Here is a 68,977-nt window from a genome sequence, read left to right as displayed (position 1 = left end):
AAGCTCATCAATGTCTACGCTTAAAAAGACTAGGGAAGTATATTTATCAGCAAGCTCACAATAAGCAGGTGCTATGGATTTACTTGGTGAACACCAGGATGAACAAAAATTTACAACTACCTGTTAAAAATACATTTATATGAGAATTGACAAGGAAATTTGTACTTGCAGAGAAAAGTTGATTATAAACATATTAGAACTTACGATCTTGTTGTCTTTGTTGGCTTCCGATAACTTTTCCTCCCATTTCTGAATGGAATTTATTCGGTGAACATTTTTACACCTACAATCTCCATGTCCAGTATCTTTACTTTTCTTAGTATCATCATTACCATTGTTCTTAGACTTGCCACATATGCTAACCTGCAAGAAATATGTTTGATTTGTCAATTAATATTACAAAACATGACAAGAAATGCACTATTAATTGGTAAGAGATTCACCTGGCTCCAACACTGTCCCATTGCCTATGCACACCCTGGAAATTGATTTCTAGTGCCTTCCTATAAAAGAAGGAAAAAAGATTGAAGAACTAAAAGAAGAAGATTAAAAATGTTACCTTAGGAATCAAGAAAGAAATGACAGGTTGAAAGATTCAAGATTTCTGAGCAAGAAACCAAGAAATAGAAGGTTTGCAAGAACTGAATGAAAGGAGCACCTGAATACCTTCTAACAATTCACCAAAGAAATAGGAATATATAGAATTGACTTTATTAGGAGAGGAAATTAGTAGCTTTCTTTTCAACTTTCCGTTTTCAGGTTTATGGATAGAAACAATATTCTAAAAACTAACCAATGCCGAGTACAAGAATACCCTTTTAACCAACTTGGTTGTCTTTCTATTTCTTTTGCTTTTTTCGGTAATTTGCATATTCTTAGCTAAACTAATTAACCTGTAAGTTTGACTTGACAAGTTTTCCCCCAAGAAAGGCATTATTCTCAACCATTCATGTCAAGCTTTTCTTTAATTCTCGTCTTGTCTGTTTCAATTCCCTAGTTGTTGTGTGGATGATGGCAATCCTTTTAGTTTATCCATTAACTTTCAGGTTTAAAATCTTCAAATTCCCAACAATTGCTTGGACCTTCGTAATTAGTTTGAATATATAGAAAAAAAAATCGGCCACAGCAATAATGCTTTTTGATGAACAAAACAGTCTCATAAACGACATATCGTGTGAATGTGCGAAGTGTCCTGCCGTTTGTCAAGATCATAAGATCCGTGATCCACAATGATGATCAAACAATGGGGCTGTAAAGCATGCTTGACTGGATCCAAAAACATAAAAACCGCAACTCCAATTTCATCCAAACAAATCCCAAATGAAAGAGGGCTAGGCGACTGACAAAATCAACAGCCCACAAAATCGACAATAGCTCATTCGTGTCGTCCGGTTCAGACAGCTGTCGTTGGCTAGCCAAAATTGACACTATTTTTATTAGCTAATCAAATATTTGTTGTTTAAACTAATAGCTATTAAAGCAGCTACAAACTATTGAACTAGCTAATATTGCCAAATAGACCCTAAAAATTATAGCGGATAAAATAGACTACAATATAGGCTTCTCCTCAAAGGCAACAACAATAAATTTGAAGATTGCTAAGCAACTCTAGACATCAAAAATTCTCATTAAGAAAAGAAAACAAAAAATGATGTTTTTATTCTAAAACCAAAAACTACTGAAGATAACATAACAAATTTCCTGTTGCTACTGATACTTATCCAACCTAAAGATATCCCACCAGGATTTTGTTGAAAGTAATAATCTTGTTAAGCGCTCTTTCTTTATCAATGGAACTTGAGCAGCGAATTCCATTTACAGATAGCTTGGAGCTAGAGAACTACAGTTAGTGCCACAATCTGTGATATGAATTGCATCTACAAACTGTGAATTACACCATTCCATGAAAACCAGCTGAATCCAGAAGTACTGCCTTGATTTGCTCTGGTAAAACATCCTGACCTTCCCTGCATTGCTGATAAAGAAGAAAAGACAAGATCAATATGTCGACGACCATATCTATTTACCCTTAATAAAGAAGAACCAGAAAAGGCAGAATTTGGCTTCCTCAGGCTATTAACGAAGAGAAAAACACTACTTATCACTATTTCCGAGTGTGAGGCAACAATGGTTGTCGAGATTGGAACAGAAACATATTGCTATATACCGAGATGGCATGTCGGAGTTCATGTTTTAAATGCTTTGAAGCAAACAAGAAGATAGAGTAAGAAGCACACCTCAGCTCGAAACACATCTAGTGCAAACCCATTGAAACAGCTGATGACAGCTTGCTGAATATCCAAGCCAAGGTTGTCCAGAGCCCTCATTGTGGAAAGTAATAAACCTGGTCTTCGGGCACAAAACATGTGAATGTTGACTGCTCTTCCTTCCCTTACCCTAACTTCCACCTGCAAAGTTCCCAGAATGCTTTGAGTTGAAAGTTCCTCATTTATCACAAGCAGGGAACTTTTGAAGAGTAATGCTTTCTCTAATGGACATGTAAGAATCTTCTGCCTCATTAGACCATGTGGTTTATAATATTAAAAGAGATCTAAGTATTCAAGATTGCGATTGGATGACTAAACTGTATTTGATCACTAGAAAGAAGCATATGTCAAGCATAAAAAGGTTAAGCACGTGGTTCATCGTTTGCCTAAGCGCACAAACAAGAGCACATCTATTCTAGAGATTAAACAAGTCATTTGGTTTCTAAAAATGATTCTAAACACAAACTGACAAGAGGCTTGTCTTCTTACAGCCAAAATATGGAAGAAACTGTACAAATTCAATTAAAAAGTGCTCTCCAATCTAATCTTTTTGCCATGTTGACAAGACTAATAATATGCAGCACATGAATCACAAGCAAAAAACTTATGGAGTGATCTGAAATTTTGACAGTTATCCCTGTTAAGTGGAAGTCATTATAGAAACCCTAAAATAAAAGCATCAAGCAACAATCAGAAACTTAAACCAACATAATTATTTTCCAGTAAAATCGAGCACTAAGCTGAAATGAACCTCTTTGTAGTAACAAGAAGACAGGATTTTACCCTTGCAGATTGGTTTTTTGGGCTTGGCAATGAGCTGGGGCATAGTTCTTCCTTCACTCGGCAGGGAAGGGTGGCAGGTGTAGGAGTCAAAGGGTGGAAACTTGTAGACTGGGGTAGCAAAGGGCCAGAAGGGGCCGACTCCAATTCATTATGAAGATCATTAATCCGTTGCAGAAGCTCCTTTAAATAATCAATGGCATCCCCAAGTATTGAAGCCCTATCCATCTGTAAGCATAAAAAATTTAATCAATGGATATTATTTTTCAGTTCAAGAATCAGGATAATAAGGCCCAGAAGCACCTAATAACACTGCACAAAGTAACTCTAAACACAGTCTAAATCTAAAGAGGTTAAATTAAATGCCTTGAAATTAAACTAACTAGATAGAAATTCTTAAACTTGTAGGCTCTCTATGGATAATTATCTAAATCTAAAATGTTAACTATCAAATTAGAACATTATTCAAGACTCTTAAAATTCTATTGTAGATATATACAAGTATACAAGCTACGGCATGGTAGGCAAGAACTTAAACCTAGTGACCAAGAGCCATGAATTCAAACACCAGGATTTATAGATGAAATAATGAAGGACATAAAGCATCACCAGAAAACCCAAACTCGAAAGAATCTAAGCGATAAAGCACCAAAAAGGAAAAAGAACTGATGTGCCACCATTTACCTTGCTAATCTTGGGGACAACAGATCTAAGCATGTAGAGCCTATCGTTGAGTCTCTTTCTTCTCCTTCTCTCAGCCATCAAATTCTTAGCTGGCATTCCCTTTTTCTTCCCCTTTTGATCACCACCACCTCCTCCACCAGTCACAGTGCTATTGGCATTTGAGTTGCTTCCACCATTATTCTTCACACTTTCTTCTACCTTACCATCTCCATTTTGCTCATCAGAATCATAATTCAAACCTGAAACATCAAAACTCACTTCCTCAATTTCACTTTCTTCACTCTTCTTTCTCTTCTTTTCCATTTCACCCCAATTCCCTCCACTTTCTCTTCCATACCTCAACCCTGACATTTCCAAATTCCCAATTTTATCCCCACTCTGTCTTAACATAGCCCTTTTTTGAAACAGAGTTGGTGGTGAACCCACTTGAGACAAAATCTCAAGTGGCCTCAAGACCTTAGCTCTGCTTGAAAACAGAGCATTTCCTGGAGAACCATCAAAACCCTCAAGCCCCACATTACCAAACCCGCCAGCTCCAGCATTATCAGGCACGGAGAGCAACTGAGAAGCATGAAACTCAGGCCCACAAAAATCCATCAAATTGGAACCTTGATTTTGCTGAAACTGGTTTAGAAACACACTTTCACAACCCAAATCGAGCCCATTGTCAAAAGGGTTAGTAACATTAAGAAGAGAAGAGAAGCAAGATTTAGAGGGCAAAAAAGGATGGTGTGATTGTGAAGGATCGAGAGAAAATGCTTGTGAAGGAGAACAAGAAGAGGAAGAGTCCATAGGCTGTAAAAGAAGGTTTTCTGGTGTTGGGTTAGAGCAAAAAGCAAGGTCTCTGATTTCATGGTGGTTTTGGAGAGGAGATGGGTTTATATCAGAATTGATATACCAATCAGTTTCAAGCATAGATTTAAAAGTAGAGAGAGAACCATGAATACCCAAATCTTCTTCTTCTTTACGCTCTACTTCATTATCCTTACTGTGGTTCCTAGTCCAAGAAGAAACAACATCTTCTTCGTCTTCCTCCACTGCTCCTCCTCTTTCTCCTCCCATCCAAACGACGCCGTTAGCTCCAAGAACCATGTCTCTGTGACTGGTTTGGTTGTGCTGTGGAGAGAAAAGAGAGAAAGAAAGCTTCGGTTATGGAGGGTAGTAAAGCTTTTAGAGCAGTGGCGTCATGTTATGATAGGAAATGAACAGAAAATGAAATTCGAAGTTTGAACTTTTATGTACTTTCTTTTATTATTACTTATTATTATTATTATTATTATAAATATATACAACTTTTTTTTACTAAAACGAATGGAGAGAACTGCCTCCGTAGCCTGTGTGGCTTATCTATGTGTCTGATGCTGCCTCCGATTATTTATTTTATTTATTTTCACGAATTTTTCTTTAATATTATATATCTTTCATTAATATAAACTAATTGAAATATAATTTTTAATGTAAAAATATGATATCAAAGTTATGTATTGGCTAACACATGTAGGCGATTATAATTAAAATTATTAAATCAACTTAATTCATTTTGGTCTTTTTTTAATAAATATTGTATGATTTTTGTTTTCATAAAAAAATTGAAATCTTTTTTTTCTTTTCAGATTGATTTTTTTGAAATCCAATAAATACGTCTAGAACAGTTTGAAAATAGATAAAAACAAATATAACTTCAGTTTCATTTTTTTATACTAATTGGTTTGATTTGATTTTCATTTTAAAAAATTTTGGTTTATTCAGTTTACTCTGATTTAGTTCTACATAAATGAAATTATTCTAATGCTCATTCTAATAATAATAATAATCTTAAATGTGTTTAGTTCAGATGATAGTTCATTTGTATCTGACAGCTATATTATATGTGTTTGGTTCAGTTTTATAATTTGATAGTTAATAGAAATTTCAATCACTTGTTAATTTTCATCGAGCTGCCAAATGATTTATATTTTATATTATATTTAAACTTTATTAACCTCATAAAAATAACTATTAATTTCATTAAATATTATTTAAAAACTTCAGAAATATTATTTATTATACAACTTATTTCAGAAATATATATAATTTGTGATATCTATATTTGGACTAGTTGATATTCGGATAAATTTCACCAACGGTGACGACTCTAAATTTTGAGCTCTTGGAGCGTTACTTTATTTGTATTTTCAATTTTTATTTATATTTAGAGTAATTGCTAAATTGTTTGCAGGAAGTCCATTACAAATACATTTATAAATAGGTTTCGTCAATCCAAAAGGAAGACTTGTCAATGAAACAATTCTAATGGTGAGATTTCATTTCATAGGAGGAAAAATCACAGTAGACTCGGTCTCTCTCTCTCTACATACATATATCAGATGGCAACTTCATAGGTTAGCTGTTCAAACTTGTAAACCCAATTTCAAATTGCTTCACAATTGGGGCATCATTAAGTATTTTGATAACGAAATGTACAAATACATGGAAAAATGTTTTTATACTAAAAATATTTTTAATTTAAATAATTTATCTGCAAAGAGGGCAGTGTATGCAACGATGTTACAGTGTAAGGATGCAAATTGAAATGCATGCATGTCAAATGGAAACAAATTGAGAGTTTGAAACATACACTTCTAGTTTAAGCCATCATCTTTTAATGAAGTCACATAAATGTTGTGTTCTTGTTATTTATATGCATATTTTTTATTTATTGCTACTCATCTTGAAAGCATTCTGACATTCAAATTCAATTATTCATGAGAGAATGTGGGTGAGACTGGAATATAGTCTTGTTAGGTTCAAAATGGGCCACACCTCCTTCAAAATATATAATATTTTTTAGATTGAGATATATTTTATTTTTTTTTTAAAATTTACTATGAGTTAATGTGAACATGCAAAAAGGTTTAAATTTTATTTTTTTTTTTTAATTTTCTTTTATTAAAAGAAGAAGGGATGCGAAGAAGAAAGTTCAAAAAATAATTTTAGAAAAGAAATCACCATAAGCCATTGATTATAAATTTATGATGAAAAGCAACTCACCAAAAAAATTAAAGATGTTGATCAAAACCCAATAATTTGTTTTCTTGTTTTCCAATCTAGACATTAAATAATTAATTAACGATATCATTTATATAGCTCATATAACACATGTATGCAAGTTACTTATATAGCTTATATGAGTAATTTGAATTCCCTTCAACCCATTTCCCAATTGTCGGTTGCAAGGAGCAAAATACAAATTAATGCAATAATAATAATAATAATAATAACCATAACCTATCGATTGTGGTTCAATTGGCAACGCAGACTGAATATGAGTGTGATTCTACTAAATCCATCTGTAAGAAGGAGCGAAAGTCTTAACTATGACTAAATCTCGAGTCGAATTAAACGGTCTCTCAAAAATATGATTTGAATACCGGTAATTTAAAAATAATAATAATAATAATGCAAAAGAGTAGTTTTGGAATAAATTATGCAAAGGAAAAGCCAAGTATCTCGTGATTTCCAATTTGCTTTCACCGCACTTAATACCCAATCAAATCAAATCCATAAAATGTCATTTCCCTCTACTTTTCAATTCCCTCTTCTTCAAAACTCTTCTGCTCTCCTCTTACACTTGTCCCTCTTCGCCTGCTTTCCCTTTTTAAACTGCTCTTTCTACACTGTACGCAACATCTATAATTCTTCAAGACCAATCTTTAAGGCTTTGTTTCCAACTTTTAATCTACTTTTAAAGTTTTAACTACTGTTAGGCTTCATAGCTTTTATATCAGTGTTTTTATTATTGAATTATTAAAATAATTAATTTTTCAAACATAGACTAAAGTTCTGTTTAGCAATAATTTTTGAAGTATCGTTTAACATTTTAATTAAGATCAAAATACTATTTTTATTATTTATATTGTTGTATTGTATTACATTTACAGGAGTGTTTAGAGTTTAATGGAGCATATTATGAAACATTATTCTTATTAACAATTAATAAATCACTAGTTGAATAGCTGAACTGATAACTACTAAAATAATTAATTTTACCTGATAAACATAAGTTTTTATATAAATATTTAAAGCTAAATACATAAATTCACCCTGCGCTTTGTTATTTTAACATTTGACACCCTTAACCTTTACTTTTACTTTTTATTTATAAAATTACATATATTAAACACTTTAATTTGTAGAATTTTATTGAACACTTCAACTCTCAAAATTTGATCAATTAAATATTTATTATATAGTTAAAAAATATAAAAATTGTTGTCCTAAAAGTTATACTAACTACACATCAAATCAATATTTTATATATAAAAGCTAAAAAATCTAAAAATTATTGCTATTAATATGGAAAGGTACGAAATGTTATTAAAATTTACAAGTTCAAGTGCATAATAGGTCATTCACAAAATTTAAAGTGCTACAAAATTTTCAAATGTATAATAGATCATTCACAAAATTTAGAGTGCTGTAAAATTAAGATTACAAAGTTTAAAAATTTAAGAGTGAATTTATATATTTTGTCGAATATTTAATAAGTTATCCTGAAATTGATGTTAATCTGTAAGATAACTTTAACTCCCTTTCCGGAAAGTAAAGTATGATAAACAAAACTGCAATCGAAGTGGCTGCTCCTCTTGCTCTTGTTGCGTGCCCAAACAAAATTTTGTGATTCCAATTTCCAACTTTTACAAGTTTGAAACGTAAAGACATCATGATGTCATGATTCAGTATTTTAGTGAGTTCATTGATCTGTATCCATTCAAGATATAAGTGGATAGATATTGAAATTCATCTCACATAAAATCATTTCATCATTCATTTATTTATAAAATTTTATCTATTTTATTATTTTTCATTGTGCATTCTATCCTTTTTAATTTCTTAATCCTACATAGTATAAAAATATTGAGACCTTTCCTTAACATATTAATTTTAAAGTTAAACTTTATTTTTTAATTTTAAACTTTTTTTGAAAGGATAGTTTTTTTTTTTAAATATAATTCATTAATAATAATATCAAGTATTACAAATATTTAAATAGAGCAAACATAAAGTTTTACTATTAATACCTAATAGAGTTTGTTGATCTTTTAACGAAAAAAATGATTTCATACTTTTAAATAATGAAATTAAAATAAAAAATTATAATATTAAATTTTTCCGCTTGAAGTCGTTTTTGACAAAATATATAAATCTTAATAGTAGCAACTAGTCCGTTTATTGATTTGGACGACAAAATAATAAATTCTCTGGACCTTCTATACTTTGATTGTTTTTTCAAGAATTTGCAACATATGACGAATATATATGAGTTTTCGTCAATGTGCGTCAATAGCATCAATAGAGAAACAGACTGCACTACCATGCTCCATTAATTAAATATCCATACTTGTTAATCAAGATCTAAAATTTTCAATTAAATAAAGTTAAATATCATATTTTTATTTAATAATACACCCTCACAAAAAGAGGAAAAAAAACTTTAAATATGAAGATAAAATAACAATAACAAAAATAAAAAAAGACATCTGTTTTAAGAAAAACATATATGAGTTTATTAAAATGAATAAAAAATTAAATGCCGAAGAAAGAGGAGGGGAAGGTAGGGCTACTGATGATAACAAAGGGTTTCTAATACTAATAAAAACCATTACTATAATATAGAATTTTTTTTATTTTCTAATTTTAGTATAAAAAATGAAATTTCACTCGAAATATTCAAATGCCAAATGCAATTTAAGCATATATTTTTTTCAGTATGGAAAAAGAAATTCAAATCTGAATCTATTATTATGTTGTAATACACTTATCACTAGCTAGGCTATATCTTAGTATGCGATTTAAGCATAAAAATATAGTATTACTTTGCCGTAGAAATAAAAAGGAAATTAAAGAGGGTTTAATTTATTGTTTTACCTTTCCTAAAAAAAAAAATTAATATTTTCCCTCTTAACAATAATTAATTAGTTGTTATGGTAATTAAGAAGTTTCTTTTCTTATCTTACTAATGAGATTAGCACTCTACATTTAGATTATTATAGTGATATTGTCTTAAAAGAATTTGAAACACTTACATGGCTAGTTTAATTTTATAACTAACTTCCATATTAATTAAGAATGAGCTAATTTTTTTTATATATGGAAATGAGCTACTATTTTTTTTTTCTTTTTTAAGATATATTTATATAGAAAAACTTACATAGAACCAGTCCATTAGTCCCACATATGGATTAAACCTATAAAATTTAGAATTTTTATTGAAACGAGATTATTTCTAACCATACACTTGGAAAAAAAAAGGAATAAAGTCGAAACACTACTTTTTAAGAATTTTTTAATTCTATTGGTTTGATCTAGAAGTAAAGTCATGGAATTAGTAAACAAGTTTTTTACATACTTACATAGTCAATATATACATTCAGGAAATTATCTTCTAAAAATGTAAACAATTACGGAGTAAATACCATTTAGTCCCTAGGTTTGGTGAATTATATTATCTAATGCATGTGTTACAATCCAGTTACATCGGATCCAGCTGTTAATTGATCTTTGCATTAAGTAGCTATATAATGCCAGAAAATTATAATTTTTAAAAATAAAATATTTAGTTTTGTATTATCAACATATTACATTAGTTCCTCAAGTAATTATAAGAGCCTTTTAAAGTAATAATATTTGCATTATTGACTTTTTTTTTTTTAATTTATAAACAAGGGACTTTCTAATTTTGCTCCTAGTGTAATCAAAATTAAGACTCTTTAATCCTCTCCGTGGGTATATTTAGTGGAAATTAAACTTAGAAATGCTTTTCACGTATTATGCATGCGTTGCCAATTGAGCCACGATCCGGATGTATTTGCATTATTGACTTTATTAATATTTTTATATTAACTAACAGAAAAGTTATGAAATTTTTACAAAGGGACTTACGAGTATATATAATATAATGAAATTATAATATATGAATCAGATAATGTATAATTTTAATAATGCAAATAACAAGAATAATGCCCTAGCGGTCTCGGATAAACCCATCTCATTATTATAATTTGTAACTTATATTCTTTATTGATTTAATTTGTGATTTATGCTCTTTACTGTGTGTAATTGGCTTTAAATAGAAATATTATAATAAAAATACACTTTATACATGAATTATCTATGAAAATAAAAATTATTTTTAACAATTTTTCATCGAATTAAAATTTTTTTTATTGAATTAAAGAAGTTACTCGTCCTCTCTCTTTCACGTGATATATAGAACACATGGCACACATGCAACTAATTGAAAGGACAGAGAAATGAAAGGGAGTGGTGGGTCATAGTCCTCCATGCACAGCCAAAATTATCATACTTGTACCTACCAATTACTTGTTTTTTAGCTTGGCCCAACACGTGACTGGATAAGAGCGAGCACAAAAGTCATTTTTGAACCAAAGATAGCCTTGTTTAGCCCACAGACACTCAGTTTCCGCTGATTGGGACCAAGACCTATCTTATTCTATTAATGGTTTTGTTACCCAAATCTAGATTCTTATGACAATTACCTTATTCTAATGGTGTGCTTTAGGGTACCGTATCATATTTTTGTTCAAATCAATTTGATTTGATTATGAGTTTAGATGATTAATGAGTGAGTGAGCAACGGTTGTTTTCTCTCTTTCATTTTCAACATATAAAAATCAAAGAAATTTCAAACTTATTTCTTTTTTTTTTTTTAGAATAACTCATTTGTTTTGCTCATTATAATCTTTTGTAAAAAAAAAAAAAAATTAAGACTTTTTCTTAAACTCGTGTTTTCCAATATTACAGCCATTTTTATTATTTTTACTATTTATTCAAGCTAAAAAAACAAAAAATATTTGATTTCGGTTCTAAGTCTAAATCAAACCAAAATCGAGGATCTTAGAACCACTTTATCCCTACTTGTATCATTTAATTATAAAAAGTAAAATACATATTTTTAGTTTCAGAGGGGTTATTTATAATATGGACCTACGCAGTAGATAGGTTGTGGGACAAAGTTATAAAAATTTGAGGTTGCAAATTTTGCAACACAGATAAAAGCAGTTCTGAACAGAAAAAAAATCACAAAAAGAATTCATTTAACATTTAGCATATATTAGGCTTTTTCCAGAAATAGATTACAGATATGAAAGATGTTCCTCCATAGAGGACCATGGCAGATGGCTCTGTTCCCTAATGTCTGATATCGAAATTTCATGTAATAATCTGTGGACCAAACGAAATCTCATGTAGGATAGTTAAGCTCTAGTTAAGGATGCTAAAACTCATGGACGCGGACAAAAGCATGGCAATTAGCAGCCACAGGGACAGGATTTTTTCATAGACAGGCAAAAATGTATTTGTCATGTTCGGCAACAGCTAGCAACTGTACTGATAAGCAACTGCATATATGTACATTTCTTCATCGATTTTTAGAGAACAACATCCATTAAACCCAGAAAAGGTACTGCAGTAAACAAGAAAAATGACCTAAAATTAAGGAAAATAAACGCGAAAATGCCGAAATAACATTACACAATTTGATCAGGAGCAGGAAAATTAAGACTTTTAAAGCTAGTAACTCCTCCATCAACAACAAGGTTATGTCCAGTAATGTACTTAGCTTCATCTGATGCCAAATACAAGGCAGCTTTTGCCACATCTATTTCTTCGCAATTTGCTCCCTTTAACTCTCCCATCCCATTGATAATCTCAACCACCTTCTCTCTTGAAATTGCAGGGTAGAATTGCTCTATTTCGCTCACCGAAAGCGGAGTTGGAATTGCTCCAGGCGAAATGCAATTGATCCTTATTCCATTCCTGCACAGTTCACTTGCTATTGATTTTACTATCCCTGGAATTGTGTATTTTGATATTGTGTACACATGTGGGCCGAGCCCTCCCATGAGCCCACAAATGCTCGACGTGCATAGAATGGACCCGGAGCCCATGGGTATCATTACTCGAGCTGCATGCTTAATCCCCGCGATAACGCCCCGAACGTTAATCTGCATTACCCGATCGAACTCGTTAAGGTCCAGATCGGTAATGCTCGGTACGATTGGGCCTGTTATACCAGCATTGTTGTACATTATATCTAGTTTGCCGTAACGGCCCATTGCGGCCTCTACAGCTTCTTTTACTTGTGTCTCCACAGCGACATCACATTGGACAAAGTGGGCTGCAGGGCCCAATTCATTGGCAACATTTTGACCCAACCCAGAATTGATATCAGCAATAACAACTTGGGCCCCATGTTGGATAAATTCATGGGCTGTAGCCTTGCCAAGCCCGCTTGCACCCCCTGTAATTAGGGCCACTTTACCTTCCAGCCTGCTTTGAAAGCAAAAAAAGTAGGAATTAATTACACTATTTTAAAAGAGGAGTGTTGGATTTGAATTTTTATTTTTTTCAATTTATGGTCATCTGGCATTTTATAATCTATCCAATTATACGGTTTTTCTATATTATCCCGGTCTATTAAACCTCCTGAGTATATAAAAAAAATTAACAATAAATGAAATAAAATCTAATATATAATTTTATATTTTAAGGTTCTTTATATTTCACCCTATACTGATTTCATGACTTTTTTTTTTTTTTTTCAATCTTACAGTTTTAAAAACAGCAAATTAATAAAAGGAATATAAAATTGAATGGTAACAAAACTAATTTCTAAAAGTAGAGATTCTTACTAATGTAATACACTATATTATAAAAAGTAAACAACAACTTATATATTAAAGGAAAAATAAAAAGATTATTAACACAAGTCATTATCACTAATATGTTTTGTATAATAATAGAAATTAATATTAAATATTAATTCACCTGAATTTTCCAAAGTTAGAACCAATTAAGGAAAGACTCTAATTTTGAAAAGCATACGCTCTGTTTGGTATAAATAAAAGCAAGATATGAAATTCATTTATAAATAAATTTTAGATAGATTTATTTATAAATGAATTTCTTTCATGTTTAGAATAAATTCAATAATTGAAATTTTATTTACTATTATTTCTAAAATACCCTTGATGTAATAATTTTAGAAAATTAGAAGGACAGAGAATTTTGTCTTAAAGTTTTAGTTGTTTATTATATTTTGGATAGAAATTTGTTTAATTATATTCAAATTTATAATTTTTTTATACGAAATACAAAAATTTACATTTATAAATGAATTACTCGCTTTGATGGAATTCATTTATTCAAGGAGAGATACTGTATTACTAAAGCTATTGGCGATGAAAAAGCTGAGCAATGATGAGCAAGTTAGAAAATGGAAACATTGCATGTGTAATGAGTGAAATTTTTATAGTTTTGTCATGTTGATGGATAATAATAATAATAATTGAGCAGACAAGTGACTACCAGATAGAGAAAAAGATAAAATGTCCATAATGATGAAAATAACATTTCCACATTTCAATGTCAATCCATAATAATTCTTGAAATTATAGTCTTAATTTCTTTTTAAGTATTCCAAAATAATAATTCTATTTGTATTTTTTAGAAATTTTCACTATTTTTAAAATAATCTGTGTCAATAATTAATTTCGATTGAATTTATTAGACAGTGGAAAAAAATCTTACGACAATTAATTAAAATTTTGATATACAAACCATTCATCCTATTTTAAAAATCTAAATGAATAATTAATATACAAAATTTAGGATCTTTAAAAGTAGAAAAATGGAAAAATAAAAAAAGAATTATAGTTAAACTAATTTAACTAACATTCTTAAACTCTTGGATTAATTTATAGTTAATATTTGTTATAATTTGGATTAATTTAATAAATAATGACGGACCACATTAATTTCTTTATAAGGTCAACATAAAGAATATATGCTTTGGAGACCATGGCAATATTACTTCAAACAAACAAATTAAAAATTTTATAATATATTATCAATAAAATTCACATATTTAAATATTAGAATTCAATTAAATAATACACAACGCAATTAAATAAACTAAATATGCTATATATTCAATTTTCGTAATTCTAAAAAGAAAAAAAAAAGGTTGAGAAGTGATAATGAGAGAGGGAAGAGAGAAATGACAAAGAAAAGAGAGTATATTACTTTGTTAATTTTAAAAAATATATTTAAAATTTTAATTTATTTTGATAACAAAAATTTAATTTTATTTAATAATTTCACAGTGTTAAATACATAAAATTAAAATATATTTTTAATTTTTCAACTATGAAAACATACAATTTAAAATAAATTACATAAAATTAAACTTTATAAAAATCCATTTTATTGCAAATAAAGTGTTATAAAATTTTATAATTTTTTTAATTATATATTAAATTTACATATGAATTTCTCTTATATATAGTTTTGGATTGAGCATTCAATGACTGTCAATAATTTGTAGTATAACAGAACATTATTAAAGAGTTAAGTTGACGAGTTATAATATAAAATAAATATAATAATAAAAATAAATAAAATGGATTGATAGATCTGTTGAGTGACCACATGCATGCAATGAAGCACAAATTATTGCAAGTTTCTATGCGAAACAGTCGCTTACAGAAACTTCCTGTTTTCTGAAAAAAAACAAAAACTTTACATGATTGCGGAATTTGAATCTCATAAATATATATAGCTATAGCTATAAATATTATCATTTATAAATTTTTTTTTTTTAGAAGAATAAAATTATTTTGATAAATCAGGAATTTTTCCGTATAAAATATATTTTTTTTTAACATTTAAGATTTTCATTAGCCAATGCTGTGTTTGGATGGAGAGAAACTATGGGATAAAAGAAAGCAATAAGAAAATTCTATTTCTTTTGTTTGGAAAGAGTTCCAAAATTTTGCCCCCAAATCAGGAGGAAAATAGAAAAAATTATAACAAGAAATTAGTAGAATAAAAATAATTTTATCCAGATACAAATATGGAATGATTTGAGTGCAAAAGAAAATTATATATAATTTTTTCCGTTGGTTCAACCTTTTATTCAAACACGAGGGAAAAAAAAATTTTTTCTTTTCAAAATTTTCTTTTTCCCCTTTATTTTCTTTCTTCTCTTGTTTGCTTTTCTTTCTAAACCAAACAGGGAGTAAGTGTTGTCAGGTTCAAGTTTATCGGAGTTATCCTCAGTTGGATAATTCACCTGAATTTTCATTTTTAAAAAAAGAAAGATTTGAATTTACTAACCTCTTAGAGGTGGCTGCGGAGTAAGATCTTGCATTGTTGGTGAACTCGAACCCTCTGTTGTGAAAGAAATATGAATAAAATGATGAGAAAATAAAGAAATAATCACCATATATATATGTAAGAAAAACAGAAAAAGAAGGAAAATGGAAAATAGTAGGAAGACCTGGCTAATGATCGAAGCATTATGGAGAGGCCAATCAAGAAATTAACAGGATCTGATATAAGAGAAGAGGAAGATCTTTAACTATATAAGAATTTTTATCGATGGAGATGGAGAAGCAATTGTGTTTGTGCAGTGTCTGTATTAGACACACATTTCCATGCAAAGAAGCGAGAGAGAGAGAGAGAGAGAGAGAGAGAGTTGAAGAATGAATACTGAAGTGAAGATGGCTTATGACACTTATGACCTGTCCTATTTATTGATTCTTCTTATGTATGAAACAGAAAGAGAGAAGTCTTTTTTTCTTTTTTCTTTTTTCCAATTAAATGTCAGCACTGAAGATAAGTAATATTCTCTGCCTCATTCCCATTTGATTTGCAAAAACGTGCTTAAGAATTTAACTAATAAAAAATATTTTCTCATATTTTATCTTTAACTTATTAATATATTAATAAAAAATTTTCATTTAGTGAATAATCGTAGAAATTATTATAAAAAATTTATAAATATTTTAGAACATCAAAAAAAAAAAAAAAATAAACAAAACGAGATAGAAATAAATTTCTTCACATTGACTATCAATTAAATAAATCATAAAAATTTTAATTTATTATATTTTATTGATAAATAAATAAAAAAATGAGAATGAATTGCATTTTTAAATATGCTACCAAAGTATCGTTGCTAATCAAGCGTGATACCGTGAATAAAACAAATTAATCAATAATAATGAAAGGAGGGGGGCGGATGAGGCTGTCCCGTCTGAGTCCTTTTCTTTTGAAATTTTCTATCAACAAAATATTATTTTTTTTAATTTATGTTTTCTAAATTTTAAAAATTTATTTTTAACTCAATTTTTTTTTTAAATACGAGAAAAATATGATTTAAATCTGAAGATAATATATTATACATATATTTACCATTAAATTATATTTTAATACGCAACTCTTTTAATTTTTAGATTTTGATCCCTAACACAATATATTCCTTCAAAACATAAAAATTCTTTTTTCTTAATTAGTTACACTTTAACTGCAGAGATATAAATGAGTGGATGAAATTGATAATTCAATTTGGAAACTTATTTCGAATTCTCATTAATTTAAATTTTCAAATTCAAAATGTTAAAATTTGACTTAGTTTGATTTATTTGTCCTTTAAAAAATAAATAAATAAATTTATAAATATTAAATAAAAATTTGAACAAATCCAAATGAGCATGTACTTTCTGACTTGCCATCTCATAAACATTTATAACAATAAATTGAAGCTCAACAGTATGTGGATATTGATTACACTTTGAGAGGGTGGATAGGAATAAATAATATATATAAATATTATTTGCAAAAAATGCAAATATATGTGAAGTTAAAGAATGGGTTTAAAGGACTCTTGCTTTTGACATATATAGGATAAATATATTTAATTAATTTTATGATATGCTTGACTTTATAATTATATTATTTATAAGGAATAGTTAAACAGGAATAAAATCTTGCATTATGGTCAAAAGAAGAGGAAAATTCCTAATTAGTGATAGTATTTAGAATGTGATTTGGAAAGAGATTATCCTTTTTTTTCTTTTTATAAAATTAATTATTGCAGTGAGCCAGCTGTAGCACAGTAGAAATGACTTGGTGATTTAAAGAAATGATAAAATGGGAAAAAAACTCAAAAAGAATATCTATCAACAAGATTTGGATTCTAACACTCAATTGGATTAATGGACCGACCATTTATATTTAAACTTTTTTTGTTTACTGTTAATTACTATTAAATATATGCTTAAGAACACTAAAAGCAAACTTTTTAAAAGACTATCCTTCAGTCTAAAAGTCTACTATCTCTTAGGACTCCTTTGCTTTAATTTTTCTTTTTTTATTCCTCCTTTAAATTATTTATTTGCCCGGCTGCTTTCTTCAAGAATTTGAAAAAATAATTAATATTCAATTTTTTTAAACTGAGATGCGATAATAATCCAATTATCCATTTTTTACTTTGTTCGGCAAAATTAATTATTTTTTTTAAATTTTAAATATTATTAACTGTTTTATTAGTGTTTGATTAAATGTTAAGTGAAACGATAATACACTCCCACACTCTATATACCAGTAGAATTGCTACTTCGCCAAATAAAAAACTGTTGTTGAATTTCATTTGGGATTTAGAGATTTTAAACTTCATTTAAAAAAATTATTTTAAATATATTGAAATAGATGATAAAATAAAATAAAGTTTACACTATTTATGTGTGTATATAAGGAAAAGATGATAAGATAAAAAGAAATTAAGAAAAAAAAAATCCTTATTTTTGAAATGCATATATATTAGTGAGTAGCAACAACAAATGCACATTTTTATGTATCCATAAAATATTTCCAATCTGATAATAACAGTAAGGTGATAAATATATGCACATATTTAGCATTAATTATTCTTTAATTAGCTAAATTAATTGAGATAAAATTTAATAGAGATATTTAAATAAAAGCAAGATTACAACTTTCTAAATTAAAAATCTTATCTTAGATGAAGTTATTTGTGTTTGGATGGCAGCTCACAATCTAGTTGTATATTAATAATTAGTTGTATTATTTTATTAGAATAAAATAATTAATATTTTTATTTTTTTGAAACTATCGTGTATATTTAGAGATGGAGAGAGTATAATATAATTTTGTAACTCATAAATTAATTTCAATATAGTATATATCCAAAATTGAAGTTCGCTCATACTGTTTTTGTTGATCTCACTTTTTTTTTTTTTTTAGCTCTCAATAAATTGTATCTACTGTGGTGATTGTATTTATTTTCTCCCATTCTTGATATTTATTGCTAAAGTAACATATACCATGAGCTTTGATTAATTGATGTACTAAGAATAAAGCATTCTTTTATTGAAAAATATTTAAATTATTGAAATCAGTTATAGATTAGAAAATTTCAAATTACAATCTCCAATTTTTTTTTTTTTTTTTTAACATCATTTCGATTTCCAATTAGACTGAGGCTCCGTTTTTTTTAAATAACGTGCAGAAAAATATTTTTTATAATATTTTTTTTTATTTGAGGCATTCAAGAAAATAAGCCAACGAAAAATATTTTCTTGGCTAAAAGAAAATTAAGTCATTTTTTAAGGAAAATAAATTCTTATTTCGAGAGAGTAAAACATTTTTCAATATTGACAAATCTTATAATTTCATATTTTTTAATTTATTAATTATTATAGTCACTAACATCAGTCATCATTTACCACCGACTACCACCGCCAACCACTGGTGGCTTTCATAATTTATATTTTTTTTTCATTATTCTCATATTTAACAATAAAATTTTTAAATTATAAAATTTCTATTATTATTAATACTTTTTTTAGTCTTATGAGATAAAAACTTTAATATTCTTAACTAATTTTCAATATTACAACCAAACATTGAAAAATAAATTATTTGAAAAATATTTTTCGACAAGTTATTTTAAAAAAAACATTAATGACTAAAAAATACAAATTTGCAACCTGTCAAAATTTGAATTGTCAAGTGTGTTACTAAGTACCACTTCATTAACGCTCTCCCTTTTTCTCTTGGATCTATTTGAATGCTTTGGCCTTTGAGTGGAACCAAATCACAAGTAGAAAAAGCAATATTACTGTATAAAATAATAATAATAATACTGACTGAGACCAAGAACTGAATTTTATTAAAGTTGATAGCTTTGCTTCTTTATATTATTTATTTAAAATGGTAATATCGAAAATGTTTATCCATAAAATCTATACACATAGACACTATTTGTATTTTGTGATCAAAATTTATAATATTTCTATTATGGATCAGATGTAAAAATATTATTTAATTGTCAAATTGCTAAGATTTATAAATCAAAAGTAACCTAAAAATCTTGAATTTTCTTTTTTCTTTTTTTTTTTTAAAAAAAGAAGCAAGCCTTCTTATTTTTCTTTTTTCCCCCTAAAAATTTGTCAATAAGTCCCATTAATATATAATGCTGCTTGCAAAAGAGTAAGTATAGTGGAAACGTAAATTCAGCAAAAAAAGATGACTTTCTGTTGGTGGGTCCTCATTCTATTGATACAGGCAACCCTGAAAATAAGAGACAAACAGGATTAAATTAAAATTTTTTAAGGTTTAATTTTAAAGACACAGAGGATTATATATTAGTATTAGTATTGTATTACAATCACACGCACAAAATAATTGGGTCATTAAAGGAATTACGAACTTGTCTTCTTATGAAACTGTGGAGACAATGCTCAGACAATTTCTATTTTCTATCACCTCATTACAAGCTGTACTATTAGTCTTGTCTCAATAGTAGTCTTTTTTTTTTTTAATTTATTAATTTATTAATTCTGAACCATTAAAGTTTTGGGAGATTACAGTAATAGATAATATTTAATTTTTGATTAATATTAAAATTATTTTATGTAACAGTGATGATTGTGCTGGAAAAGAGCCTATACTGTTTGTTTGTATGTGGACCCATGTGGCCATGTGTAGGACTGACATTTCATAGGCATATCTAATCAATCACTATTCAACAGTCCTCATCTGAATGGTGTTAAATTGCGACAAATGTAGGTAGGTTATTGAGCTCAGTGTCAAAACCAACATTACATTTTTTTTTAGTAAATAACTATTTAATCCCTAATACTTTCTTTTTCGATGTTTTAAAATATAACTCATTTAAAATTTTTCATAAAAATTAAAAAAATCTTAAATTATAATAAAATAAAAGTTAATATCGATCAAATTATTTTTTATCTTAAAATGAAACAATTTGTGAAAATAGTGATTGTATCTAATAAACAAGGGTAATATTAAAAAAATATAATTTATTATTCCTTAAAATACTCAAAATGACTTATATTATGAGACAAAATAATTTTCCAAAATCAACTTATATTTTAGGACGGATGGAGTATTTAATTATAATCATAATTCTAACTACTTGCCTTTTTCATTTAATACAACATCATTCTGCTAATTTTGACACTTATCCAGTTTTTTTTTTTTTTCATCATAACGAAGGTAGTAATCTAGATATGAATATTAATTTTTTTTAAATATAAAAAAATTAATTAAACAGTAATTTAATCAATTATCTTTATTTTTTTCTACTATTGAAGTAGTTAAATTATTTTCTTAATTTTTGAAAGGTCAAAAAATGATTATATTAACAAAACAGAGGCAGTATAATGTTATTAAGTCGTTACTCATTTAATGGGATTAAATTTTTTTGATTCATATAAGGACCACTCATGGACCAAATCAACAAAAAAAAAAAAATTATTGAAAAGAAAATATTTTTAACTATTCAATAAAAAAAAGATAAAATGACAACAATTCTTCAAAAATTTTTTATTTAGTTCATGAGTAAGCCATAAACCAAATATAATATTTTATTTAATGGTAAAATTTGACAGAAGAATAAATAATTCAATAGAGCTAAATCTCAAAAATAATAACAATATTTACCAAATAAAAGGATAAAATTATAATTATGATTGAATGCAAGGAAATTACTCTTTTTTTTTTTTTTTGGTTTAATTTGTGCCATCGGAGTGCTTCTGCTATTCAGAGTTTTCTTGGAGCTTCTGGCTATGTGAAATTAGTCTCAATTATTTTCAGGCCATACAAATCCCCCTCCCTATTAAAAAATAAAATAAAATAAAATAAAAATCACGGGACCATTAATGAATGAACAATTTCTATTCTAAACAATAAAAGAAGGATCAACCTGGGCAACTAATTCCTTTGGAGCAAGTGAAACATTGTCGTAAAAGGAGCTAATCTTGCTGTGATTTCAAAGCGACAACACTTGATAATATTGAAAACATGCAAGCATTCATGAATCGTTGCATAGAGTTTCTCTGGAATCTGTACCCTCACTAATGATTTTTAATTTATAGCTGTATAGATGCAAATGCCATGTCTTAATTAATTAAATTTCTCCAACTTAATTGGGAAGTGAAACCGACATGGCTGGGTCTCTCCCAAAACACTAAATCTCCAATTTATGATCTGGTTAAGGCTCCCATGACCTCTGAGCCTAACGACCAACTTGGGTATCAATATAAAATGAACGGCTAGCAAGCAAACGTGAGTAAGATCAGTAATTAGCAGCAATGTGGAGCTCAGATATTAGAATAAAAATGCGTGATGAATGTGTCATGGATTTAACAGAAATGGCAGAAGAGGTAATTTTGTTAATCCTAATTACGAATCAATTTTAGAACATATGTGTATGTCAGTGCTTGTGTTTAATTAATTATTGCTATACTTGTTTTGCCTTTTTCCTCTTTATTAATAGGGTCTGTTGGACACTCTTATTGGAAGGCAAGATGAAATAGAGAGAGTAATGCAAATACTTTGCAAAACAAGAAAAAACAACCCTTGTCTTATCGGTGTTCCTGGTGTCGGAAAGACTGTTATAGTTAGAGGGCTTGCTAATCAGATAGCTACCTCCATTGTTCCTCCAGAACTTGTGGAAAAAAGGGTATGTTCTATTTGGACTCATATCTTTATGCAGTGTACACTATATTTCTGAAATGACTTAAGAGCATGTTTGGAATCTGATTCTAATTTTTATATATTTAAGAATGATTCTTGATATAATCAATAAAGTTGATCTAAGTTAATTTTTTTGAAGCTAATGAAATTATTTGAATTTATATGTTTTTTTCTAGGTGAACTAAACATGTTTAATAATAATGATTAGTTGTGAATCAATTACGTTGATGCTACTAAAATGATATATTGTTTGAAACTCAATCAGGTGCTTGCACTAGACTTGAGACAAATGATTGTTGGAACTTCAAATACAGATGAATTTGAGAGAACGCTAATAGAAGCAGTGGATGGATGTGGGAAAGCTAGAAATATAGTTCTTTTCATTTCTGAATTGCATACCCTTGTAGCAGCTGGTGCAGGCAGTAAAGCCGGAGATGGAGCTAATATATTGAAAGAAGCTATTGAAAGGGGGGGACTCCAGGTATAATTAAATTTACACATAAATGGCATTTCCAAATAGTTCTTGTCATTGCTCATTATTTGTTTGTTTAAGATGTGCAGTGTATAGTTGAAACTACACCGCAGGAATACAGAGAGTACATAGAGAAAGATAGATCATTCAAACGATGTTTTCAAAATGTGCATATTTATTTCTGAGCCTTCAATTGAGGAGGCTATTGAAATACTAAAAGCGATGTGCCCTAAACATGAAGCTCATCATAAAGTTACATATGAAACCGATGCTTTAGTTGCTGCTGTTCGTTTATCAAAGAAGTACACAAGGTCAGATTCTCTTTAGCCTTTTCTGTTGATGAAGTCATTTTTTTTGGAGTTGTTCAAATCGTAGGTTCGGACTTTGAACAATTCCAATGTTAAATTCTTGATTTCCAATATTCCTTGAGATTTATTTTTGTAATTATCATTTTAAATGATTTAATTTCAGGGACCGTTTTCTTCCTGATAGCGCAATTGACTTGATTGACGAAGCAGGCGCTAGATTTCAACTGCAAAAATTGAAGTTGCCACTTTCTGAACCTGTAATAACTGTGAAGGACATAAAGCATGTGATCTCAATGGGGACAGGAATTGCAGTGGAGGTCCTGAACATGAACTGAGGGTCAAGATGTTGACTTTAAGGATACTATTATTATATTGACTTGTATTAAATTTATTTTTGAAAATGTGAATTTGCTAGGAGCAGACTAACTGAAGAAGAATTTGGGATCTGAATTTTTGAATAGTACTGATGAAGTGATTATGTACAAACTCAAAAAATTTTGTTATTTTGGTTAAAGAATCACATTAAAGGTTATTGTTTGGCTGTTATTCTAATTAGTTAAAACTATGATTTTAAATTAATTTTTTCATGCCTTTTTCATAAATAAATTATTAATTAATCTCTGTATTTAACAAGGAAAAGCAAAATGTTATAACAGTGTAATAGAGGAAGAAAAGGACAAACATATATATTTCTTAAAATGCAGGGAAAAGAACATGTATCTTGACAAAATGCAAGGGTAAAATAATAATAATCTTCCCTTCTAGTTATGGTGCTGGACCTTGTCCGGCTTGATAGAAGGAATTTTGAATGAAGCTGAAGAGAGGATTTCTTTTATATGGATGTTCATATTTTGAAGATTGAGGAATATTAATTATAATGATTTTGTGTTTCTTAAACGAAGCTTCAATAACGCAATAGCCAGTATTTTTTTTTAAAATATTAATTTGATGCCAAGATAAATATTTTAAGTTATACCTGAATTAGTAGAGTAATTATTTTGCATTGCCAATAATGAACTTTCTTTGCTAATTTGATGTATAGTTTCTTGCTGATCGTAAGTTATTGATATAACGGTCATATTTCCATGCTTAATTATTGTTGTTGATCGTCGAGTGTTAAGATTTCTTATAAGATTTATTTGAATGGTGATATAGGATGACATATATCTCTTTTTTTTTTTTTAATAAGAAATTTCAAATTCAAATCCTGAGAACAAGGTCTCTTTATACATTAGGAAGGGAATGCTTTGCTCTCATTATAGGCTTATTTTGAGTAAATCTGAATTAGTTGAGCCAATGAGTGTTAGCTCACTGTTAGTTAAAAACTGAAAAACAAAAAAAAAATCTTATACATATGCTAATTTCTTTTTATATTGAATAATGAAATTTTAATATTTTTTTTTTCACATAATTACTGTAAGTTATATGATGCCATTTATCTGTTAGCCAATTAACTGTATTGAAATATTTGATTTGAATTAAATTTATTTAAAAAAATTTAACAATTGAGCGGTTTTATATTTTCTTCGTGATAACATTTTTTGTATTAATAAAAATTTATCTAGTATTATGAAGCAACAAAAGAACAATGTATTCTCAAAGAAAGAAAGAGGAAGAAAATGTGAACATAATTGCATAAACATACTTACCTATCATCCGCGGATAAAAACGGCTCGAAAAATGTGCCGTTTTGTGGAAAACAGACAATAACCGATGTTCTCTTTCACACAGAACGACAAGGGAAAGAGCAGTCTAACAAGTAGATCTACTCCCTCGTAAAAAATGATATAATAACATCTCCTCCAACAAGGGCAAAAAGAATTACAAAAGAGTACAACAGATAGATAGATAGATCTCGTACCGTTTCTACTGGAGCCCCACTTTACATAATCAAATCTACTTGCTCTGTGTTCTCCACAAACCCTAACTAAGCTAATTTAGCACATAAACAATTTGGATTTTACAATGCACTTTCAAATTCTAAATTCTACCTACTTCAAATCCAACCCATTTTTGTATTGAAATTCAATTCTTTGCCTTTCCTTAAATGGGCACAGCACAGTCCGTACGAGTGCCTGAAGAAGACGAAGAAGAGAGTGAGGAAGAAGACGAAGAAGAAGACGAAGACGACGATCATGGTGAAGGTGCTACCAGAGAAATCGATGGTAACAATTTGGTCAAGAAAGTCCTCGAACAAGAGCCCGAAATGCTACCATGTCATGCATCCGCATCGCCGCTTTCTCCTCAGCTTTCTTCTCTAGGTACCCCGCGTTTGGGTCCGTCCATCAAGGTTTGGGACCCTTATAATGTATTGGCTCCGCCTCCTCCTCTTCCTCCTCCTCCTCCGTTTTTCTCGCGGAGTTTCTCGTCGTCCAGTGTGAGTGTTGATGACGATCGTACTGTTACGGAGGTTTTTTTGATTAATCACGGAGAGTGCGACCTTAATTTGAGGCCGGATTTGGTTGGTGGGAGGTGCCACGCGGCTGCGTTGACGCCGAATGGGAAACGGCAGGCGAGGGCTTTAGCTGTGTTCTTGAACTCGCAAGGAGTGAGATTCAATGCGGTTTATTCCTCGCCTTTGGATCGTGCAAGATCAATGGCGGTCTCTGTTTGTCAGGTAACTTTGAATTGGCGTTTAGTTAATTGTAATTGCCCCTAAAGTATAAAATTCAATAATTCCGGTTGAATAGCTATCTATAACTTTGAATTGACGTTTGATTTCAGTGATTGAAATCTTTACATATTTACTACATATGTAGTCATATTGCTCTCTTTAATCTTAAAAGTGAGGCATTTAACTTAAGATATATAGCTTTAGATGGAAAGTTTGCACCTTTATTTAGTTTGATGATATATGGGGAAGAAAGTAACGCTTTGTTGTAAATCCTAATGCTTCTTGCAAATAGGAAAAGTTGAACTTGCTAAAATTAGATTAATTTTCTTAATATTTGGATTAGGTTTGGTGCCCCTACTGCCATTATAGAACCAATCTCATTGGCATTACTGATAAACTCTCGCTTTTTATCACATGGCATGTATTAATTAAAACAACTAATAACGATATCTTCTTTCCTTATTTCGTCAACTCTACAGTGGTGCTCTCCATCTATATATTTTGTCCAATGAAGAATCAAAACTACTTCTATAAATGCATGGAAAGTTTGTAATGAAGGCTGTCTACTAATTGAAGTTAATGTTTGTATTGTTAATTTGTTATTTAATTCAGAACCTATATTTAAGTCCTAACCTTCGGCTAGTACCAACTAATTACTTTTCCTTCTATATTGTGATTTGCCTATCAAATTTCTTTTCTAGATTCTTTTATTCAATTATGTTCACTGGTTTACCATAGATGCTGCAACTTTCTAACGAAATATGCTGGCATGCTTATGAATTCAAGATAGGGTTATTGGGGCAGGACAAAGAATAAGAAATGTAACTATTGGTAATTATAAGTGGAAGTTAAGTATACTCGTGTACATAGCAAGGATGCCAAAGAACTTATTCTTCACTATCCATATTCTGCAGTTGAAACTCCTCTATTGCTGTATGATCATTTTGCCATTCTGGCATTCTGTTTGAGGAATGATCTAGAGACCATTTTGATAGCAATTCTTCTTTGATACTGAGATGCTTGGGAGGCATGTACCCTATGGTGGAAATGAAATGATTGTTTGCTAGACAGGAGGGCAAGATTTGTGGGAATGTCATCGAAATATCAAAAATATCAAATGAAGTAGGAAGAGAGGTAGCATGGCAGTTGAAGATACTGCAAATATCAAAGGAGCTTACGAGGAGTTTGAGGAAGGTGGTGGTAAGAGGAGGAGAATGGTAGTCTATGATTTATTGATAGATAAGTCCCATTGGTAAGTGAACTCTAAGGACTATTCAAGTTGCTGACTCCAAATGGTTGACTATTGCAACATCTATGAAGACTTCAAGTGATTGGGAGTTAAGGCTAGTCATATGTGATGAAATTGCTATGATTTTACATATGATATGGCCATGATGGATTTCAGTTTCTGATTGTTGTTAGTTGTTTGTGATTTTCGATGTTATTTATTTATCATCTCATGATAAATCTAGGAGCTTTGATATTATTAGGAATACCCTATATGCATCTTTACTTGCATTATTCAATTGAACAAATTGTCTACATATAAAATCATGCAGGAAATGAATTTTGCAGAGGAACAAATACAATCGTCAGATGCTCTTGTAGAGATGAGTCTGGGGCACTGGGAGGGGTGCCCCTGTTCAGAAATCTATACATCTGAAGTTCTGAACTTGATTGAAAGTTTGCAGCCTGATTTTTGTGCACCGTCTGGAGAATCACTTAGGCAAGTGGAATTTAGGATGGTTCAATTCTTAAATGGGACAGTCCTCGGACTGCCCGAAAAGTTGAGAACAGATTTCTCCTTGCACCATCAAAATGAGAGCCAATTTTCTCATGACAGAGATCCACCTGCTCTACTTTCACAACAATGGGATATGCTTCATAGGCATCGACCTGGGCTTTCAAGGAAGAAATCTGGTAAGAGCAGACTACAGTATGTGACTACCACCGGCAATCACGAGGGTGAGGATGAGATATCTTCCAGGGAAACCAACCATCAAAATTCACTCCATAATTTAAGTGTTAGGAGCTTATCTTCCATTTCTTCATGTATTGGCGTTTTCAGTCATTCAATTCCTATTAAGTGTCTCCTTACAGGCCTCCTGGGTTGCAGCCCAGTAATGTCACATAAGATTTGCATAGAAGATTCTTCAGTGACAATATTGCAGCATTCTTGGAAAACTGGTTGGCAGATAAAACGTTTGAATGATACTGCACATCTCAGGCTGCTTTAACCAGAGCATTTTGAATGAAAGCCTTACCTGGAGTCGCTGACGGAATGATGAGCTGTTAATTACTGGGCCAATCCAGTTTTGGACGATACAGCAACTTGTGATTTCACATGAATCGTTAATTATACAACCTGTTGTATTTGTTTTGAAATATTTATTTTTACAGACTCACTACCTTCAAAGAAAAGGAAGATTCAGTTTGGGAGTTGGATATTTGTATTGGGTGATTCTTTTGATTTGTAGCATTTACATTACAAGTATTGTTATTGTAGAGTGAAAGATAATGTTTTTTTTTTTTCATGTAATAGGAAGAAAATAAGTTATTTTAGACGGAAGAAATTTTATGTTGTAATTTTCCTGTTTCATTACCATTTGAACCCAACAACCACTGAGATATGTCTGTTAAATCATTTATGATTATAACAAGACAATTTCAATTTCTGAATTTGCAGAAGTCTATCTTGAAGTGTACTTTTAATTTTTCAGTATCAACCTAGTTTATTTTTCTAAATTTTAGCTAAAAATGAAGCAGAATGGAGACAAGTTTTATATAGCAGACCCTGTTTAGGACCCATTTCGGTCCTAAACTAAACTCTTTTAATCCCTTTTTTGCGGGTCTGTTGCGGTACGGTTTCAATTCAAACCGACCGGTAGCCATGCAGATAACGATGCCATAAGGGAAAAACAGCTCAAAAGTTTAAAACATTTTGGGCATCTTTACTTGGGACTTTACCCTTTCTTTTCTTTCTTATTTCCCTCTTTTCCTTTGTTGATGATTGGCGAAATTGATAGGGAGCTTATTTATTTAGAAACTCAGATTTTTCAAATAACTTAATTATTTTGATAGCATTTTGGTCTTTCCTAAGATGATGAATGATGAATGATGATGTGCTACTTTTTATATATTCAAATTTCTTTTGATCTTTCTTTCATTAAACTTTTACACTTGCCAAGAGCTTAAATGCTCAAAAGGAAAGGTGTTGGTTAAAAGTTACATCACTATTGGCATTTATTTATAAATTAGGTAATCACATGGACATGGGGGTAAAGAGCACATGCATGACAATGTCAATGACAGATTCATTTGGATCCTTTTCCCCTACTGCAAATACAATCCAAACTTAGCATGTGAAGTGACCATACCTTTGTTTTATATTATACCCTCAATTTCCATTCATTATATTAAAATTTATTTTTCTTTCAATTAAATTAAAATAAAATTATTTTTTCTAAATTAAAAAAGAAAAAAAATCATTGACAAATATAGTTGGTCAACTTACTCTAGTGAGGTAAAATTCTAAAAAAACTTTATGTATAACGCGGATATAATCTGTTGAGAATATTTTAGACCGTAATTGTTTCGGCCATTTAGCATGACTCAATAATTATTTTATAATTTAATTTTTAATATGAACACTACAAATATACAGTAATTATGACAATCTAATTGGTACTCACAAGCACATAGAAAAGAATCTTACTAATGACATGATTGACCCTTAAAATAAAATACAAACAACACAAGACAAAAATCAAAAGGCAACAAAATAATTCATATAAATAAGGCCATAAAGGCAAAAGCCAAGCAGAATTAAATCTACCGCTATCTATCCCGTGATATCATGCAACTAATATTTACACACACATATATATATATATATATATATATATATATATATATATATATTTCTCTTAACCTTCTTCAATCTCTCAAACCCTGAAAAATATATCTGGAAAGAAATTCACTTCCAAAATGCATTTTATGGCTTCCTTCAAAATTTCCTCCACTTCTCTATCAATTTTTATTATTATTCTCTTCTCTAATGCGCTTTCCCTTGCCAGTGAGCCTGTAATTACAGCTTCTCCTGCTGTTTTACCATATGTTACTGCCCCTAATATGTCCTCATTCTTCCCTTCTCCTACCGAAGAGTGGCCTCTGAGTTCTGCAGATCCTCCGGAAGGATTAGCTCCGGTGCCGAGCTCCGGTGAGTTTTTAGGGAAGAATTCGTCAAATTCAGTAAAGCTCAATGGTTATGTTGCAGTATTTTGTTTTGGAATTTCTGTTATATTTGTAGTTAGAATAGTTTATTTTGTTTAAGAAATTTTGAATTGAAGTATAGAATTATTTGTGTGAGAGAGATCATATTGTATGAATTCATTTGTGATATGATTATTATATATGTATTGTTAGTTTGATTAGCCTTGACATTAATGAAAGAAAAGCTATTGTTCATGGATGATGGATCTAGGCTGTAGATACTGTGGTATAAAACCTGATATTTTTAATAACCATTTCGACCTTCGGTTTCATTCATGATTATAATATTCATTCTTTTTTACATTTAGTTTCTTTTTTCATTTTTTTCTTTTTTTTTAGTATCGAATGGATTCGCATCTGAATTTATTATCAGATTGTATATATACTTAGCACCGGGCTATGTCTTTGTGTGTTTAAACTATTTAATTTTTTGTGCAAAAAGTATCATTTTTATTATTAAGAAAAAAACTAAACAGTGCTTCATCTTACTAAAGTCGGTCAAATTATTTATACGGTGACTAAAGTAATTAATTTTTTTAAATTATAATAAAATTTTCATTAATTTGACAATATTACTTTTATCGCATTTTATTAATTGGATAAAAATGATTTTAGAAAATTGTATAAATTGTTAGTGTTTATATATATATATATATATATATATATAGGTAAAATTAAAAAAATTGATTCATATTTTCAAAGCAATAAATATTTATGGATAAAAAACTATTTTAAAAAGATTTATATTTGTGGAAAGAGGAGTAATTCAATAGTATAAATGATGAATCAAATAATAATATTATATTAAATATGAAGGACTAAATAATCAAATATCATTGTTTTTTTTAGTATAAATATCATTTTGATATTTAAAATGTTTGTTGGATGGAAAGACTAAATAGCAAATAGTTGTTAGATGAAATGACTCAATAATAAATATCACGGGTATTATATTATTTTTGGTTTAACAGGATGTGTAAGCTCAGTATAATCCTGCTGGCAACTGTCAGGTCTATAGAAGGATCCGCTCTTAGCAGAAACTTTTCCATTTTTTCCATTAACAAAGATTGAATTCTCGTCTTCTTGTTTAAGGGATGTGAGTTCTCTGCGCTCAAGATGAACTCCGTATAGAACAAATCTTATTTTTATTAGATAAATATGGATCCTATAATTAAAAAAAAAAAGTGTTTTAAGGGTCAAAACACAGTTATGTTAGAAGAAATCCATTCGCTAATTGTTAATCACGCGCAGAAGCATTCCCTCCAAAACCCAAACTAAACTACTTTGGGTTTTTAAAAGAAGATGAACTACTAATTCAATCAAAAGAATGAATGAAGATCCCAATTTCTAATACACTCCTGTTCAGAGTCCATAGCAAAGTCCATGAACACAATTATTCAACAACAGTCAACTCTAACCTCAAAACCTGGTTCGACAAATACTTCGAAAAGACCAATGTCTTCTCCTGGAACGAACTCATCGCCGAGTTGGCTCGCGGAGGCGACTCACTCGAGTCTCTTCGAGCTTTCTCGTCGATGCGAAAACTCAATCTCAAACCTAATCGCTTCACTTTCCCTTGCACGATTAAAGCATGCTCGGCTGTTCTTGATCTTCACTCGGGCAAACAGGCCCATCAACAGGCTCTGGTTTTTGGTTTCGAATCAGATTTCTTTGTGTCTTCAGCTTTGATTGATATGTACTCGAAATGTGGGCGTTTAAATGATGCAAAAATCCTGTTCGATGAAATTCCTCAGAGAAGCATTGTGTCATGGACCTCGATGATTACTGGGTACGTTCAAAACGGCAATGCCCATGAAGCGTTATTGCTTTTTAAGGAGTTCTTGATTGAAGAGAGTGAGAGAAACGATGAGGTTTTTATGGATTCAGTTGCTATGGTTTCTGTTTTATCGGCGTGTTCCCGTGTTCCGAGGGCGGGAGTGATTGAGGGAATTCATGGGTTTGTGGTGAAGAGAGGATTGGATAAAGACATAGGAGTTGAGAATACGTTGTTGGATGCATATGCAAAGTGTGGTGAGATGGCTTCGTCTAAAAATGTGTTCGATGGTATAATTAATAAGGATGCAGTTTCTTGGAATTCTATGATTGCTGTTTATGCCCAAAATGGTTTATCCAGTGAGGCTTTTCAAACTTTTCATGGGATGATAATGGATGGTGATGTCAAATACAACGCATTTACATTGTCTTCTTTGTTGCTAGCTTGTGCACATTCCGGGGCTCTGCGTATGGGGCAGTGCATACATGATCAGGTATTCTCTGCTCAATTTTCTTCCTCCTCCCCCATATTAATGGTTATTCATTCCATTAACCAATCTGTATATATTATGTTTGAATGTTATTCAAATATATTTGGATACAATCAGAGATATATTCTTAGTTTTGGATTTATTGATCTTTTGTAACAGGTAATAAGGCTGGGTTTTGATGATAATGTAATTGTGGGTACCTCTATCATAGACATGTATAGCAAATGTGGGCGAGTTGAAATGGCTAGGAAAGCATTTAATGGTATGCAGGTGAAGAATGTGAAATCGTGGACTGCGATGATAGCTGGCTATGGAATGCATGGCTGTGCAAGAGAAGCTTTGGAAGTTTTCTACATGATGATAAAGGTCGGGGTCAAACCAAATTACATTACTTTCATTTCAGTTCTAGCTGCTTGTAGCCATGCTGGTCTGTTAGATGAAGGCCGGTATTGGTTCAATGCAATGAAGCATCAATTTAATGTAGAACCTGGGGTTGAGCATTATGGTTGCATGGTTGATCTCCTTGGGCGTACTGGTCATCTCAATGAAGCTTATCATATGATAAAGGGGATGACAGCAAAGCCTGATTTCGTACTATGGGGTTCTCTTCTTGCAGCTTGTCGAATTCACAAAAATGTGGAGCTGGCAGAGATTTCTGCTGGAGAATTGTTTGAGCTAGACCCAAGTAATTGTGGATATTATATCTTACTTTCAAATATATATGCCGATGCTGGAAGATGGAAGGATGTTGAAAAGATGAGAGTCCTTGTGCAAGATCGTGGACTTGTTAAACCACCTGGATTCAGTTTGGTTGAACTTAAGGGCAGAGTGCATGTATTCTTGGTTGGAGATAAAGAGCATCCTGAATGTGAGAAGATCTACAGGTTCTTGGATGAACTATATGTGAAACTGCAACAAGCTGGGTATGTACCTAATATGGATTCAGTCCTTCGTGATGTTGACGAGGAAGAGAAAGAAATGACCCTGCGAGTTCACAGTGAGAAGTTGGCTGTTGCCTTTGGAGTCATCAATTCATTTCCTGGTTCAAGAATTCATATCATTAAAAATCTTAGGGTCTGTGGTGATTGTCATACTGTCATTAAGCTTATTTCCAAGATTGTTGATCGAGAAATTGTGGTAAGAGACTCAAAGCGATTTCATCACTTCAAGGATGGATTGTGTACTTGTGGAGATTATTGGTGACACATAAGAATAAGATTATAGCTATTTAAGACAATTTAATGGTTATCTTCGGCTGGATCAACATCAACAAACTTATAGCTAGGAATTGGGGAACTATAGATGTGCTGTCCAATTTCTGTTGAATGCAAGAAATACCTGTGATAATTCATCTGAAATACAAACTATTTTCGAAGGTCTACTCAAGGTTCATATATTTGCTTCAAAGATTAGCTGTGCCTCAATTGTTTTTCTGATTCAATGGTTACTGAAACTGCCGAAGATGATTTCTAAATACAAATGAAGTTCTGCTATAGAAATAACGAGATAAGTATGTGGTCTTTTTACTATTTACTCTTTTGATCAGAACACATCAGAAATTACTTAAGAGGACATCTGCTTCATAAAATCAACCCACAGCCGGTTTACACTTTTGATGTTAGAGACTGGAATTGTGTCAGCCATAGTGTTTGTCGAACCTGAAAAGGCAACAACTGAAAGTGTCTAATCATGAACATCCCAGTCGAAACCGCTTAACTGAAAACAGTCGTCTAAATTTTGATATCTGAAGTTGGTTACTCTTCCCTCCAACTTTTAAGCAACTAATAGAACTTTGCAGGGCCCTGTTCTCACCCTTTAGCTGTTCCAGCTGAAACCGGAGCTTATTAATGATCACTCTCTTTTCAATATTTCTCCTTGCCAACTCTATGAGCTGCTGTAGATTTTCCTCCATTAGTTTTGTAGCTTGATGCTTGAGTTCAGACCATGGATTCACCTGTTCATGAACCAACTGATAATCATCCATCGTAATATGGATATCTTCCTTGTCACACAGATCTATTGCTTTTTCATAACAAAGATTTTCTCTAATTTCAATTTTCATTTTCATTTTCTTGTTGTGTGGCTCAGTTGACATCAATTCTGCTATTAGCTTGTTCAGGTATTCAAAGTCAAAATTAGTGTTGTCACAATCTACATGAGGATTGCCGCGAATGGAATTGCATTCGACACAGGAATCAAAAAGATCAAATGGGGAATCATTCGAACTCCCTAAAAGTCTTCTCTTGGTGTCAGCATTAGAGGATGAAGAAGGTATGGTTCCTGAATCAGTTACATTATTGAATTTAAACCTTAAATGATCATATTTTTCTGCCAAAGAACAGTAAGAATCATTTAGCTCTTCCAGCATTAGAAAGAGATCCTGCCTCCGCTTGAAATAAATCTCATCTCTTACTGAAGAATTCTCATGTTCTTCCAGAAGGCTCATCGTTGCCCTCATTCTTCTGTTCGAGTCTGCATATATACAGAGAAAAAAAAAAAAAAGATTGTACAAAGTAAAGCATAAGGAATATGAAAGAGAACATGATAAAACTGTTCCATTTTTCTCTTTGATTACAGTTAGAGAAAAAAGAAAACTTCCTTGATCTAAATTCTAAGTTTTAAACTACATTATACTTTGAGATCATCAAGTGTCGATTATTTTTCCACATTCTCCTCTACCTTCCCTTCATCTTTCCGCGGCTAGTTTAATATATCGCATAAGCAAATAAAGAAAACACACAAAACTGACCTGATAGAGTTAGCTGAAGCCATTGAGATTGCTGGGCAATATCATGGTTCTTACCTCGAGCCAAAGAACAAGAAGATGAAGCTCCATGGTTCTCCATTACAGGATTCTTTTGTCAAGGTACAATTTTGCTTTCAGAGCAGAACAAAGTAAAACAAAATATAAACGTCAAGAATTTTGGAAGTCTAAAATGTAGGAGAATGCACAATCTTTGCCTGCCTTGTGTGTGTCTGTCTGTGAATATATATAGAGAGAGATTCATTATCACAACATTTGATTCCAACACGAATGCATCCTTTAATAAGGTGATATTACTCTTTCGATTTTCCTAACTTTCAAGAGAATGCTTTAGTGTCAAGGTTTGAATAAAAAAATAGTTAGTCCTTGTTTGGATTTTTATTTTTTATTTTATTATGGATTTCTTTGAAAATGGTATTGGCTTCTGAATCTGATTTACTATTTTCAGAAGTGGATTCAAATATATTTGGAAATATAAATTAATTTCATTATCACATACTAAGAATTACTATAGGAAACTTGTTAAAATTTATCCATATCTATATTCATTCGATGGAAAAAAAAAAAAAAAAACATTGATTTTGAATGGAAAAAACTTTATGTTAATGGAATAAAAATTTATGGATCTCGAAATTAGTTTTTGAAAACCAAAGTTCTCAAGTATTAATTAGGATAGAATTTAGGGACCCAATTATTATTTTCTCTTGATGAAATGTGATTCATAATTTATAAAATGAATGATATTTTACATTTCTTGGTCTCATTGAAAAAAATATTCAATCAATTTAAAATATTTTCTAAGAATAAAATTAAATAGCTTACATGATTAAAAAAAATTGACTAAGAAAATCTCACCTTTAAGGTGAGATTTCACTTTCTTTAGATAATAGAATTAATGCCATAATGTAATATAATAATTTCATGAATTATAATTTATTTTTTTCCTTAACTAAATTAAGGACTTTAGAAAATTCATGGAATATATATACATTTCCTTTTAAATTCCTTTAATCTATAGGACCTCAGTGGTTTGCATTTTTTTTTTTTTTACTTTTACTTTTTATATACTAAACCAATAAATAATACACTTGTAGTTCAGCCACTAGAAGACTTTTTTTTTTAAAAAAAATTCATTAACAGGCTTAATAGGTTAAAATAACACTGTCAGCTATATAATAGAGCTAATTTTTCCGCTGATACACTAAATTGGCAAAACTTTTAAGGTTAATAGGATTTGAATATGAGATTTTTCACTGTTCACGTTAATAAAAAGACTAAATAGGCAACACATGTTGATAAAAAAACTAATTCTTTTTTGGTTGAATATATAAATTTATCCTTAAACTTTTAACTTTAGCCGTGTGACACTTTTAACTTTAGCCTTACGACACCTTTATGGATGACTTATTATGTATTTAAAGTTGTAAATTTTAATAATAATACATATTTTTTCATATTAACAACAATTACTTTTAGGATGTTTAGCTTTTAAATGTAAAATATATATATATAATTTGTAGTTAGAATAATTTTTAAGATAATAATTCATAGTTCGAAAAAAAAAAAGGAAAATCAATTTGGGTTAAGGTGTTTAATTGATCTAATTTTATAAATAGAAGTATTTAATAAAATGATTTTATAAATTTAAGTGTTTAATATATATAATTTTATAAATTTACGTGTATGATTGATTAGTCAAATTAAAGATAAAATAATAAAAGTTAGGGGTAAAATTATATATTCGGCCTTTTTATTTTTTTTACATAGAACACATAATTTAATATTCATGTTGAGGAAATGAAAGGTAAACGGTTGTTCAAAATGATAATTTGACCATCTTAGAAAAAAAAAAAAAACAGAAAAAGTAAAAAAAGAGAATTTCACAATTTAAAAATGCAAATACCTACCATAATTTCGAAATTAGTTGACTAATATTGATGTTTCCAATATATCTCAAGGAATATGCCTGCGTCTGCCGTTCCTCTTGCCAGGTCGTTTACAGAAAGCCTATGCAATATGCCACCGTCGCTTCACATAATTACAAATCTTGCCCCTCCTTTTGACCGAGATTTGTTTCTCTTCATGTATTTTAAGCCGCCTTCTAGTAGTAATAAATAAATTTTTTGTTAGATGCACTGTAGCCCTTGATCAATGTTAAGGGCTACACGTTAAGGATAGTCCCCTTTAAATAATATTTACTAAATTAATGATAAATTTTATGGCGAAAAGAAAATTCAAACTCATATCTCTCACTCTCTGTATATTCAACAAGAGATAGGAAGATCAATTATATTACACTTTTGAATAGTAATATAATGTTTATATGCCCAAACCACTCGAATTATTCCGAATCAATTAAATATATTTAAAATTATGATTTTTGAATTTCATAATTTAGTTTGGTCTAAAATATTTAAAAATGGGATTATAAAACCAGTTTATGATTTTGGAGTTAAAATAGATCAAATTGCTATATATGATTTTTGAAATGATAAATAATTTAATGTAATTTTGAAATGAAAATTTTCCTTTCCGTTGATTAGCATATATTGATTATATTTAATAAAATTATTTGTTTCGGTAACTACAAGTTATCTTAATGGCGCTCATCAAATGTTAAAAAGTAATTACGTTTTATAAATCGCTCCATCAAACTCTAAAATCTAGTAAAAAACTACTTCAACAAACATTATAAATAATAGGAACAAAAACCAATAACTTCACGAATATTATAAATAATAAGAATAAAGATCAATTTGGTTTCTAAACTTATTTAGCTAGATAGAAATATCATATTTGACATTTTAAGCCAATTTAAGTATTGAAATGATTAAAAGATCAAATTTAACATTTTAGGTTAATTGAACCTCAAATTTAACATGTTTAATAATTATGTAGCAACACCAACCATCCAAATTCATTTTTTAGATGAAAAATGTTGAAAGAGAGCTATCAAGCAAAGTACACATTTGCAGCAGGTTTGACACACCAAAAGCAACCAAATACTAAAATACCAAAAGATCTAAAACTCAGTCAATATGAAAAAGTATTACTACCCTTGTTTGCCAATAAATATGTGCAAAGCTTCAACATAGTAATAAATAGGATAATACCAAATCAAATCAGATTATATCCAAGCTAAAAAATAATATTGTTGCCTCAACTCCCTTTTTAGACATGTAATGAGCAAAATAATTTATATATCTATTTATATGGTGAAATTTCACATGTTCCAAAGAAAATATTATCATATCAAATTTATTAAGATATTTTCACTAGCGCCAAAGACGCTTCTACTTATAAATCACCTAATAAACTGCATTTTTTAAGTCAGATTCAATAATCATATGTGATATCTTATACGGTGAGGTCCATATTACACAATGAGAAATAACCACTAATAAGTAATAAAATTTATAATTTTTTTTATCATAAATGTTGATGTAATTTATTTACCAACAAACTGCATTTACAATTTCTTATGAATTACCTAACAAACTGCATTTTTAAGTCAGACTCGATAATCATATGTGATTTCTTATATGGTGAGGTCCATATTACAAAATGAGAAATTAACCACTAATAAGTGATAAAATTTACAATTTTTTTTATCATAAATGTTGATGTAATTTATGTATCAAAAAATAAAAATAAATATTGCCATAATTTGAATATGTAGTGTAAACTTAGTGCTGTCAAAACAGCCTGTCCGAATAGGCCTGCACAGGCTCGATCTCAAAACCGGTGGAGCTAAAAAAGCTCATTAAAAAATGAGCCTCTAATAGTCAAGCCCGGCCCGGTCAGCGCGAGCTGGTAAACGAACCTAAACATGTCCTTTTTGAAAGTTTATCTTTTTTTTTTTTTTTTCTTTTGTTTTATTTTTTATTGATTTTGTATGTCTATTCAAAGAATTTGACGTGGAAAAAAAAAGAAAGAGGAAAACATCTCCGAGACTTAAACCTAGACCACTAAAAGTTTGTCCAATATAATTTCTATTAGGATTATTCCCTTTTTTATTTTAAAGTTATATATAAATTATTTTAACAGCAGGATCCCGCGAACCTGTTAGGCTCGTCCCGCTCAGGCTTTGGTAAAAAAAGGGCAAGTTAAAAAAAAGCTCGTCTTAAAAATAGGCCTCAATTTTTTGTATTAATATCCGAATAAATCAATCACGGGCGATTCGCAGGCTTTAGCCAATTTTAACCGTGCTACGTATACTACTAACATGGCAAATTAGTTATCTTAAATTTTCATATCATGTGATAAGCACGGCTAATAATAATGTTGAAAAATAAACCATTTATTTAATTAAAAATAATTTATACACATAAACTTACTCTTGATATCAGTTATTTTTATTAAGGTTATTCATCAATCACCCAACTCACTTGAATTGATCCAAAATTATAGTGTTGAGAAGTTAGTGATTTAAGTTGATTTAAATAATATGAAAAAAAAAATAAAAGATCAGTTAGATTTTTGATATTTAAAGTGAAAACCACCTAAATCAAACTGAATCATAGATATAGTTTTTTTTTTTTTTTTTTAATTTAGATTAATCAAATTATTTACTTTTTAGTGATTAAAGTGATTTAACTTTTTAGTTTTTATATACCTCACATTTAAGTATTTTTGTTTAAAAAGAATTTATTAATGTGAATTCATCTTTATTATTTTGAATTTAGTTGATTTTGAATACTCTTTATGATTTGATTTAAATTTATTATAAAAAATTCAACCAAATAAATACATAAATACTAAACACACTCTAAAAAAAAAACACCATCCCCAGTTCAGTACAATTTTTTTACTCGCGTCGAGTGTTAAAGTTGTAAATAAGCTGAAAACAGTGGCCATAATGTGATTCAAACATCTCGTATAAAGAACGCGAAAGTAGTACCAGCAGTAGGGCCGGTTGGCCAATAAAGCCGGAGAGACTCGGCTCAAGCACCCTCATTGGTAAGCGAGGGACTTAGGCAGAGAAAGGCTCTCTCTCTTCATTTCTCTCGCTTCCTTCAGCAAATTCCTCATTTCTCTGCAATGGCTTTCTCAGATTCTCATCGCCAATCCCTAATCCCTAGCTTCCTCTACTCCGCTTCCTCTGCAAAAACCCTCTCTGTCTCTAAACTCCTCCACTCAAACCTCGTCGAACCATATCCTTCTTCATCGCCGTCACTTATGAGAACGTCTGGTAGCTTTGTGATCCCCTCTCCCAGCGAGCCAGGAAAGATAGAGATGTACTCACCTGCTTTCTACGCTGCTTGCACGGCCGGAGGTATTCTTAGTTGTGGACTTACTCACATGGCCGTCACACCTCTTGACCTTGTTAAGTGCAATATGCAGGTATTGTTTCTTTAGATCTGTGATTTTTTTTGTGATTTAGCTGCCTTTTTTGCTTGATTTTGGTGTTCTATGTGGTTGATAAGATCTGTATTTGGTTTTTGATGATCTCTTTTTGATAAGATTGTTTTGTGATTTAGCTGCCTTTTGTTGCTTTAATTTGATTGTTTTCGTCTTCGATTCCGTTTGGCGTAGTTTTTTTAGCTTTGGCGATTGTTTTGAGATTTATATGTCGTTTTTGCTTTACTTGATCGCTTTATTCTTAGATCGTAATCAGATCTCCGTTTAACTGTAATAAGTTTCTTTTCTTAATTTGTGTATCTGCTCTTTAGACTTTTCAAGAGATCTGTAAGCAGAAGTTTCTTTTATGAATTTTTACAAATTATTTTCATTCCCGCTTGTGTTTTTACTTTTGAGACAGGAACTGTTATATTCCTTTGCACTTTTGTTTTATGGTTATTTATGTTTTTTCTTTTTTTCATTTCCTACGAGGTGTGGCTGTTTCTTCATTTGGATGGTATTAATGTTTCATTTTCTGATCTGAATCATACTGTGTTGCAAAAATCATTTACTGTGTATAGGACCTCTTTTTTTTTTCTTTTCTTTTTAAGCACAGGAATAGATTGAAATGTAATTCTCTGACCTGAGCTTTGCCTTGGTAATATGGCTAATTGCAAACAATTGATATTTTGGATCTGTGGATCTTTGCATAAACTCTGATGGACTTGTAGCATACCCAGTTGACAATGGTTTTTCACAGGCTGGACCTGTATATATTTTATGTCCCTGACGCACTGTCGTTTGTGAGTTTGATAGAGAATTGTAATTTTTTTTTTTTGGTCATCACAGTGCAATGTATGGTCATTGATATAACGTCCTATTGTTTGTTATCAGCATTGCAGTAAATTATTCAATGTTCAAAGTTTTACTTCAGGGTTCATATAACTCTTTGAGAGTTTATGGAGAAGAAGTCATTGACTTAGTTTTCAGTTTTACCCTTTAGTGGAAAAGTGCATCAAATCAATGTGAATTATTTGGAGGATATTGTTGGCAAAATAAACTTCTAATTAAAATAGAAGAGTGGACAATTTATTTGTGACAGCCCAAATTAGTAATATGGACAATTATTTTGGGGTGGATGGGGTATTTATTTCATGTAGTTTGCTTTTTTAGCAACCAAACATGGACGATTTGATTTGACTCATCATACTTGTATTTTGGATGTCATAAACTACAATGGTGATGGTGGGTGTTTTCCAGATTGATCCTGCAAAGTACAAAAGCATCTCATCTGGTTTTGGAGTTCTTCTCAAGGAGCAGGGTGTTAGAGGCTTCTTCAGGGGTTGGGTGCCTACCCTCCTTGGCTATAGTGCTCAGGGTGCCTGCAAATTTGGATTCTATGAGTTTTTCAAGAAATACTACTCTGATATTGCTGGGCCAGAGTACGCTGCCAAGTACAAGACCTTGATTTATCTTGCTGGTTCTGCATCTGCTGAGGTTATTGCAGATGTTGCCCTTTGTCCTTTTGAGGCAGTAAAGGTTCGAGTTCAAACTCAGCCTGGTTTTGCTAGAGGCTTGGCAGATGGGCTTCCCAAATTTGTTAGATCTGAGGGCACATTAGGGTATGATTATGAAGTTCATAAAAATACTGAATTTGCTGTGTTATGTTAATCTGTAAATGACCTGTCGGAATTTTTCAGGTTGTACAAAGGTATTGTTCCTCTTTGGGGGCGTCAAATTCCATGTAAGTCATCTACTTCCATTTTATTTTTTCTTATTGTGCATCAAAGAAAGTTGATAATCATCATTTTGCAATTTCTCCTGTTCCGTATTTGTGATATCCTTTCTTCTATCATGTTTTATTAGTCATTATCCTAAGGCATGTTATTGTAGTAAAATTGATTGCTTTATAATATTTTTAGGACATGTATTGAGTAGGTAGTGATTAGTTTGGAACTTGTTAATCCTTTAAGAACTGAAAGGGGGAAAATTTTTTTAGCACAAGAGCACTCTAGTCCACAGTACTATATGTTCAAAGCGGGCAAGCCAGGGTGAAGCAGCCTACTAAATTGTGAATATGATATTTGGCCAACTTTCAACTGATAATGTCTTGATCTATTTATTTTTCAAGAGAAACATCTAAAATTTCATTGTATGCATTATGATTGTGTATACTGTGATATCATTTAGTAAATCATGAACAAAAATGCCTATGCCTCTATGCATCTGTTTTCATTGTATACACTGTGATTGCATTTAGTAACTTGTGAATAGAAATGCCTATGCCTGTAAGGTTCTGTTTTCATTGATAAGGATCTCAGTATCTATGCATTTTCATTTCTTCCCGTTTATGGTTTCCTTAACCATTTGAGGCCTTCATTTTTTGTAACAATGGTGGAGTTAGTTGTTTCTGGCAATTCATATGATCAAAAATGCTTTTATTGCAGACACAATGATGAAGTTTGCATCTTTTGAGACCATTGTTGAGATGATTTACAAGCATGCCATCCCGACACCAAAGGACCAATGCAGCAAACCCGTACAGCTGGGTATTAGTTTTGCTGGTGGTTATGTTGCTGGTGTTTTCTGTGCTATTGTATCTCATCCTGCTGATAATCTTGTCTCTTTCCTCAACAATGCTAAAGGCGCAACTGTTGGTGATGTGAGTTTTTTTTTTTTTTTTTTTTGGTGATTATCTGGAAATTAAACACTACATGCTTTTATTGTTACCAATTCTTTTTTTTTTTTTTCCCCTTTTTTTCAGGCTGTGAAGAAGCTAGGTTTGTGGGGCCTGTTTACCCGTGGACTTCCTCTCCGTATTGTCATGATTGGTACTCTTACCGGAGCCCAATGGGGTATCTATGATGCATTCAAAGTTTTTGTGGGATTGTAAGTATTGTGGATGATCGTTTTATCACTTTTTGTTACTTGATCTGGTATGTCATATTAATGGGCTCTGATGTCATTTTCAGGCCTACAACTGGTGGTGTTGCTCCTCCTGCTCCTGCCGCAACTGAGCTTGCAAAGGTGTAAATTTGGAGATAAGAAGAATTATCTTTTGTGGTGTTTTGTGGAAGCTGGGAAATCTATAGGTTAATAAACATAGGATTAACGACTCTCAAGTTGAAGATTATTCTTTTGCATTCAGTTATTGCTTCAATTTTTGTCATTTTGACTAATTTTGTATGCAGAAGGATGGTTTTGTTTTCATCCTTCTATAATGAATACATTTTGCTAGTTAGATCTCATATGAATTTCATTTTGATGTTAGGATCCACAGTATCCCCTGTCAAAGACAACCAAAAATAATGGGCAGATGGGGGGATATATTCTGTTCTGTCCGCATTTCTTGCGATGCTTTTGCTATATGAGAATACACATTTTTGCTATGTGGACGCATTAGTTTTTGGCCTTGAATGCCTCTTTATTATTATTATTATTATTATTATTATTACTTCATCAGTAATTTATTCATATTTGCTGGCTATAGTGTTCTGGTTGTGGGTAAATGTTTCTGTTTGCCCATAGAATTGATGTGAATCCATCAACAATATCTTTCCCAAATTAATAGAATCAAAACATGGTCCAATAGGTAACAATTAATTACATGAGCGAATTGGATTTTCTATCACTAAGTTGAGGTTCCCAGTAATATCACCAAAATTAAAATTAAAAACAACAGCAAAATAACCATTTTTGCATCCAGATAATGGTCTTCAGGTAAAATTCGTAAGGTTCATTATTTTCAAAAATATTTATGAAATTTCATTATCTTTTTTATTTGCAGAAAGTTCTAAATTCAGGAAAGTAAGTATGCATTTGTGAACTCGTTTTTACTTTCCGAATTACGACGTTGTCAAAAGCAATGTAGTTTTTTTCAGTAAATTCACAAATTTGAGAAGGTTCAAAAATTTCTCAAGCGTTCTACTTTTGGCATCAATAAAGTTCTCGTTGTGACCAAAAAAAAAAAAAAAGCCACGTAACAAACAAACAAACAAAAAAGTTAAGTTCAACAGCTTAACATGTTTAACATGAAGCAATGATAGTTCATAAAAACCGAAAATCAAATGCAACCAAACTGATTAACCATTACCAGTTCGGTTATGATTTGTGAACCATTGAACTACTTGATTCAAAAAATTAGTGTACGGTTCAGGGACTATAGTTACTTTGTCCATTTGGTTTCATCAAATAATGTTTCGATAAGAAGCAGAACAAACAGCAAGAAATCCTGCAAGCCATTATAAATCATAATACAAATAAATTAAGTACATCAAGCAAATTACCATAAGCTTGTTTTGCTGGAGTTAGAGCCTGAAAATTAGAATACATAATTTATAACGATAATTACTAGATATTCCCTCACTCTTAAAACCAACTCCACTTAAATTCACATGCTCATTCACATGCTCCAATTGTAAATAAACCAAAGAATTGATCTATCCAATACTAATATACAGTATCATGATTCGTGTCCATTTATTGCTGTCTAAAGAAGACTCCTTGGACCTGGAATTTTGGAGAGATGATGAACTTGGACTGCGCCTGGTTCAAGCAAGATTAATTGTGAAGGACACATAAGGGTAAGCACCCGCATCGCCTCCAAGTGCTGCCATCCCGCCTCCAATTTCATCTTCTGATTTCCAGTATGTGCTGCATTATCATAACAGGTAGGATAATGAGAATGTAGGGCAAGAGAAGCACTCATGCATGACATGCCACCATCATAAACACAACTTAAAGGTAAGTAAACTCATGAGTCATGAAATTGGTATAGCAACCATATGATAAATCAATGAGATGTTGCTCAGGAATGTCAAAAGAAAATGAGAGAGATAGAGAAAGTAAGAGATTGATGCTCTATAGAGAGGTGCCAGAAAAACCAGATCAAGGAATTAGTAAACACAGTAGAAAGACTAATATACTGAAATTGTCATTTCCATGGCTGCCGCAGCCAGAAAAATAGAATTTTTTTTTTTGTTCATCTATCATAACACATTCCTTGACATTTCAAGCAGTGAGTTTAGCATTACCCAATCAGTTTCTGAAATCTTGATAGCTCTTGAATTTAAAGACGTTATTGATGAAATGTTCTCAGAGATGCAGCATATTAATGTAGGAATCTTTTGAAAAAAAAAAAAAAAAAGAAGAATTTCTTAAAAGCTATAAAGCAAGAATTTGATCATGAGTCCCCTCAATATATGATGAAGCGTCTATGCACAGAGCAGTCCTCTCAAACCTTTCCACACTATCCAGAGTAATATCATTTGATTCCAAAAATAACCAAAAAGTGTGCTTCAAGTAAGAGTTTCTACGAAAGAACTGGATAATTTTTTGTCAACTATTTATGTGTAAAAGTAATTCAGAGTCCCATGAATTACAAATCAACCTCAAGTAGTAGTTTTTAGTGATCATATGGTAAGTTCATTCAATATATGTGAAAAAAACATTTAAAAGCACGTTAACTTGCCTGTTTGCACTGTCACATAATCCCTCAAGGATTGAACGCACTTTCTTCTCACTTTTCGCAGAAGGAGCTAAAACACAAGACTGAAATGATCCCAATAACCAATGGTTGGTGAGAAACAAATGCTTATTATGAAATTCATGGAAAATTAAAATATAAAGAGTATTTACCAAGAAAGAAGGTGGCAATCCATATCTTAGAATACTTTCTGAAAAAACGCGTACTGCACAAAAGTGCATCCAGGAGCTGAAAACCTGCATGAAATAAACCACCCAGCTTAAAAGAGAATTGCCATGACACACATAGAAACGAAGATTTTTGTTTGTGAACACTTAACAGAAATATGAGAATGCAAAGACAAGTCATAATTATTGACAAAGATTAGAGCAATTCCGAGTACGACTTAGGCTAGTGTTTTGGCATTAGCCTATTTAGTTGGATAAATATATCCAGGCTCCTAAAGCCATAGGCCTAAATCATATAAAAATACATGAAATAGCCCATCAGAGGAAGAATACTGTGATTCTAAAGTCCAAAGAGGCAGCTAAGATATGATAACCCCAACATATCAAGAAAACAAAATCCCTATCCTGAAGATGGTAAATTGTAGGTTTGTCCATTTGGCGGTAATCATTTACCCGCAATAAAAAACCAAATCAGAGCTCAGAAGACTGGTAAAACATGATCCTAGGATAACTTTAACACTAGCTGTGGCTTATAATTACATGAGCACATAGTTCCAATAGATCATCAGAACAAAACCAAATATTTTACAATTCAACTTGGCGCACCATAATAGAGGAACATTGGTTAATACCATGAATCCTCTCTTATAGAGAACATCTCATAAGATCCATTAATTTAAGCTACACAATCATGCTAGACATGCAATTTTAGACAACATCAAGAAATTTGGAGTTATTACAGTCTCATGCATTTTAATGTTAGTATCAAGCATTAAAAGTAATCTATGATAACAGAAAAATAGAGTCTACAGAGCTCGTCAGCAAGGGAGAAGTATACAGAGCTTGTGATAGCTTGGTGCCTACAAACAACTTTTCACATCACAAACATTGTGATTAATAGTCCCATTTTCCATTTTCATTTTTCTTATAGTCTTACTTGGCAGGCATTTGTACTATAGTCTCGTAATACTCTGCCAACAATCATGCAGCTGAGGTACAAAAAAGGTTTCTGGCAACCATTTCCAGCTAGCCCTCAACTATGGCAATTTAGAGCTAATGCCATATGACATTCTCATCAAAGGTTTAAAACAACTATAAGATAGAATCCACAAACTATCATCATACTTATACTATCTCATCAATTCATCAGTATCAAACCAAGAGTATATTTACTACCAGAGACTTCCGTACCCCCAAATTCAAGCAATTATTCTATTTCCTTTAAACCTCAATTAATCAAACCCATTCCAAACTTTAAAATTCCCCAACTTATATCCCCCAAGTTTGTCCTAAAATCTTTAAGTTCATCTAACTTCTATCCACCACAAACAAATGAGGGTAGATTAATCCAAACCTAGTCAGAATCATATAATCTCGAAGAAAAAGGAAAAAGGAAAGGAAAAGAAAGGAAACAAAATTACCTCTCCATAACTGGTATAGCTCCATTGCAAAAGAGAGCTTCTTAAGCTTTCTTGGTCTTGCATTAATTTTTCCAGCTCTTGCTTCCTACCCTCTTGTGCTTCTGGACTATATTCAAAATCACGAATCTGGACCACATTGATAAACAGACACAACCATAAATTAGAGATCCCTACCCACTCAATAATTTAGAGCAAGTTCTTACTCATGCTGATATTTCAAATGAAGATGCCAGATTTGTATAAAAACATGAGGTGGTGTTATTCTTAAAAGCATTCATGCAACAATGCTAAAGCAAGTCCAATGCTAAAAATATACTAACTTGGAACCCCTTTTCACGAGCACTTGTTCTAAAATTGTCAGCAACGCGACGGAATAGTGTTACTGTATAAAGAGCATATTCATTATCCTCGTATAACTTCTTGGAGGACCTGGGAACCTGTAAGAGCCAAGCCAGACAAATCAAGCAGAAGCAGCAAAACCGTGCCAATAAAATAAACTGCACCAGATTCCAAGAAATTGTTATGCTAGATAGGTCCAGGCAAAACCCAAGTGAATTGCATTGCTGCATTACCCTACTAAGTTATTTTTCTTAGGCTCAAGTGAAACTGCACAAGCATTTAATACAAGCACGCATGTTTACACTGATTTTAACCGCCAAACAGCAAAGAGTCATATCATGTCCAATTATCTTCATCCAATATGGGGTATGTTAGGACAAATGAAGAATTGAAGTGATTATGCTAATAATTACAACAAACATACAGCAGTAACCATTAGATTAAAAATTCACAGGCAAAGGAAAAAAAAAATTACCACATAGCTAGTCAAAAGTTTCATTGGATAAATGAAGAATTGAAGTGAACTATGCTACTAAGGATAACAAACACAGCAGCAATCAATGGATTAAGAATTCGCGGGGTGAAGGAAAAACAAATTTTACCACATAGCTAGTCAAAGTTTCATAGCTTGCCAACCAGTCCTTCTGTGAATACTTGGGAACAACTGCAAGGAGGGTTACAAGATGTTCAGAAGCAATAATATCCTGGGGTTTCACCAGATCGGAGAGATCACGAACAGCTAAGCTGAAATGGAAAGACATTGGTTATACAGGGAACAAGAATATGGTAACCCTATATCCACAATTATACCCAAATGGACGCTAATACCTTCCACTTTGCTTTCGGTTGATGGCATTGAGTTGACTTCGCACATTGTTATACTCCGCAACTCGAACCTAACATAATATACAAAACTTAGAACTCCAAACTTCCTATCCTATTTACATGGATTAAATTGTGGTCTACACTTTCGAATCATCTAGTCAAAACCAGGTTTTATTTCTTAGGGAAATGATCAATAAATTACTTCAGCATTTCACCATTCAATGCAGGAGAGAATGCCAAATAATGTCGAAAGCCATTTACAATCATGCAAAAATAGCTCATCCATAAACAACAAGATACAAAATTGGCAGTAAAAATGCCAGAGTACAGAATCCATAAACAAATCTTTCAATTACGTTGGAGGGAAAAAAAAAAAAAAATTGGTTACAGACAATTAGTTGTGCTTCATAAATGTAGAAATTCAAGAATATGTTATGTTGTTGTGATGGGAACAGTAATCATAGCAATTCATTCAACAAAAAGAAAAACTAATGAGAAATGAAAACCTACAAAACAAATATACCAATATATCTCTCCTATATATGTATATGCTAAGGTAAATCAATTGACATGATGCTGCTTCTCTCCCTACATAGCATTTTCTTATGGCATCATGCTCCTAGTTTTTCATCCTGTCTTACTTTGAAACTAGCATCAGAAGTAAACCAACTGTTTGATTATCTACAAAATAATCATCACCTTGAGGTCATCCTCAATCTTTGCCACTTGAGAATGAATGTTGTCCACAATCTCCCTTAGCGGTGACATGGTTGGATACTTTGCTTCATCCCACACAAACCTATTGATCACAAAATCCAAAATAAATAATTAATAATAATAAAAACGATAAAAATAAAAATTCTTCAACTTTAATTCACATCCATAGTTCAATGAATCATTAAACATTACCTGGTGAGGTATGAATCAACAGGTATACCATCAACAGTTAAAGCACTGCTCTCTACACCAGACACCCTCTCCAATTCCTCGATCTGTCTCCTGATCTTGTGAGACACTCCTTCTATAAAGGTATTTGACTGCACATTCAATTGAATCAATCATAATTTACAATACCAATGAATTTACCCCTAAAATCAAAATCGAATTGAAACCTATAAATATAAAATCATACAATCCAAAAACAAAACAAATTAGACAATTTCTATTTCCATTTCTAAATTTCATAAGAAATTAAGCAAATACGATCCCATAAATGAATCAAAGAGGGTAATTAAATAAATTTAGCATTGGCGAGACTGCAAAAGCCACGGAAAAAACAGATACCTTCAAGAGATCGTCGCTGAGAGAGAGAAGAGAATCCAAAGTTCCAACACGGAGATTAGGAATATTAAACTGAAAGGGAAAGGAAAAACACAAAATCAAAAGAAATGAAATTGAGTAATCGAAAATCAGATCAGGTAAAGTGGATTGAAAGATAAGAGAAAAAGAGGATAGTGAAGTGAAAGTAACCCTGTAGAGAGGAGTATCAAACGAATGCTTAGAGATTTGATCTTGTAAACGATTCCAAAGAGTGGAAGCCGAGTTTTGAACAGGCAGAGACACCATCCAGTATCTACTAGCCATTGTTATCTTTTTTCTACTTTGTTTCTTTTGTCCTCTTCTTTCGATTTCGAAGCTTATACGCACAGAAGGAAGGTGACAGAGACTGAGACAGAGAAAGAGAGCCTTTCTCGTTATGGAGGAGAAGAAATTTCCATTAATTTTTGTTCGTTATTGTTTATTTATTTATTTATATTTATTTAAGAGAGAGTGTATTCGTTTCTGCTGTGTATACACTGCAGTGGATCGGATCCTTCATTTTACAGAACAGTTAATTTGTTTCTGTCCAGTAAAGGTTGACCACGTCATCACTTTTTAATGTTTAGATTAAACCAAGGTCGCATTTGGATACTGATGAAAAATTACTTCTATAGACAAATAGAATTTTAGGAAAATATTACAGAAAAATTAAATTATCATATTTGAGTGATAGAAAATATTTTTCAAAACATTAGTATAATTGTGACAATTAATATTTGTTATATTAGTGAGATTTTTCAATGACCAAATGCTGCCTCATCCGAAGCTTCAATTTTTTATAATTTGTGGTGTATTTAGTTTGTTTTCCATGGTTGGAAATAATATACGAATTATGAGAGATACTTTTATTTTTAAATACTCTCAATTTTTATTATCATGTCATAAATAATAATAACTATAATAATACTAATAGTAATAATATTATTATTACTATTGTTGTTTTTTCATGGATTTAGTTCGTATTTATCTCCTCTAAAATATTTTTTAACAAACTGGATTCTTAATCTTATAAAGATTATCCGCTATACTCAAATGTATTTTATTTTTTTATGTTTCACTATAAGAGTTATTATTTAGAACTTGAAAATAAAAATGAGTACAATTTTTAGTAAAAAATTAGATTATTATATGAATTTAACAATAATAGTTGCACAAAATTCATTGGTTTAAATTTATAAATTGATCCTTCTAAAAAAATTATAATTTGATATAAAATGTAGGAATTTTGATTTAATTTTAAGAGTTTGAAATAAATTAGAAAAATAAATAAAGAAAAGCCATTCATTGGTTTAAAATAATAATTTGATCCTTTGAAAAAGTTATGGAAACAAAACTAAATGACATAGCAATAAATAAAGCTGGCATAGGAAAAAAAAGACATATGCACACGCCCACCGTGGGACTCGAACCCACGACCACAAGGTTAAGAGCCTTGCGCTCTACCGACTGAGCTAGACGGGCTTGTTGATAGAAAAATGTAAATTATAATATATTATTTAAGTTTTGATTTCTACTCCACCAAACAAATATATATACACACCCCTGGTAATCTAATTTCAGTTTAGATAATAATATTTAGACCTTGCTTAACTTGGTGATGAATGAAAGATTTTCCTCTATGCTAGCTTATTTTAGTAAAAAGGAAAGAAACAAATGGCCAAGGGGAATAATAAGGTATTAAACAATCAGAATGTATAAATTACCAGTTTCATCAGTTCAAGAGAAGCACACATTTGATATTAATTCATGTCACAAGTTTTTTACACTTGCTACCCTTTATTACAATTATAGGGCACTTAAAATAAGTACACTGCTTAATTAGTGCAAAATGAAGTCTCATTCATACTCCATTTCTTATACTTTGAGCTGGTGCAGACCCATTTGTTAACAAAATGCACTACCTTATATACATACAGAACCTAATTGAATTCGTCGAGTGACAAGTTCTCGACCGATCCAAAGTTTTCCATTTGCCCAATTCTCGAATAATTAGTTAACGATCCACCCAAAAAATCAAGTGGTGAGTCATTAGAGATGATGGTGGTTGTGTCGTAGATAAATGACAAGCCGGTATTATCCACCATAGGATAGTTCATATAAAAGGAGCTTGATTTATTAACCTCATAATCATGAAGAAATATGTCGTTGACCGCAGTCATGGCTATGTTAGCATATACATCTTCATCCGACGCCTTCCTAGCCTGAATTACCTGAGTAACCATAAAAATTATATGCTTCTATTAGTAACGCCTTTAAATACATCTAAAAAATGCAACTAAAGAAGAGAAGAAACATACATAATTCTGGTTTTGCATGTCTTTATATACCATAATAAAATCTCCTAGTTGTAATCCATGTGTGTTAACAAAGTCGCCTAGCGAAATTCAATACAAGGATGATGGTTATTACTAACAGAAAAAAAATTATGGTTAAAGGATAATTTTGAGAAGCAATAAGGGAATGAAGCTTATACCTGTGTTTTCAAGTACATACATCCGACTATTGTTATTAGGCCAGTACCTAATGAGAATATAAAGAAATTATAAGTTTATCGCAATATTTTGTTTCCTTTCTTATGTTATATTGAGCAATCTAATTAATTTCCTCTTTATCAAAATGAATTTTAGATGTCGTGATGGTATAAGTTGTCAAAAAAAAAAAAAGAACCTGTATTTGAAGCTCCAAACATGCAGACCATCCAAGTCATCCATGCTAATAAAAATCCCCTCTTTGGACTCAAGGACAGGGAGATGTGCCTCGGCTGCTTTCTGCAACACAATCTCATAACCTTTAGTAGATATAAGGATTTCATGAAGGAGTCAAAGAAATGGAAATCAAAGTTGTAATTGCTATTGAGATGGCATACTTCAGTTTACGAGTTAATTAATTAAAAATGATTATGAAAAGAGAGGTCATAGAACATATATATACAATCTTTAACACGTAATGTAGGGAAATACAAATATTAACTAATTAGACCTTTGGGAGTATCATCCTCTTCAGGGAGCTTACATCACTGTTCTTAAGTTCCTTTTGAAAGAGGAAACTCAATCTCCTTTGGTCAATTACCTATGGCATAGGAACATCTTGGGTCATTATGGCGAAGATTTTATCAAAATAGAAATATAATCTACAACGTAAATGAGAAACATTGTATAAGGATATATATCCAATTAAATGAAATACCAATGCTCCGACATGCTGTTGGTCGCAAAATATTGCTAAGATACATATACGAATACTACCAAAACAATCATGAAATTCACTCCTTAGATCTTTGCTACATTCAAAACAAAAAATGCCAATAACAACGGCGAGTACACGCGCAGAAATTAACAAATTTCAAATGCTTAAATTCTAATTGCATCATTCCATTTTTGGTTCTCTACCGGAAAGAGTACAAATATGCAAACCACAAGCAAACAAGGAAGAATTAGCAAAAAATTTTACTGCACAAGTCCATTGAATTAATTAAAAATACTGCATTGGATTAATGAAACAGTAAAAAGTTATTAAATTTTAAATGGCTTTTATAAGTGAAATAGAGGTATGCAACCCTATATATAATTCCAAAAATATATTACGTCGGAAAAAAAAAAAAAAAGCATACCTATCTAAAAATGGCACTTAAATTTTGTAACTCCAGAAATTAATGGAATAAAATCCAAACTACAAAAGTCCTCCAAATCGCGGACAATACGTGTTCTTGTTCGGTTAGCCATATGTCGAAATTCTCAGGAAACTCCATTTACTCTAATGTCAATGGTAGGCAAGTGCATATATCCTTGAGTTGCATTTTGTTTTTATTTTTTTTGAGAAAATCTTACAAGCAACTATTGATTAAGGAATAAATTAACAATGCAATTATGTGTTAAATTAATCAAACTAAGAAATAACTTATCACACCCGAAATTATAAAATCTCTTCTTAGATCAACAATTTCATTTATATGATTATATTACTTGTCAGGATGCAAAACTCAAATTTGTCTTGCCATAAAGTTTTTTCTCTTTTTAATTTTTACACTGGAAGAATCGGTTTTGAACACATTCGACTTTGAAAAGGGAAAAATTAGAATAATAACAACTTTGGTCATGACTGCAAGAAAAACAGAATTACCAAGATCATTGTTTTCTAGTTTCATAGTTCCCTATATATATATAAATTTGAGAAAAGGTTGTCTCTGTAACAAGAAAATGAAAAGAATAATATATAAATGTAAAAAAAAAAATTGTGCTTGTGATCATATAGATTAACATGTAAATTTTAGTTTCAAAATCCACAAAATTGTCTGAAACATATGAAATTGGTCTATATGCTAGTAAAAAATTGAAATATATATTACCGCTGGAAATTAAATTATAAGCCTAATAATAATAACAGCAGAGAAGAAGAAATTAAATTAATTAATTAACTGAGGAATAATTGAAGGATAAAATTAAGTAACAAATGAACTCACCTCAGCTGAGAGTAATCCCTTGAGAAACAAAACAGTATGCAAAAACCAAAATATATAAAAAGAAAAACCCAATTATTTTAAAAAGAAAATATAAAAAAAAAAGAAGTGCTCACACGTGCGGGGAAGGAGGGAAGGTGATGCAGTGGAGGAGAAGGCACGTGCGAAGTAGCAGTAGTAGTGATGTTCGTAGAAGAGGAAGCAGAAGCAGCATTAGCAAAAGAAAAAAGGTGATTAATGGCGGAAGATGGTCTCCTCTGTCTAGGCATCCTTTTCTTCCTTATGACACCAAAGCCCAACACAGCAGCAACAACCTCATTACGGGTCAACCCGATCCGATCCGACCCATCATCATCCGTAATACTATTAGTAGTAGTAGTAGAGTCGTCTGCCTTGTCCCCCTCCACAGTAACAACGTCTCCACCTGCCATCCAAGCACGCGCCTCGGGTTTCTCATGACCCGCCCCTTGTTCCTTCATCATTAGCTTAGGGTTTATCTTTGCCTTTTCTTTCTTCTCTTATATAGTAAAAGCACAAAAAGGAAAAAGACTCAGTAGTCTCTGTTTTTAGATTTCAGTGATGGACAGTAACTGGAATGATCAGATTCAAACTCTACCGGTGATCGACGCTCGGCAAACGCGAAATGGGTTAAAACTTAAAAGAGAAAGCTAAAAGAAAGAAAGAGAGAGATGGGTTTTCTTTATTTATTGGGTTAGACTCAGTATTTTCTTTTTTTAATTTAGTTTTTGCTATTTTTAGTAAGAAGATTTTACATTTGTGCTTGTTGCATTCCCTTCTTCTCCAGTAGATATTTTCTTGTTGTCATTTACATATTTAAATAAAAATAACCCTAATGAAAAAGAAAATGACAACAGTGGTAGGGTTTGGAGAAGAAATATTATAAATGTATGGTTAGGAAAAGGGAGATGTGGATGGAGATGGTTGGATTTGAGTTGGTGAGTGTAACTAAACTAGGGTTAAATGATGAAATGAGAAAGAAAGGAGGATAGGGAAATGGTGGTTAGAGAATGGCCAAGAGAAAGGTGACGAATGGAGGGTGAAGAGCAAACAGGTGTTCAAAAAGTTCTGTTGCTTTGTCTACAGAAATCAATGGCGTTTTGGTGCCTTATTGGACTCTCCGTCTTTCCATGTGAAGAAAAAACCTCACTCTCTTTCTCTTTCTCTTTCTTTCTTTTGTTTTGTGTCTCTTGATGAGAGAGAGAGAGAAAGAAAGAGAAGGGTGGTTTTTTGAATTTGAAGGTGGGAAATAAAAACCGCTTATTATATAATATATATTTTCTTCGCTTCAAAACCTATCATTCTATTTTCTTGAGTGTTTTGCTCTTATGACATTTGTTGTTTTTATTTATTGCTTTTTCTATATAAAATTAAATAATATGAATTTTATAAAATGAAATATATGAGCTTTACTTAAAAAATAAAACACATCAAATAATCCATGTAATTTCTAAAATTATAAGATTTTTTAATTTTTAGAAATAAAGAATTAACTACAATTACCAATAAGCAGTTAAATTTACGACGGCAATTTTCAGTGAATTTATTAATAAAATTAAGAATTATTAATAAGATTTTATTTGAATATTAACCTGCCTTAAATTTGAATTACATATGTAAAAAAAAAAAAAAAAATCCCATTACTGTATGCTTTGCTTGACGTATCTCATTTACAATTCTACTTTTCTTATAAATTGATATTTATTATCAACAATTGTTTCAAAAAAAAAATTTATAAATCAATAAAAAAATAAAGTTTTATTAATATCAATAGAATTTTGTAAAATCAATTTTTATGATATTAGCTTTCTTTTCATGTTAATCCACCTATTTTTCAATTCATTAGTAGAGCTTAATTTTACTCGTATCGTGTCAGAAACTTAAAAGATAATATTTTCGATAGAAATTTTCATCATCTATAAAGATATATAATAATATTCGACCATTTATTTAAGAGACTTTAATCCTTTCTAGTAATAATAATTAATAAATTTCGTACCTTTCCTTTCTTTGCATTAATTTGAGTGGTTATAATTAAAATTTTTTTTTATTATGATTGGGGTTATATGTGGTTGTTATATTTATGATTATTATTAATCTTAAAAACTATTCTTTTTAAAAATAAATTTAGTTTAATTAACACGATTATTGTGATTAAACTATATTGCTTAATTAGTTTTTTTCCCCCTAATATGCCTTTACAGTTTGTTTCTAAACTAAGAAAATGAAAGGTCAATTTTTCAAATTTTAGTTAATAATATTAGTACTATATTTATTGATAAAAATACGTATTAAATAGAGATATATATAAAGTAAGAAACTGTAAAAATTATTTTAAAATAAAATAAAATTATAGTAATTTTTAAAATAAATGAAAGAAAAAAGTGAACTTATTTTTATAAGTATTAGAAAAGAAGTATTTTTATAATGAGAAACAACCCATAAAGAAATGGGAATATAAATTACACAGGTGGCATGTCTTTCTATTTTTTATTTGTAAATTGTAGTTAATTTTTTATTTTTCTTTCTAGTAGTATTACTATCGCAAGTCCTGTTTCTTGTATAAGCAGCAAAAACTGGATTCCAAGCCTGGAAAGAAGCCACGTGGTGTTCATGCAAATTTGTGTATGAGGTAATGAATGAGACGAGATCAATTACTACTCTCTCGCAAAATTACCTTAACGCTTGCACTAATTACCTTTTGCTTTTTAACCCACTAATAGAAGTTTGATATTGGAAAAGCACACTACTGTTAAAACATCTCTAATATTCTTTGAGTTAACCTCAAGCAATCTGATCACTAGCAGAATGCATCCAGCTTCACTCACTAACTTTTTCATCTCCGATTTGCTGCAAAGACAAATTGCAGATATAACAGCTTTTGTGCACCTAATGATCCCGGTTCTATGACATGAATCAAACTAGAAAGAAAACCAAGAGACGCCATGATTTCTGCAGAAACTAAGATAACCAAATTCTTCAATGTCCTAACTACAGATTCTTGGGGCAATGGACCATCAAGATATGCCAATGGGTTTCTAATTCTATCTTTTGAAATAATAATCCTCTTTAGATTGTCATTATTGGCAGTGAATAGAATTCCACAATCAACAAGGTTGATCATGAATTTTCCGCTCCCTTCTTCGGCTAGATTTTGAGTAATCTCATTAACAACTGATGAGATGTTGAAATCCTAAAACCAAAAGATAACACAAACTGAAAAAAATAGACATGATCATAACACAGAAAATTTATCGGCATTTATGTTTCATGCAATTTTCTCTCTCATGACATCTACCGATCTGTATTCTCTAATTTCAATTTCACAACAATGAAAAACTTCTTAGCTAACAACTTATCACTACGGGTCTGTAAAAGAACAAAAAAAACTCAGTTTTATGGAATAAAATGAGAAGAATATTGAACAATTAACTGGTTTAGGGGTTAACAGGTTCACACTCATAATTCCACCCAACGGATTTTGATTAAAAGATTAACATTTAATTGTAGCAAATAACTTCAGTACCAATATAGAAAATTATCATTCTTTACGGTAGTTTTACCCTAAGGAAAAATTATAAACGCGTCTCCATATTATACCAAAATTAATTATTCTATCCCTATATTTATTAAAATATATTACTTTGTCTTTATATTTTGATTCTGTCTAATTATTCTGTCATTTCGTCAATATTTTTTATTTTTATTGTTAAATTTAAACAAAAAGATTGAAATTCCTTGTCTTCTTTCCCCTTGTTTGTTCTCTCCCTCTCTTTCCTTCCCCCTTTGTTGTCGAACGACCTTGAGATTCCGGAGATAACTACAGCTGTTAATGGAGTTTTGTTTGGTTTCCGATGAGGTATGACTCTATGGCTTTATAATTTGTGGTGGGGACGATAGAATAATAGTGTTGTTATTTTGTAGATCTTGGCTTTTTAGATCATTGTTTTTTTGATTTCTTTTTATATTACTGTAATTCACTTTTATCTGAATTATGAAGTAATAGAATTTCATCTTCTTGGAAGATTTCAACTAGAACTTTTTTCTGGATTTTGGTTTTATCTATTCATTGTTGTTTGGATGTTTGAAAACTGATTGAGATTGTATAGAGAGTTGCCACCCATTATAGTTAGAAGTTTGTATGACTCTTAAAACAATGGCTGCAATTTGTTGTGCACTTATGGTGTTCATACACTAGTATATTTTTATTAAAATTTTCAAAATCCTCCTTTCTGTTTCGTTTTGACCAGATGGACAACAATCAACATGTTGGTAGAAAATCCAAATTTAATAGGAAAATAAGGGTATTCCTTCATAAGCTTTTTAATGGTAAAAATCGAAAATATTGACGGAAAGATAGAATAGTTGGACAAATCAAAATATAAAGACAAAATAATATATTTTAAAAAATACGAAGATAGAGTAGTTAATTTTGGCATAATATAGGGACACGTGTATATATATATATATAATTGTTTTAAATGGCCGAAATCGAATTTGACAAAATTTTCACTGTAGTAGATTAAATTGTCAAAACGCCCTCAATAGATTCAATGCAGAAAATATGACCTACAACATATACAGGGGAATTTAAACATTTTAACCTCCTATAGTGAATTTGCTGAGCCAAGTGAGGTCAAATATATTGTTTAAATATATATGTATTCGCGCGCGTATATATATATATTCTCTATTCCCAATTGATAACTGAGGTCAAATATATTGTTTAAATATATATGTGTGCATGTATATTTATGTATTCTCTATTCCCATTTAATAGATACTTTCTATTTTACAAGAATTAAGAAAATTTTAGTTATTTTTGTCAGAAATGTAAATTTGCATGTATCTTTTCTATTATATCCTTACTTTAATGTGAAATATACTTATTAATCTATTATTGACCTTTTGTATCAATCAAGATTAATTAATTATCTAAGATTGGTTAATATACATCGGAAATGACTAAATTTAGTAAATACTCACATTTTTAATTTTCAAAGTGATTGTCAAAAAATAATGGCAGTGAAAAATAAAGAGGAATCGATAAAAATAAGAAAATTATCTTTAATAAGTAACATTACATATGGGTATAATAGAGATACTGCATATTAGCTACTCTATTTATCTCAAAATATAAGTCGTTAAAATTTTTGCATGGAGATTAATAAAGTAATTAATTCTCCTAAATTATAATAAAATCAAGGGTAATTTGACCAAATTATCCTTTATTTTAAAGGCAAGAGTAACTTGTGAAAGTAGTTATTATATCTAATGTAAATAAGAATAACATCCAAAAAACATCATTTATTACCTCTTGAAATACTCAAAACGACTTATATTTTGGGATAAAGAGATTAACTTATTAAAATGGTAAGTGAATTATAATTTCAGACAAATAAAAAAAAAATAATGTGTCTATCAATTAGGGAGGGAAGAGGTGAGTATATGAAAAGGTTATAAATATAATTGAGAGACTTGTCAAAATTTGAAAAAGCAAACGCATTACAAGTGTCAACTTTATTCCAACTTCGTGAGGCCTCATGTATCGGTTCAGGAGAAAAGCTTTTGTTGCACAAAAGATTGTGGAAAGGTAACATCAATGTAAAAACCAAGAATGATTTTATTTGTAATTATAACTAGAAATTATTCAAGTTATCTGACACACTTTTCTCTTTCACATTTTATGTAAAACGTATCTGTTTAATTTTTTTTCCATGTCAGTTTTTGGATGTAATGTGTTTTGAAAATCATAGCCAACTTGTCATTAGGCTAGTCATTCACTTATTTGGGGATTGTCTGGAATATTTTCTTTTAATTTTCCTTTAAAAAAAAATATAGTTTGATGAAACAAGTAAAAAATATATTTTTAAAATTTTTCTTTATTGTGGACTTATTTTTCTATTTTAAAATACTAAATGTAATTTGGCAAATGCTGGACTTTTTTTTTTCTTACCCAAAAAAAAAAGAAATGGAGTCACTTCTCTATCCATTGAATAGTTATTTACTAAACCAAAAAGTAAAAAGAAATTCTTAAGATTCTTTTACCAAAATCAACTTAGGCTCAACAAAAGTAAAATTACAAGTAGCACCAATGTCTTCTCATTTAAAAACAAAAAAAAGAAAAAGGAAGACTTTTTTTAGTTAAGAATAATAGTTTGATGTATAAACCAATTATCTATGCTTAAGTGTAACTACAAGTTCTCCTAGAAATACTATACACTTCCTGCCATAAAATGATTAAAATCCAATACGGAACTAATTTATTTAGAACCTTTTATTTTTATTTGTATTTCAGTTAGATTTGATGTAAAATCTAACTGAAATTAAAGTTTTGGTTGGGCAATTTAGGGCATTCGGCTTCCCAACCAAATATAAAATCCATCCTCGGCCAAATTAACAATAGCAATGCATGTCAATCACATCCAAAATCAAAATGCCATTTTAGATCTACGACTATAATCATATAAAAACAACTAGAAATTACCATTAAGCTAATATTTCAGTGATAGAGTGTATGCCTGATGGAAGTAGGTACGAAATCAGAAATTTAAATAAACTATGTTCTCTTTACATGTATCTAATAATACCAAAAGGAAAAAATTTCTTGAAAACATTTATTTGAACAGTAATTTTTACACAAAAACTTCGATTTGACAATGATAAGTCTCATAATAAGTTCAATCTTCAACCACTGTAATTATATTAGTCGACAATAAAGCAGAATATCCAGAAAATGTAAGGAAAAATGAAGATGACAAAAAATTAGGAACTTCAAATAGCTTCTGCAAGCAACTTTGCAACGAGTGCGAAAAATGTTGGCAGACAAATAAAAGGAGAATCATCCAGTACTAGAATTCTCGACACATATATGTTACAAAGTGATGGCAATTCCCATCAGAAAAAGTACTATTTCAAACAGAACAAAAATATAGGGTACAGCTACATATATACACATAATCAGAAAACATGGAAAAAAAAAATAATCAAAGGATAAACCAAAAATTAAGAAATCAAGCAGCACTCAGCGGTAGCTCGTGTTTGCATGAGCAATGAGCATAGAGGCAAAACTCAGATCCACTTAAAAGCATGATAAAGCCTTACACTGCAAATACAACAGACTACATAGCAGGGCTTGTAACACAACTGGTGATGCTAAAGGGCAGCTGCCAATTGTTTAAGGAAAAAAGAATATAATGCAACATACTTGGTTCAGCTTCAATAATCTTTTCTCCTGTTCTGCTGCTTGCAACGATTGATTAGTTAAAGAAAAATAGGAAAGTCGATCAGTCCAGCTTCACCATCTTATTATCTTCCTCGTGCTTGTTTGGTTCAGCAGGGAAGTACTTTATTCCCACAAGATCACCAACTTGGCTGATAACCTAGAAGAAGAGAACAAACCCAATGAAGATTTATGGTGAAAAGATACAGATAGAAATATGCTTAACATGTAATAGACTTGTTATGACAGAAAGAAAGCACTTCTCACAAGCAATCAAATTAATGCACATCTTGAATTACTATTATTTTTTCTTACAAAACAAAAATTGTAGATACAATAGCACACGGTTACATTGAGCAGTAAATTTCACATATTCTTCTAGACAAATCACATGTAGAACACCAACAAGGATTCAACTGTCACAACCCGACAATCCTTTAACTCTGAGTATGCGAACAAGCAAATGTGCGTGTGCAAGAGTTTTTTTTTTTTTTTTTTTTTTTGGGTAGGTGGCGAGGAGGAATTTAGGTATAGATTTATGACATATATTAATATGTACCATAAACATAATTTCAAGACAATGATATGTAAAAATCATACTTCATATATTAATTAATGCAAATAAAAAAATTAAAAGAGATTAGAAATCATAGTAAGAAATTATACATATGAAATATTATTTCAAGACAAATGATATGTAAAAATCATACTTCATATATTAATTAATGCAAATAAAAAAATTAAAAGAGATTAGAAATCATAGTAAGAAATAATACATACAATTATCAAGTGCTATAAGAGACACACTGACAAAAGAACAACACCCCCCCCCCCCAGGCGGTAAAAGTCATACTTCAAGACATGTTGCAAAAGTATATTCCTAATGGATCGATTTGATAGCTTGACAGGGATTCTTTTACATCATCTCATATATAGTCTGTTGCAAAAGTAGTCCTTGCCTTGATGAGGTTACATGATGTTTAATTTGGAAGGGCTAACTAAAAATACTTTTCCATATTTTATCAAAATTACCCTACTTATTGTTTCCCTAACTAGTTTCGGACTAACGCTTAGTTGTTGTTGTTGTTGGTTGTACCCTACCTATTATTTCTTTTCAAACTGAGGGAGTCTTTCCATTCCTTATCGTATGTGTGTGAGTGGCCAATTTGATTGTGCATGCACATATCACTGATGGGGTAATCAAGCAGATCACAAGTTCTATAAGCATAAATACTAAGATGAATTCAGCAACAGCCAGGAAAAAGGAAAATAAACAGTGATCAGATTACAGAATTTACTTCCAATGCTTTAATCAGGTCTTCCTTGGTATGAGAAGCAGATATGCATATGCGTGCCCTAGCCAACAATAGTGGTGTTGCTGGAAAAGCCACTGTCACAACTGCCACCTGTAACAACATTACAAATAGATAATAGACATTCATGTAAAACGTGTAAATCCACTAATATGGAACGTATTAAAGTTACTGAATCAACGTATACTTACATTCTGCCTCAGGCACTCCCTTGAAAAGGCGGGAATTTTAGCTGGATTGTAAAGCATAATTGGCATTACAGGAGAGTCATTGTCTCCAAGAACCTCAAACCCCATTTTTATCAATTCTGACCTAAAGAAGTTGCTATTTTCACGTATTCGTGCAAGTTTCTGAGCACCTACACAGAGACAAAAGTGCTTCAAGCCCCAACCAAACTAAAGAGATGATATATACCATTCTAAGATATTCACTCTGCAGATTTAAAAAAAAAAAAAAAAAAAAAAAAAAAAAAAAAAAAAGCAACTGTCCAAACCTCTATTAGAACCATCTTCCCCAAGAATAACCTTTATGGCAGATATTATTTGTTCTGCAGCTGGAGGCGAGATTGAGGTTGCATATAGATGAGCAGGGCAAGTGTACTTCAAGTATTGTATAAGCTCCTACAGGAGATGATTAAAATTGTTTTCAATCATTATATCCAAACAGTAAATAGAATTTCATATGGTCATGTGAAAACAATTGAGAATATGTCCCTAACAATTTTATACACATTACAGTTACAGATAAGAAGTTCAGAATGTTGCTGTCAACTAGACCATCTAAAAGAGCCAATAACTCCAGAAGTGAACTAAAGGTCAGCCAGGAATGGATATAGTATTCGAATCTCTCTAGTAAAAAGTATGATAGCCTGACACTTTATGACGTTCTACATGCTTTACCTTAAAGCATAAAGTGCCATGCTTATACATCTCACAAAAGAAAAATAAAGCCATAATTTGGTAAAATGTGGTGCAATCTAGAATGTAATGCAATAAGAAATAAGATGTAAAGGAAAATAGTCATTCAATCCTATGTAATGAGTATTTTCATTCCAAATATTTAGTTTATTCACTAGTGTTAGTGGTGATGGTGGAAATGGCAACAAAAATGGTGGAGATAAGAAGTAGTGATGATGGTGAAAGTAGAGGTGCTATAATAAAGTAAAGTAGAAGTGTTATAATAAAGTTGTGATGATGGTGAAAGTAGAAGTGTTATAATAAAGTAAAGCGATCATAATGACATAAATTTATATGCAATGGACATTGCATTAGCCAAAGTAATGCTGATACATAATCCAATGGACATTACATTAGAATACAATAGCTTGTCTTTGTGTAACCAAACAAAGTAACAAGACAGTTCACAATTAGAACTTTTGAGAATGTCTTATCAAACATATCCTTAGTTATAGCAGCAACATCAAAGATTCAAAATGAGCAACATTGGGCTACACATACACTAAAGCTAACAAACAGTCCATCCAATAAATACAACATAGACATAAAAACAAACCTTTGACCCAGCAATATATCCACCACATGACCCAAATGATTTAGTAAAAGTTCCCATCATGATATCCACATCAGCAGTATCCACTCCTAGGAGCTCACAAACGCCTCTTCCTGATTTCCCTACTGCACCAATGCTATGAGCCTCATCCAAGTATGTATATGCCTGTAACATATTATTAAGATGATAAGAATGGAAAGGGGGGGAAGGAAAAAGAAAAATTGACCTCAAAACTATTCCTCGTAGTTTTATCCAGGATAAGATGAAACAAGCAGTGACAAAAGCTCTCTTCTATAACAAGAATGAGACAATTTTTACATTAGGAACAGAACTGGGAGCATTTTGCTATTTTATGAGTGGTCTTTTTCTTAGTTTTGAAATAAATTAATCATCATATCACGGTGGCAACTTTTTATTAAGCCAGGCTACCAAATAAAAAGATTTATCTATCAAAAAATTAACCAAGAATGAGTCACAGACAGTACACAAGTAGCAAGCATCCCAACAAGCAAGGTGAAGAGAACACTATACAAATGGAAAAAGGTGTTAAAGACAAGATACATACTAAAGAAATTCCAAAATGTAGAAATAATCGAATCTAGTTGACCATCAGATGTATCATAATATGGGACTTTAAGATGCTGAAACGACAACAATCATGTTGATGCTACCTTATATTTTTTGCAGATTGCTATGATCTCAGGAAGTTTGCAAAGCTCCCCTTCCATGCTGTATATCCCCTCCACAATTACAATTATTTTCTTCCAAGGTCTGTGAGTCCTAGGTTGTCCATCTGCAATTTGTTCTCTTAAGACTTCCTCCAAATGAGAGGGTGCTACAAGTAACAAACTAGTTTAGAAACATCTGTGGGAAAAAACTGTCAGAGAGTTCTATTTGCATTTAAATGGAAGTCGAACCACTCAAACAAACTAGAGGAGTGTAATACATGGAAGCTTGAAAAAACAGTATATCCATAAAAGAAAGAAATGTCTATTTTATTGATGGATTAACTAGACAACTCATAACAGACACTCACTGTTGTGTTGAAAAACACGAATAGTAGCTCCAGATCCACGGGCGCCATTGACTATAGAATTATGGTTCAAAGAATCACTGATAATCAAACCACCCTGTGATGGACAATGAAAAACTATAAGAAGTCAAAATGCAACAATTGAGGACAACGATTCTATAGAGCAGTCAGTAGCAATAATATCACCTTCCCAATGAGGACAGGAAGTATAGCAGAGTTTGTAACATAGCCCATGCCAAAAACAATAGCTGCTGGTTTTCCAACAAAATCAGCAACACACTTCTCCAATTCATTATGCAATGCCGTTGTACCTATGAGAGAAATGGAATAGTTAAAGCTGGAGTAGAGAAAGTACATAAGCAAAGGTACTTTACAAGTTCATGATCTCACCTGCATCCACCCGACTGCTACAAGTGCTAGGAGAATATTTCTTTAACGACTCAATTACTCGAGGTGTGCAGTACTCATCTGCTGCAGCAAAGCCAAGATAGTTGTATGACCCCAGATTAAGGCATCTTTTTACGTTTGAGGTTCGTCTGTGTCAACCATGGCAGATCAGTAAACAGAATTTTCTAAATCCAATAGCTCCATATCCACATTTAGAATTTTAAAAAAGCTCTAAAAATGCTTTAAGACTCTCTTACAACTGATGAATCTTACATTAGTGTTTTATTATTGTCGTTCGAATAACGCTCAACCACGTCAAACCAAGCATCAGGAGCACTAGCTATTGGTCTTCCAAAACAGTCCTATCAATCAAAGCATTAAAAACAAAAGATTCATATAACTTTGCAGCAATCACCATGGCACCATTTAAACTGATCCTAAATCAAGAAGTTCCAGTATTCTGATAACAAATTTATCAGAACTATATAAACACTAGCTGAGCTAGGTATTGAACTCCAGTACAAGATTTTGTACTTCACTATAATGTTTAAAAATTCATAATTCAAATAATTTGCTCTAATATACAAAAAATCGAAGCATAACTCCGTTAATCAATAGAACTATGCGTAATTAGGTACCTGAATGCGAAGATACAAACGGCGAATATAGAAATCTTCAAGTCCTAAACAGATTGGAGCATATCCCTGCTTAATAATAAAAATGAAAAATGAAAAACTGATTAACAAAGCAAATAAAACTAAAGCCGCCACAAGCTGATCATACAAGGTAGCATTTGAGGTTTGACGACAGACCTGAAGATTATTAGAGCTCCACCAGTCGATAATTTTGCGAAAGAAATCTCTGATTTGACCAAACGCAAACAATAATCCATAGCTAAAGTACGTCGTCAACGCTGTTAAGTACGGAATTGCAATCATTTGCCTCTTCTGTAATTTTCCACACTGTACAATTTATTTGTATACACGAATCCGAAAGAGGTCAGAGAAACAGAGAGAGCAGATCTAAAATGGAAGTTTTTTTTCTTTTTTTTTTTTATTTTTCTATGGCCGACGAGAGAAGAAGCTAATATGTATGTTTGGAGTTGGATTTGAAAGGTTGAAGACGACGACTCGGGAGTTGGATTTCAGGTAAGGTTAGTGGATCCGGATTCGGGTTAGCTGTCGGCCCGTTGAATATGACAACGAGGAGAGGAGTTAAAACTTAAAAGGCAACGAGCTTTGTTATAATGAGTTGTTGTGAGTCGTGAGGCTGGCTTTTTTCTTGGACTCTCGCTCAATGAGCCGGGTACAACCTGGCAGTTTCGGGTCAGATGATGATTCTCTAAAAGAAAATAAAATAGACATTTACTTATTTATTTATTTTATTTGTTTGTTTGTTTGCTCAAAGAGAAAGAAATTGAACAGATATATTGTCGTAATAAATAGGATTTTCTTTTTTAGAGAAATATGTTAATTTGTTTGTTGAATAATTTTGAAAGAAAAAACAAGGTTGGACAGAGATTTTTATCGAGATTCGTTAGAGTCCATCTGATAAATATAATTCCAGCCAATAAATTAAGATCGTAAACTTAAAAATAAAATATAATTATTAAAAGGAAAAATAAGATATATTCATGAAGTATTTTGAACAAGTAACTACCATATTAAAGTTACCCATAAGGGCACTAATGGCATATGGGAGACATTGCCCTTCCTACGGGATCGTAGCATGGAGAATTGAACATGGATTAAACAGGTAAATGATCAACGTCTTTACTGTCAAGCTACCAGGATCATAGCATAGATAATCAAATATGGATCAAACAGTTAAATGATCAACATTTTTACTACTAGGCCACCGCCTCAAGTGATATACTACTAGAAATTGAACATGGGACCTCATCATACTCAATACCTTAATTAGCTTTAGGTTATAGTTGTACTAGTACTAGTGCATTCCTCTTGCAATGTTTCATCTTTCAACAATATATCACATGACTAGAGATAGGAGCGGATGAATGCCTACCAATTTTGAATTGCTTATAGCCCTATTTGTATATGTTTGTAATTTTACTATTTATATTGGCTTCAAATCCATTTAAATAACTATTTAGAATTTTATTATCGCACTCACTTTAAATTTATTGGAAATATCCCATTTATGGGTAAAATATCCGCAATTTTAAATTAGAAGGTATACAACATATTGAATCAACTAGAAATAAATTTAGTATCAAATCAAACCAACCGATTTGATTCGATCAACGGTTCAATTTTGCTCAGGTGCAATAACCGATCCAAAACCAAAATTATAGAAGATTGGAAATTGAAAATCGAGAATAATTTAGTTTGATTCAGTTTTTTTTATATATATATATTTTCACCATTTTAGCCAATTAATTATAGTTTAATCATGTAAAATTTAAATTTTCTTTGATGATTTTCCAAATTAAAATCTATTTCAGGTAAAATTTATTATTTAAAGTTAGTTATTTAATTATTCACTTAATAATTAGCAGATTATACAAAAATAAGAATTTAATTTCAAAATACTAAAATAACATTATAACACACAAATATATTATATATTTTCATTTAATTTAAATTTTAAAATTTTAAAATTGAAAAATAAATTGTTTCTAAAAATCTAAAAAATTAAAAGAAAGGAATAAATTTATATGACATCAATTGTCAAAATCAAAAGAGCTAAAATTAAAAACCAAAGTTCACTCTTTTTTTATTGATGTGATATGGTGAACTAGCATTAATGGTGTCAAAATATGAACCCTAGTAATTGCAACGTCAACAACTTTTAACAGATACATAACGAGGATTATAATTGCGATGAAAA

The 68,977-nt window shown here is 31.0% G+C and overlaps 12 protein-coding genes and 1 non-coding gene across 14 annotated transcripts in view; 5 read left to right on the top strand and 8 right to left on the bottom strand.

Annotated features, from left to right (window-relative positions):
* Positions 1-1,067, bottom strand: part of LOC105630376 (thioredoxin H-type) — a 1,725-nt gene extending 658 nt beyond the window's left edge. Inside the window, exons 1-3 of the mRNA XM_012212178.4 lie at positions 444-1,067; positions 205-363; positions 1-120 (exon numbers count right to left, since the gene is read on the bottom strand). The exon at positions 1-120 is cut by the window's left edge and continues 3 nt beyond it. Coding sequence (XP_012067568.1) covers positions 1-120; positions 205-363; positions 444-464 — 300 coding nt within the window. The 5' untranslated portion in view covers positions 465-1,067. The remainder of the gene's footprint in view (positions 121-204; positions 364-443) is intronic.
* An 824-nt stretch (positions 1,068-1,891) lies between these two features.
* On the bottom strand, positions 1,892-4,823 carry ICE1 (basic helix-loop-helix (bHLH) DNA-binding superfamily protein). Its single transcript, NM_001319919.1, has 4 exons — positions 3,732-4,823; positions 3,051-3,275; positions 2,238-2,408; positions 1,892-1,975 (listed from the first exon to the last, which is right to left on the bottom strand). The coding sequence occupies exons 1-4, from the start codon at positions 4,821-4,823 to the stop codon at positions 1,892-1,894; spliced, it is 1,572 nt and encodes a 523-aa protein (NP_001306848.1).
* Positions 4,824-12,120: 7,297 nt separating this feature from the next.
* LOC105630201 (zerumbone synthase) lies at positions 12,121-16,316 on the bottom strand. 2 transcript variants are annotated; one of them, XM_012211948.4, is made up of 3 exons: positions 16,072-16,316; positions 15,909-15,962; positions 12,121-13,064 (listed from the first exon to the last, which is right to left on the bottom strand). In XM_012211948.4, exons 1-3 carry the CDS (start codon positions 16,089-16,091, stop codon positions 12,260-12,262), a joined length of 879 nt encoding a protein of 292 aa, XP_012067338.1. In that variant the 5' UTR covers positions 16,092-16,316; the 3' UTR covers positions 12,121-12,259. The 2 variants fall into 2 exon arrangements, with proteins under 2 accessions (XP_012067338.1, XP_012067339.1); XM_012211949.4 differs by having other exon boundaries at positions 12,121-13,061; positions 16,072-16,315.
* A 5,897-nt stretch (positions 16,317-22,213) lies between these two features.
* On the top strand, positions 22,214-23,713 carry LOC105630375 (chaperone protein ClpC2, chloroplastic). The gene is made up of 5 exons (XM_089722516.1): positions 22,214-22,285; positions 22,399-22,584; positions 22,864-23,079; positions 23,257-23,381; positions 23,542-23,713. The coding sequence occupies exons 1-5, from the start codon at positions 22,214-22,216 to the stop codon at positions 23,711-23,713; spliced, it is 771 nt and encodes a 256-aa protein (XP_089578642.1).
* Positions 23,714-25,184: 1,471 nt separating this feature from the next.
* On the top strand, positions 25,185-28,671 carry MEF14 (Phosphoglycerate mutase family protein). The gene is made up of 2 exons (XM_012211947.4): positions 25,185-25,995; positions 27,552-28,671. Exons 1-2 carry the CDS (start codon positions 25,426-25,428, stop codon positions 28,227-28,229), a joined length of 1,248 nt encoding a protein of 415 aa, XP_012067337.1. The 5' UTR covers positions 25,185-25,425; the 3' UTR covers positions 28,230-28,671.
* A 1,211-nt stretch (positions 28,672-29,882) lies between these two features.
* LOC105630199 (uncharacterized) lies at positions 29,883-30,463 on the top strand. The gene has a single exon (XM_012211946.4). It carries the CDS (start codon positions 29,980-29,982, stop codon positions 30,322-30,324), a length of 345 nt encoding a protein of 114 aa, XP_012067336.1. The 5' UTR covers positions 29,883-29,979; the 3' UTR covers positions 30,325-30,463.
* Positions 30,464-31,256: 793 nt separating this feature from the next.
* Positions 31,257-33,909, top strand: LOC105630198 (Tetratricopeptide repeat (TPR)-like superfamily protein). The gene is made up of 2 exons (XM_020677897.3): positions 31,257-32,531; positions 32,688-33,909. The coding sequence occupies exons 1-2, from the start codon at positions 31,596-31,598 to the stop codon at positions 33,729-33,731; spliced, it is 1,980 nt and encodes a 659-aa protein (XP_020533556.1). The 5' UTR covers positions 31,257-31,595; the 3' UTR covers positions 33,732-33,909.
* A 295-nt stretch (positions 33,910-34,204) lies between these two features.
* Positions 34,205-35,648, bottom strand: LOC105630374 (uncharacterized). The gene is made up of 2 exons (XM_012212175.4): positions 35,278-35,648; positions 34,205-35,000 (listed from the first exon to the last, which is right to left on the bottom strand). Exons 1-2 carry the CDS (start codon positions 35,372-35,374, stop codon positions 34,216-34,218), a joined length of 882 nt encoding a protein of 293 aa, XP_012067565.1. The 5' UTR covers positions 35,375-35,648; the 3' UTR covers positions 34,205-34,215.
* Positions 35,649-40,206: 4,558 nt separating this feature from the next.
* On the top strand, positions 40,207-44,021 carry PHT3;1 (phosphate transporter 3;1). Its single transcript, XM_012211943.3, has 6 exons — positions 40,207-40,635; positions 41,893-42,254; positions 42,333-42,376; positions 43,080-43,294; positions 43,397-43,521; positions 43,605-44,021. The coding sequence occupies exons 1-6, from the start codon at positions 40,333-40,335 to the stop codon at positions 43,663-43,665; spliced, it is 1,110 nt and encodes a 369-aa protein (XP_012067333.1). The 5' UTR covers positions 40,207-40,332; the 3' UTR covers positions 43,666-44,021.
* Positions 44,022-44,861: 840 nt separating this feature from the next.
* On the bottom strand, positions 44,862-50,598 carry DET3 (vacuolar ATP synthase subunit C (VATC) / V-ATPase C subunit / vacuolar proton pump C subunit (DET3)). Its single transcript, XM_012211942.4, has 11 exons — positions 50,340-50,598; positions 50,154-50,222; positions 49,779-49,906; positions 49,569-49,668; positions 48,873-48,940; positions 48,647-48,788; positions 48,026-48,142; positions 47,706-47,831; positions 46,270-46,353; positions 46,103-46,182; positions 44,862-45,285 (listed from the first exon to the last, which is right to left on the bottom strand). Exons 1-11 carry the CDS (start codon positions 50,451-50,453, stop codon positions 45,183-45,185), a joined length of 1,131 nt encoding a protein of 376 aa, XP_012067332.1. The 5' UTR covers positions 50,454-50,598; the 3' UTR covers positions 44,862-45,182.
* Positions 50,599-51,577: 979 nt separating this feature from the next.
* TRNAK-CUU (transfer RNA lysine (anticodon CUU)) lies at positions 51,578-51,650 on the bottom strand. Its single transcript has one exon. It is a non-coding gene; the product is annotated as a tRNA-Lys (tRNA).
* Positions 51,651-51,923: 273 nt separating this feature from the next.
* Positions 51,924-55,394, bottom strand: FUS3 (AP2/B3-like transcriptional factor family protein). The gene is made up of 6 exons (XM_020677892.3): positions 54,762-55,394; positions 53,169-53,258; positions 52,857-52,957; positions 52,663-52,709; positions 52,487-52,563; positions 51,924-52,399 (listed from the first exon to the last, which is right to left on the bottom strand). Exons 1-6 carry the CDS (start codon positions 55,125-55,127, stop codon positions 52,109-52,111), a joined length of 972 nt encoding a protein of 323 aa, XP_020533551.2. The 5' UTR covers positions 55,128-55,394; the 3' UTR covers positions 51,924-52,108.
* A 6,024-nt stretch (positions 55,395-61,418) lies between these two features.
* On the bottom strand, positions 61,419-67,338 carry LOC149499305 (long chain base biosynthesis protein 2a). Its single transcript, XM_089725473.1, has 12 exons — positions 66,940-67,338; positions 66,766-66,831; positions 66,401-66,489; positions 66,131-66,276; positions 65,927-66,051; positions 65,744-65,837; positions 65,379-65,542; positions 64,711-64,872; positions 63,692-63,818; positions 63,390-63,556; positions 63,184-63,291; positions 61,419-62,045 (listed from the first exon to the last, which is right to left on the bottom strand). The coding sequence occupies exons 1-12, from the start codon at positions 67,063-67,065 to the stop codon at positions 61,950-61,952; spliced, it is 1,470 nt and encodes a 489-aa protein (XP_089581599.1). The 5' UTR covers positions 67,066-67,338; the 3' UTR covers positions 61,419-61,949.
* Positions 67,339-68,977: the final 1,639 nt, after the last annotated feature.

Source organism: Jatropha curcas, chromosome 1 (genome assembly GCF_041381405.1).
Source record: "Jatropha curcas cultivar XTBG-Jc1 chromosome 1, XTBG_Jcur_1.0, whole genome shotgun sequence".
In the NCBI taxonomy this organism is placed as follows: Eukaryota; Viridiplantae; Streptophyta; class Magnoliopsida; order Malpighiales; family Euphorbiaceae; genus Jatropha; species Jatropha curcas.
The sequence above is the reverse complement of the archived record's forward strand: the minus strand, read 5'-3'. Positions and strand labels throughout refer to the sequence as shown.

What these genes read in the sequence shown, in the direction of transcription:
- ICE1 (NM_001319919.1), bottom strand. Translation starts at nt 4,823, where the DNA reads ATGGTTCTTGGAGCTAACGGCGTCGTTTGGATGGGAGGAGAAAGAGGA. An exon ending in CAAAAAACCAATCTGCAAGG is followed by an intron (nt 2,409 to 3,050) that starts GTAAAATCCTGT and finishes GGAACTTTGCAG; the next exon opens with GTGGAAGTTAGGGTAAGGGA. An exon ending in TAGATGTGTTTCGAGCTGAG is followed by an intron (nt 1,976 to 2,237) that starts GTGTGCTTCTTA and finishes CTTCTTTATCAG; the next exon opens with CAATGCAGGGAAGGTCAGGA.
- LOC105630201 (XM_012211948.4), bottom strand. Translation starts at nt 16,091, where the DNA reads ATGCTTCGATCATTAGCCAG. An exon ending in ATGCTTCGATCATTAGCCAG is followed by an intron (nt 15,963 to 16,071) that starts GTCTTCCTACTA and finishes CTTTCACAACAG; the next exon opens with AGGGTTCGAGTTCACCAACA. An exon ending in TCCGCAGCCACCTCTAAGAG is followed by an intron (nt 13,065 to 15,908) that starts GTTAGTAAATTC and finishes TTGCTTTCAAAG; the next exon opens with CAGGCTGGAAGGTAAAGTGG.
- LOC105630375 (XM_089722516.1), top strand. Translation starts at nt 22,214, where the DNA reads ATGTGGAGCTCAGATATTAGAATAAAAATGCGTGATGAATGTGTCATG. An exon ending in TAACAGAAATGGCAGAAGAG is followed by an intron (nt 22,286 to 22,398) that starts GTAATTTTGTTA and finishes CTTTATTAATAG; the next exon opens with GGTCTGTTGGACACTCTTAT. An exon ending in TTGAAAGGGGGGGACTCCAG is followed by an intron (nt 23,080 to 23,256) that starts GTATAATTAAAT and finishes TTTATTTCTGAG; the next exon opens with CCTTCAATTGAGGAGGCTAT.
- MEF14 (XM_012211947.4), top strand. Translation starts at nt 25,426, where the DNA reads ATGGGCACAGCACAGTCCGTACGAGTGCCTGAAGAAGACGAAGAAGAG. An exon ending in TGGCGGTCTCTGTTTGTCAG is followed by an intron (nt 25,996 to 27,551) that starts GTAACTTTGAAT and finishes AAAATCATGCAG; the next exon opens with GAAATGAATTTTGCAGAGGA.
- LOC105630199 (XM_012211946.4), top strand. Translation starts at nt 29,980, where the DNA reads ATGCATTTTATGGCTTCCTTCAAAATTTCCTCCACTTCTCTATCAATT.
- LOC105630198 (XM_020677897.3), top strand. Translation starts at nt 31,596, where the DNA reads ATGAAGATCCCAATTTCTAATACACTCCTGTTCAGAGTCCATAGCAAA. An exon ending in GGCAGTGCATACATGATCAG is followed by an intron (nt 32,532 to 32,687) that starts GTATTCTCTGCT and finishes CTTTTGTAACAG; the next exon opens with GTAATAAGGCTGGGTTTTGA.
- LOC105630374 (XM_012212175.4), bottom strand. Translation starts at nt 35,374, where the DNA reads ATGGAGAACCATGGAGCTTCATCTTCTTGTTCTTTGGCTCGAGGTAAG. An exon ending in GCTTCAGCTAACTCTATCAG is followed by an intron (nt 35,001 to 35,277) that starts GTCAGTTTTGTG and finishes GTATATATGCAG; the next exon opens with ACTCGAACAGAAGAATGAGG.
- DET3 (XM_012211942.4), bottom strand. Translation starts at nt 50,453, where the DNA reads ATGGCTAGTAGATACTGGATGGTGTCTCTGCCTGTTCAAAACTCGGCT. An exon ending in AGATTGAGGATGACCTCAAG is followed by an intron (nt 48,941 to 49,568) that starts GTGATGATTATT and finishes ATATTATGTTAG; the next exon opens with GTTCGAGTTGCGGAGTATAA. An exon ending in GATTGCCACCTTCTTTCTTG is followed by an intron (nt 46,183 to 46,269) that starts GTAAATACTCTT and finishes GGATCATTTCAG; the next exon opens with TCTTGTGTTTTAGCTCCTTC.
- FUS3 (XM_020677892.3), bottom strand. Translation starts at nt 55,127, where the DNA reads ATGATGAAGGAACAAGGGGCGGGTCATGAGAAACCCGAGGCGCGTGCT. An exon ending in AGAGGATGATACTCCCAAAG is followed by an intron (nt 52,958 to 53,168) that starts GTCTAATTAGTT and finishes ATTGTGTTGCAG; the next exon opens with AAAGCAGCCGAGGCACATCT. An exon ending in GTATGTACTTGAAAACACAG is followed by an intron (nt 52,564 to 52,662) that starts GTATAAGCTTCA and finishes GAATTTCGCTAG; the next exon opens with GCGACTTTGTTAACACACAT.
- LOC149499305 (XM_089725473.1), bottom strand. Translation starts at nt 67,065, where the DNA reads ATGATTGCAATTCCGTACTTAACAGCGTTGACGACGTACTTTAGCTAT. An exon ending in TCGTGTTTTTCAACACAACA is followed by an intron (nt 65,543 to 65,743) that starts GTGAGTGTCTGT and finishes TGTTACTTGTAG; the next exon opens with CACCCTCTCATTTGGAGGAA. An exon ending in GGGAGTGCCTGAGGCAGAAT is followed by an intron (nt 63,292 to 63,389) that starts GTAAGTATACGT and finishes ATGTTGTTACAG; the next exon opens with GTGGCAGTTGTGACAGTGGC.